Source organism: Balaenoptera ricei, chromosome 1 (assembly GCF_028023285.1).
Source record: "Balaenoptera ricei isolate mBalRic1 chromosome 1, mBalRic1.hap2, whole genome shotgun sequence".
Taxonomy (NCBI): Eukaryota; Metazoa; Chordata; class Mammalia; order Artiodactyla; family Balaenopteridae; genus Balaenoptera; species Balaenoptera ricei.
In genome coordinates, this window is record NC_082639.1 from 27,983,475 (window position 1) to 28,054,450 (window position 70,976).

The 70,976-nt window shown below is 48.8% G+C and overlaps 2 protein-coding genes across 4 annotated transcripts; both read right to left on the reverse strand.

Moving 5' to 3' along the window:
* Nucleotides 1-5,616: 5,616 nt before the first annotated feature.
* Nucleotides 5,617-9,533, reverse strand: SMIM12 (small integral membrane protein 12). 3 transcript variants are annotated; one of them, XM_059918706.1, is made up of 3 exons: nt 9,414-9,533; nt 6,649-6,743; nt 5,617-6,563 (listed from the first exon to the last, which is right to left on the reverse strand). In XM_059918706.1, the coding sequence occupies exon 3, from the start codon at nt 6,556-6,558 to the stop codon at nt 6,280-6,282; it is 279 nt and encodes a 92-aa protein (XP_059774689.1). In that variant the 5' UTR covers nt 6,559-6,563; nt 6,649-6,743; nt 9,414-9,533; the 3' UTR covers nt 5,617-6,279. The 3 variants fall into 3 exon arrangements, with proteins under 3 accessions (XP_059774689.1, XP_059774679.1, XP_059774698.1); XM_059918696.1 differs by lacking the exon at nt 9,414-9,533 and adding an exon at nt 8,718-8,816; XM_059918715.1 differs by lacking the exon at nt 6,649-6,743.
* A 4,573-nt stretch (nt 9,534-14,106) lies between these two features.
* Nucleotides 14,107-52,905, reverse strand: DLGAP3 (DLG associated protein 3). The gene is made up of 10 exons (XM_059896792.1): nt 51,808-52,905; nt 47,376-47,581; nt 46,977-47,049; nt 34,556-34,769; nt 33,967-34,280; nt 33,498-33,583; nt 17,134-17,618; nt 16,083-16,174; nt 15,702-15,845; nt 14,107-14,968 (listed from the first exon to the last, which is right to left on the reverse strand). The coding sequence occupies exons 1-10, from the start codon at nt 52,903-52,905 to the stop codon at nt 14,750-14,752; spliced, it is 2,931 nt and encodes a 976-aa protein (XP_059752775.1). The 3' UTR covers nt 14,107-14,749.
* Between the last annotated feature and the right edge of the window lie 18,071 nt (nt 52,906-70,976).

The following is a 70,976-nucleotide window of genomic DNA, read 5'->3' on the forward strand; positions in this document are numbered from 1 at the left end:
TAGGCTGTCCTGTGGTGTAATGGAGTTCACCAGGCAGCCAAGGAGGCCCGATGCATAGTGCACCCGGAGGCATCAGGACCTGAACGAGCGTAACACGTTCAGGAAATGGTATCAATACAAAGCATGTTCTGTCCTGGGGATGACGGGAGGGAGGCTAGGGCAAGATGATGAAAGAATCTGCGTGGCACACAAGGGCCTTTGGTGAGAGAAGCCATGGAGGTCTTTAAGGAGCGACCTCATTAAAAATGTGTTTTAGAGAGAAAATGCTGCCAGAAACAGGAAGAATTTTCAGGAAGAGACCAAAAGTTTAGGCAAGAGATTATAAGGGCAGGTAAGTGAGATGGAGAACAGAGGATGAATTCCAGATTAAGAAGTGGGTCACCACAGGTTGGGGGAAGGGGGAGTCAGAACCAAGTTGAGCAACAGGAGAGAGGAGACGGAATCCGTGCCAAACACCAGGCCGGGTGTTTTACAAACACTCTCCATCTTCACAAGAATCATCCCCATTGTACAGATGACGCTTACAGAAGTTAAGTGACTTTTCTGGTCATGCAACTAAATTACAGAGTTAAGCTTCAAACCCAGGTCAACACCTTTAACTGTCATACAAATCTAGACAGAGATGTATAGTGAGCTGTTTCAGAGAATGATCTAGAGCTTGGGGGGAAATTCACGACTACAGATAAGACATCTGGGAGTTCTCAAGGTAGATCAGCAGGTGGTTGAAGCCACAGGTGAGGCTAAAACAGTGCAGCAAGAAAAAAGCCAAGGATGAAACTGGAAGAACACTCACAGTTAGGAGAACAGGAGGAGCCAGTGGCAGAGGAGACAGCTGGAAAAGGAAACAGAGGTGGTGGTGAAGTCAAGACAGAATTCGCTGAAGAGTGCCGGACACTGCAAAGCATTAGTGTGACTGGGAATGGATACCACATGTGCAATCACAAAGGCTTTTAGCCAAACTGGTTTCACCACTTTAGTGGTGGAAGTGGAGAGCAAGCAGCAAGGGCTAAGAGGAGTGCAGGGATGGGGCTGAGGGCTTGACAAGCTTGGTTTAAAAAAGAAATCAGGGACTTCCCTGGTGGTCCAGTGGTTAAGACTCCACGCTCCCAATGCAGGAGGCATGGGTTCGATCCCTAGTCAGGGAACTAGAGCCCACATGCTGCACAGCGCAGCCAAAGAAGACAATAAGAAATCACCTTGAAGGCTACATCTGAACCCATACATGCAGTGTCAGGCCACACGGTAATGCAAAATTCTCTAGCTGCACTGGGCAGTTCAGGCCCAGAAGCAAACGGAAATGGACCGTGGAGCTGGGTTGGAAGTGAAGGAACAGGGGCAGTGGAGAGGGGCATAAGGGTACAAGGGACTTTGGACTCTTTTAGAGAGAAGAGCTGCCCTTTCTGGGACACCAGTAAAGATGTTTAAAAATCTCAAAAATATTTGGAGGACGCATTTGGAATTTTTAAACAAAAAAACAAAGCCAAGGTTCATCTCTGCATTGTGTAAAAGGGATCTGATAAACAGATAACTAATGTTAACAAATTTAATTAAAAAAGAATAAACTGTTTTTAAGTACATCAAGGCACCACTGGAACAGGATGCAAAATGATACACACTAATTACTAATTATTCCTCTTTACTCTTCAAGCTGATTCCCCAAAGACTTCTACTTAGCAAATACTTTGAAGAGACTGTTCAGGAAAAGAATAAAGGAGCATTTATGTCTCTTCCATTATTCAGACTGGCTGCCATCCTGATTCGATAAAAGGGAGATTTTACTGGGATAGAACAGCACTTGCACGTTTTTGAAGCTCTAAGCTGGCTTCTCACTCTTTTTACACTACAGCAGGAAGGACATCAGCACCCCTATTCTTCCAAGGCCAGAAGAGGTGAAGGGGCGTGCCCCAGGCCACCCCAGTCTCTTGCCTCCAAGTCCAAGGCTCTCACCTCCACCCATCCTGACGCATGCTACTCTCAGGCGTTCCCCCACACCTCGCTCCGCCCGTCTTGACTCTGACCTTGAGACAGCACCGATGCGGCTACTACTTAGCAACACAGGTTGAAGCCTGCACCCCCGTGGCCAGCCTGGTTCTTGGACAAGGCAGTCTTTCCTGTAAGATACTCCTAAGAAGCCCTCAACCACCAGGCCTGAGAGGGTCCCTGTGAGGGTGGGTCCCTGTGATCACCCTCCCAACCAAGGCTGCTCTCCCCTCCGGATCCCTAGCTCACTAGGATCACAGGCTACATGGAACTGTTTTTCTTGCAATAAAACTACAGCAGCCAACATTTATTGAGCACCTACTTGTTGCCATGGACTCTGCTGAGAACTTTACATATGTTTACATATGTTAACTTAACTTTGCAACAACCCAGCAAAAATTGGTACTCTTATCCCTGTCTTACAGATGAGGATAACCGATACCTGAGGCTCAGAAAGGCTACGTGACTTGCCCAAGGTCATTCAGCTAGTGGTTGAGGCAGTACTCATAAGTCTGTCAGACTCGAGAATCCACTTTATTTTCACTGTACCACACCACCCTGGCTCACCACTCTACAAGTGCCTAGAGACCCACACCAGAGTGGAAAAGGAAAAGTGAGGCAAGGCACGAGCCTTTTCATTTTCACTGCCTGGCTCCCAAGTGACTCTGGGGAGGCTAATCCCCTGGTGTTTCACTCAGCCGACGGCCTCACCAGCCCGGGGCCCTGGGAAGCTGACAGGAGTCAAAGGGCCCCCTGGCAGGCTTGTCCTGGCAGCTGCCCAGCTGACTTGAGCTAACACAGCAACAGGCACAGGAAAGGCTCGAGAGAGAGTGGAAAAGCACCAGACCCTGGGCCGCTGAGGGCAGCAAAGTGATCCCTGCCATGCTCAGACGGGATAACGCAGCTCTAAAGCCACCACTATCACCAGGCTAGGAAGAGACCCGGGGCGGGGGCCGGGAGGGGTGGGTAAAAGCCCCAAGCACATCTACTTACTACTGTGTTTCAGTGAATCCGTGACTGCTGGTCCAACCCAAAAGAGGGTCACGTGCCTCCAAGGTGAATCAGCAAGAGTGGAAGAAAACCAGTCCATGCCCTGGTTGGTCCCAGCAAGCCTGGCCCACCTTTGCCCCATCCACAGAAACCCCGCTGCCTGATGACACCTGAGCAGAGGCAAGAAGGCACGCAGGATCTCATAGCCCGGCGGTAGCAGCGGAGCTCAGCCAGCCCGTGGGAAAGAGCGAGCCAGCTGAGAATACTAACAGACTTGCTGGAGGCAAAAATTCAGCGAGGGCAAGCCCGAGGAAATAAAATTATTTAAAAGGAGCACAAAGTGAGACTAGAAAAAGGGAGCAACTTGGATTTCCAAAGATAGTGCTTCTTCCATCAGGCACTGGGAGGACGTACATCAGTGGTGGCAGGGTTATTCTAAAATATCTGAATATCCAAAAATGTCTTAGTCTGTGGGAAAGCTTTTTTTGTGTTATTTCTGTAGGTTTTCTGTCCTGTAATGTTTTGCTTAGGCCAATATTAAACTACATATGTGCAGGATGCCCAAAAGTGTTTCGAGAGAACCAATCCTGGGATCTAATGTTTGCCACAGTTGTTAGACTGCTTAAAAACAAAGCACATCTCTAAGATTTCATTAGAAGGCAAGGGGCAGCTTGACAGGTGGCAATATTGGCAGCCACTGGGTCAAATTAACCGTATGGGTATGTTAACATGCTTAGAATTTTTTTAAAAATAAACTGTCAACATTTAAAAATCAGAAGTTTCCATACCACACCTCCCCCCCACCCCCCAAAAAAATCCACAAAAATCTGAAATTCTGGCATCTTTTAGAGAGGGGGAAAAAAACACAACAATCTGGTATCTCTGGGCAAGCAGCACAAATTGGAAGAAGCTGCACAGCCACTGCCCCCTTTAGGCAGGCCTGTGCTTTTCTAGCACCTGGCCTGGCCGCTCATTTAAGCCACCTGACTGACCCCTGTAGGCGAGAGAGTTTGCTACTGGTGGTTTAGCCCAGTGAAGGGATCCCAGGCTTGGTCGTCCTCAGAACTGCCGCAGGGGGGCAGCACTGGTCTGCCCATGAGGCCTGCGTCAGCCTGAGCCTGTAACCAAGCTGAGCTTATTAGCACATCCTTTCAGAACCAGAAACGTCATCCTCACTTCAGCAGCAGACCCTGCTTCCCCACGTCCCCCATCGGATTTATGCCCTGAGAAGCAACAGCAACTCCACGTTCCCACCAGGCCTCGGCGACTGAGGGGGAGCCACGACTCGACCTGCCCCCTCCTTCCCTGCCTACCACGTTCCACATCCCCCCGCTCTTCCCACTCCACAGCCGGCATCTCTATCTGTTCAGGAATTCTACCTTCACCCCCTGTTAACACCACTGGGCCTCAGATCCTGAGGTAAGAGGCAGGGCAAACACCCTCCCCCTTTTAAGGCAGGTTCATTCTTCATCAAATGCTCATTACTTGCCTTTGCTCACTCAGGTTAAAGGTCAGTTGACTTCGTGAGGCAACAGGTCTGCTCTCTGCTCTCACCCCTTCCAACCTCACCGACAACATATTTAGTGGCAGCATTTAGTATAAGCTCCTACTGCCCTTCAGGAAAGACATTTAGTATTATGCATTGAGGCCCTTAAAACCGTTCGTCCCATTTCATCCAAAATGCCATTTACTCTTAGAGGAAAACACAGGCAGAACACTCTATGACATAAATCACAGCAAGATCCTTTTTGACCCACCTCCTAGAGAAATGGAAATTAAAAACAAAAATAAACAAATGGGACCTAATGAAACTTAAAAGCTTTTGCACAGCAAAGGAAACCATAAATAAGACGAAAAGACAACCCTCAGAATGGGAGAAAATATGTGCAAATGAAGCAACTGACAAAGGATTAATCTCCAAAATGCCATTTACTGTTCCTACCATTTAGTCCAAAAATGCAGGAAAATCCTTATATAAGATACTCTTTGCAGTATTTCTCCTAGTGAACGACCAGAAACAACCCAAATGTCCAGCAATAGGGAAACTGTTAAAAACAAACTATGCTATATTCCCACTTGATGGGCAATTATACAGCTAATGAAAACAATTAGGATTATGAAGACCATGTGATAAGATAGGAAAGTGATGACGATATGAAACACTCTGTAAAAAAAGAATATAAAATTAAATGTACAGTAATAAGTATCTAAAAAAACTAGTCCAAGAATGTGAAAAATACCAAAATGTTAACATTTTATCCGTACTAGAGCCCTCAGAGTGTGGGTAACCTTTTTTAAACCCCTACCAAATTTAATGTACACATACTACTTTTATAGGGAAAAGTATGTGTGCATGTGTGTGTGAAGTTGGAAAATTTGATAGCAATTGTTAAGCTCCCTGGTCTACTCTTAATGTAGACTTTGAAAGTATATAAGCCTCATGTCATCATGATAAAAAGGCCCTTGGGAACCTGCGCCTCCAGGACTCACCGCCTCCAGGATCCAATGCAGCCACGCTAGTAAAACAAAGCTTCCGGGGCCCCAAAGTCCTTAGTTAAAGGCCAATTTTATCCTACCCGGAGATGCCTGCTTTGCATAGCTCCCAGGAGACCCCAGCACCACCTGGAAGACAGGATTAGATCAAAATGGTTCTCAGACGCCACTTTAATCAAGTTTTGCACTACACAGTGACGGGGTGGGGGGTGAAAGACGGTGACTGTTTTCAAGCAAATTCACCTGCCCCAAGGTGAACAGCCGGGGCTCCCAAGAACAGAAAACTGCTTTCCTTCCCAGGGGAATCCCCTTCCTGAGCGGACAGGATTTCAGGGAGAATGAGCACAAAGGACAGCGCAAGCTAGTGAAGGGAGCCAGGGAGATTTCTGAACTCTTCCCAGTGCAAACTAGAACTAGGCATGTAGGTATCCCTCCTAAAGGCATCACCCCAATCCCAGCCACTCCCACCTGAGGCCAAACTGCCTCCCCACAGGGACTGACAGCCAATGTTCATTTCATCACTCTCCTCCCAGGGGTGCACCTAGCAGCGCAGAAGCCTGAGCAGCTGTGGCCACCATCCAGCAGAGGCAGCCTTCAGGCCAGAACCCTCACGGGCCTTCCTCTTCACTGGGCCCTCAGCTACTAGTGTGTCTGCCTGCCCATAGCAGAGCAGCCAGTATGTGTGTGGCTGTGTGGGGTGGGAGGGGCCAGAAGAAGCAATAAAGCAAATCAGATGTGGGTTCTGGTTGCTGGGTCGACATGGTGGCGGGACCAGTCCTGGCCCCCAGAAGGACCCATAGGGCCCTGTGTCCTCCATTAATTCTTCTCTGGGCGGTTTCTGTTCAGGACAGCTTTAGGGGCAAATTCCAGCTTGTCCTTAAGGCTCACGACCTGGGTGTGGTCCTTGCCTAGCAGCTCATCCAGCTTGCGGTCCTCCCGGCGCTCCGAGATGCTCTTCTCCTCCTCCGCAGGCTGGGGATCCTTCCCCCGGATGAACCATTCCAGGTGGTAGCCCACAGCCCCAACCACGAAGGCCACGGGAAAGGTGACATAGGGAGCATAGGTACGCACCACGGTCCAAAGCACAGGCCACATGACATCTGCAGAAGAGCACGAGGCCACATTAGGGAGAAGCAGCACCCCTTCCCACCAAGCACGGACCACCCACCAGGGCTCTCCACTCACCAGGCAGCCTGGCACAATTTACTGAGCATCCACCCCATGCAGAGCAATGCAAGAGGGCACCTTGCTTTATGCAACAGTTGGGTCTCTGAAACAATCTAGGAAATTTCAGAAGAGTCAATTGTTAGGGAAGGGGGAAAGAATCTCTTTTACGTACTACACTCTTTGACAATTATGCAACCACGTATGGCAGCGTTCCCCACGAGAGGACCTCTGAGCCTTACCTAATAAAGCTTCAATCCTACTGTTGACCCCAGGGCCTCCCTGCACAACTTGCCAACATTCTAAGAGTGGGTAAGAGCCTTTCTCTGCTCTACGCAATTCCCCCATCAGCAGAGCCAGCCATCCTTTCCCCACCACGCTCACCCCTGGGAGTCTCCTGTCTCCAGGTTAATGAGAAGCAGTTCCTCTGCCCCACATAAAGAATAAGCAACGTATTTAGGCAGCCAAAACCCCAAACCATTACCCAACCACTCTGGATTTTAGATAAAGATACTGGTTTTTTCCTATTCTGAACTTGACTTTTCTAACAAGACAAACCTCTTCTTTACAAATCTGCTGCCAAAATACACTCTCTTCAACCAAAGCCATATCCTCATATTTGCACAATAAGCTCCTAAAAATATCACCAGCCCATTATACATACTCTGGACACACTAGAACTTGAAAATTCTATGTTAAAAAACTACTGTACAAGCCATGGCAGAAAAACAAAGAAGTGGAATGACCCCAGGGCTTCCAGAAATGAAGTAAGGCAACACCAGGATAATGTAAAAACACACAAATTGGGTCACTCTCATAGCCATTTAGTCTCAAATGATTATTATCATTATTAACAATTATCAAAGACTATTCACAATTATCATAATAGTGATAGCTCCATTTATTGAGCACTTATTACATGCCAGACCTTGGGCTAAGCTCTTTACATATACTGTCTCCTTTAATCCGCATGTCCGCTCTCTTGATGTAGCTGGCATGACCAGAGGGTTAAGTAACATGCCCAGAAGTCTCAAGTGAAAGATCATTCCTTTTGTGCCCCTGCAGGTATTTCTCCAATCTAGCTATCTCTGGTCTGAACCTCACCAAAGATAAGATGACTCTCTCCCTCTCCCTTTGGTTTCAATTCTCTCTGGAGGAACCCCAGCATTTTGTGGACCCAAGACTATAATGGACCATCACCAAGGAAAAAACTGCAGCAGCTCCAAGATTGCCCTCTGAGTCCCCGTCTTAGCACCAGGCACTATGCTGGACAATTAACATATTAGTCATCATCTGATCTTCACAACACCTCTATGAGGCAGGAATTATTAGCCCAGATTTTTGTTGAAGGCCACAAAGGCTCAGGGACATAAGCTTAACTTGCCCAAGATCACCAGAAGTGATAGAGACATTGACTTGAACCCAGGCCTCTCCAACTTCAACACCTATGCTCCTTCTACTGGAAAGAACACACTGCAAATAGGTGTACGGTTTCTGTCCAAATCCTGGACTTGAGGAGAACTTACTGCAATTTTTTCCCATCAGCTTGGCATTTCACTACCTAGAAGAGCTTCCCTTTTTGCAAACTCTAAGATTACACTCAGAGATTTGTGAAATTACAAGATTTAGGAGTTGTTAAAAGAGGCACCCTTGAAGAATCTCAAACCTAATACTTCATTTTCTTTCCTACCTGTAAGCAAGTTCTCTATAAGTAAACACTTTTCCTAAACAGCCAACTCTCCACTCAGATTTCCAATCTGTCTTCAAATATATGAAGCATGAGTCCACAACTAATATTATCTCTCACATGCAGCCCGAGGTCTCCCTCTGTGGTGGGGTTCACATTCTAATCATTCCCAAATAACTTAATCCTTTCATTTATTCAACATTTATAACCACTTTCTCTGTGTCACACATTGGGCTGGCCTACCCCATTTGTCTGCATTTCTCAAAGCACTTTACCCTCCAAGAGGGCAAGGCCCATGTTTGTGCGTCCCCACCGTGCCCTATTCATCCCCCACCCCTCCCACCATGCCCGGCATTAAGTGCTCAAAAAGTCTGGTGAATGAATGAGAGCTCAAGCAACTCACTTGTGTAAAACCACCGCAGTCATCTAACCACCCGCCCTCGAAAGGCGGCAGGAACACAGCAGTTGCCTTTGCTGATTACAAGAAGCTAGATACTCTAACAAGTCATCTCCAGGGTGTCAAAACGAAAAGAGGCAAAAGTGGCAAATATTTCCAGCCCTGCACTAAAGGAGCCTGAGCGTCCGGTGAAGGTCAAACGGTAAAGGTTGCCGGGAAACCTGCCCTTGTGCCGGGGGCCTCGGAGGCCCAAGGAGACACGAAGCCGCAGTCCGAGATTTGAGAACTGCTAAGAAGGGCAGAGGAGACCTGACTGGATGGAAGAATTAATTCTGACCGTTACTGAGTCCGGTCCGGGGATGAGAGCGCAAGGAGGTCAGGGTCCAAGGGTCTGTCCTTCTCCCTCCTCTGGGTTCCCGGTCCCCTGCCCCTATCCCACCACGCTCACGGCCTCGTCTGGTCTGTCCTCACCCACGTGCCTAAGGCCGAGAAGCCCGGGCTGCAGAATGTCTGCAGGGTGCTCAGACTCCCACGCCGAGCCCGGGGAAGAGAGGGAGCAGTCCAGCCTGGTCAGGGCCGCAGCGGACGCTCGCCATCTCCCTTCCCCTAACTCAGAGGTCAAGGCTACCAGCCGTAGCCACAGCTACGGGCGGCCCAGCAGCCGCTCGGGGGTAGAAACTGCCTGCCGGGACGAGTGCTCACCTGCGCCGCAGCTCACACTCCGCCCGTCCGGCCCCAGCCCTCCAACCGCGATCCGCCGGCGCTCGAGGAGCACCGAAGCCGCCACTCCCAGCGGCCCGCGGGACCTCGCCCCGGACCCCGCCCACCGACGCCGGCTCCCTCGGAGCGCAGGGATTGGCTGAGCTCCAGAGCCAAAGGCCTGAGGAAGCTAGGGCTCCGCAACGGGCCGCGCTGCGCTGAGAGGGATACAGCGCTCCCTTCCGGACAGGAGGTTTCCCAGTGACATCACCACGGGCTTCCGCGTGGAGAAAGTGGAAGGTCACGCATTCATGTATTCAACTGATGTTTATTAGGCTTATTCTAAGACCTCGGTCTGGGCACAGAAAAATAAAAAACATGATCCTTGACCTCAAGAAGGTCTCAGCAGAGTAAAATCTAGAACTCTTAAGAACTCTTCCGGTCTGGGCTAGCTTTCTAGCCACGTGACCTTGGGAACATTGTCAATCTGCCTGAGCCTCCTTTCCTTCTTATGCATAGAGGTAATAACATCTATTTCACAGGATGTTGTGAGAGTTAATGAGACAATGTATGCAAAGTGCTGTGCTGGCACATAACAAGCAGGGAAATAAATGGTACTATTGTTAGTATACAAATAATTGAAATATAGTAAAACCTGTCTTACTTGACCCCTTAGGTGCAAGTATTCACTGCCTCCTCTGTGTCCCCACTGCGCCCTGTACAGATGTCTATTTTATCACATATAGAAAAAAAAACACCAAAGTTTAAGCTCCATAACACCCCCACCTAGCCCTGTCTTTCCACCTTAATTCCACTAGTCTCAGGCAGGCGTATTTATTTACCTTTAGTAACACATACTAAACCCTTCCTATTCCCCCATGCAGACCAAACTGTTTCACACCTCTGTGCCTTTATTTACGCTTTTTCGTCTACCTGGAGTGCCCTTCCTACCTTTCTATACCAAAGTAGCTCTGTCTTGTTTTTCAAGCTCAAGGGACACCTTGGTAGGAAGCCTCCTAGATTGCATTATCGGGGTAGATACCCTTCCTTTATGATCTCAAAGATCTCAATGCTAGGCTCTGACAATGGAGGTGGAGAAAAAGGAACAGATAAAGCATAAAGAAATGTGTACGAAACCATTATTAGCAGAACGTGTTCACTGAGAGAGGACAAGGGAACAGAATTGCCTAGAATAACTAGCATTCAGTCAGCCAATTAACATGTGCTAGGCATTGGGGATGCCAAAATGACTGGGACCATGTTTTCCCCCAAGAGTTGTCTGACTAATGGGGAAGCAGAGGGGTCTACAAAATGTCGAGAGAGTGTGAGAAATGTGATGACGGGAGCATGCACAAGTAGCACAGAGAAGGAGCCCCAGGAAGAATCAGGGAAGGCTCCCCAGAGGAGTCTGCCCTTGAGCTGAGTCTCAAGTAGCGGCTAGCAGTTCTGTCAGGCAGAACTGAGTGGGGCTGCAGGGCACAGATTTAGGAATCAGAGAGTTGTGGGTTCAAATCCTGACCCTGCTGCCTGCTAATCACAGAAGAGCTGTTTACACTCATTGTTTTAAAAAAAAAAATAATAGTACCCACCCCCCTTCGGTTGTTCTGTACTAAATCTCCTAATGTGTATAAAATGCTTAGCATTTACAGTATATGGCACCTTCTAAGTGCTTGGTAATTGATCACCAGTATGTTTAGTATTCCTCAAATTTACTCCTCCTTCTGTAATGTCCTATGTCCATTTATGGCACTACTTACTCACCAAGCCAAAAACCTGAGTGACATCTTCAAGGCCTCTTCATCTCTGCATTATTCCCCAGATCCAGTTTATAGCACCTATGCCTCCTGAATGTCTCTCAGATTCATCATCATCTCTTACCTGGACCACCTTGGCAACTCCTTCAATGGTCTCTCTGCCTTCCATTGCCTCCTCCAGTCCATTTCTATTCTGTTGGCCAAAGAGTCTTTCAAACACTTAAATAAAGCCATGGACTCTCCAGCTTAAACCCATGGCTGCCTTCCAGCCACATCTCCTTTATTTCCCCTCTACCCGTCCTAGCCTGTCACCTCTCTCCAGTCTCTGCTCTTCCCATTATCCCACACACACATAGCATTCCATGCCTTTGCCTAAGCTGGTCCTTTTGCCTGAAATGAATGTCTTCCCTCCTCATCCCTGACTACAAAACTCTAATTCATCCTGCAAGACCCAGTTCAAAAGGCTCCTCTTGCAGAAAGGTTTCCTAGACTCGCTGGCTGCTAGAGGCTCCCTCCTCTGGTCTCTTCAGCCCCTCTGGGAGAGCAGGCCTCCCTTTGTACCATAACTTTGTGTTTATGTGCCTTGCTATGGCCAGATGGGAGCAACTCAAGCACAGGGACTAGATCTAATCCTTCACATGGCCATGGAGCCCAGCACAACTACCTGGGCCACAATACCCTAAGGAGACTCCCCACACACCCCCTACATCAGCCCCACACGGGGAGATTTTAGACATCACGTCTGTAGCAGGATGCCCACACAGTCTCGGATGCTACCCGTCTCTCCGTGTCCATTCCCATATACCTCATGGTCCTGGCAAGCCTGGCCCAGTTTCTGGGAAAACACAGAGACCCATAAAAAGCTATATAATGTAGAGGTTAAACTTGGACTCAGCTACTTCCTGGCTTCGTGATTTGGGCTAAGTTGTTGAACCTCTCCAAGCCTCGGTTTTCTCATCTGTAAAATGGGGGTGATAACAATACCTGCTTCATAGGATTGCTCTGAGTATTGTCTAGTTCAAACCTCTCCCAGGTCCCCATTTTCGAGGTGAGAAAACTGAACCTCAGGATGATAAAGTCACTCAGCCAATGCCCCACTTGGCAAATCTGGGGGAAACAGACATATGAACATTTCTAGTTGAAATTTTGAGTCATCCAATTTCAGTATTCCCAAACCTGGCTGCCATCAAAATGGTGCAGTGGTTAAGAATCTGCCTACCAATGCAGGGGACACGGGTTCGAGCCCTGGTCCAGGAAGATCCCACATGCCGTGGAGCAACTAAGCCCATGTGCCACAACTACTAAGCCTGCACTCTAGAGCCGGCGAGCCACAACTACTGAGCCCGTGTGCCTAGAGCCCGTGCTCTGCAACAAGAGAAGCCACCGCAATGAGAAGCCTGTGCACCACAAGGAAGAGTAGCTCCTGCTCGCCGCAACTAGAGAAAGCCTGCACGCAGCAACGAAGACCCAACGTAGCCAAAATAAATAGATAAGCCAAAAAAACTCATCTGAGAGCAAAGACTCTATTCACTAAGTCTTGCACAGGGCCCAGGAATCTGTTTGGGATCAGCTCCAAGCTGATTCACTTTTGGGAATTTGGATCGCACGGGAGCCCTCTTCACCTCCCAGTGGTCTCAAACAAGTGTTTGGGTATATGACCTCTTGCTTTTCAGGTGGTCTTCCAGACCAGCCTGTAAAACATCTATTCATGCCACTCTCGTGTTCAAAACCCTTCTGTGGTTCCCCATGGCCCTCAGGACCCAGGCCCACCTTCCTCAAATTGACCCAAAAGCCCAGCATGATCAAGCCTCTGCACTCCCAATACCTCTTTCTCCTCCAAGCCTCTGCCCAGCTGTTCTCTGATCTTGAACATTCTTCCCAGCCCTCCTTCAGTGGCTAATACCTAGTCATCTTTCCAGCACTCACCCTTATAATGTAACTGCTTACTTGTCTGTTTTTCCCATATGGCTGTTAGCACCATAAGAGCAGAAACTAACTTGTTCAGAGCTACCTTCAGGTGCTGGACAGGGCCAACAGTGGTTCTTGACAAATATTTGCTGAATAAATGAATGAGAAGAACTGGCTAGTCCAGTGTGGCCCAGAAGAGCAGCCAACCCCTTTGGAAGGTTCTTCCTCCTGCCTCAGAGTGACACATCAACCCAAAGACTGGAAAGAGGGCTTTGTGAGTAGGAGCTACCATTTAACTCTTTCTGGGCTCAAAAGGCTGTAGAGCTAAATGCTCAGGATTTACATTAGACAGACTTGGGTCCACCACTCTTAGGTCTGCCTGTTACTTTGGCCAGGGCACTTGACCTCTCCTGGGCTTCAGCTTTCTCATCTGTTGTAAGGATGAGCTACATTCATGTAAAGCACTCGCATCTTGCCTGACCCTCAGCAAGCATCCAATAAATATTAGCCACCACTACTAGGTTTGGGATGCCACTGAGCTTCCCAGGAAAGTTCTGTTCTCTCTTTCGTTCCCCATCAATGTACCCATGCACAGGAGGCATCAGAAAACATGACAGCACAGAATTGAACAGTTTTCTGGAGCGGAAAGAACACTGGCCCCTTAGGGAAAAGGAAACCAATATTTGCCCGTTGCGAAGAACAGCAGCCCTCCTGTTTATGGAGCACACGCTGTGTGCCAGAGATTGGGCTCTGGGCTTCCCTTTCTGGGGGAACCCTGGGGAACTGGAAGGCAGAAAAGGAACCGGACTAAACTAGGAGGAATTGGAAGACAGGCCTCTTCACCCCACCCGGGCCCCTGCAGGAGGGCTCAGGTCTTCTGTCGCCACCAGGGGGTCGAATCCCCTCTCCCCCAGCTGGCCCAGACAACCCCGCTCTCCCCAAACCAAAAGCCTGGGCTCCGGCCTCTCCTCCCTCCACCCCGTCCCCCACGCTCGGCAGAGGTGGCTTCTTCTGGAGAGAGCAGCTGGCTCGAGTGCAGTTCTGCCGTTTTATTTTTCCTGGGATACTCAAGGGGATGTGGGAACAGCCACAGGTGTGGTGAGGGGAAGCCCCCATCTCCCCTCCCCAGCAGCTGGGAAAGGGGAGAGGCCCAGGCGCCCTGGTCCTGGGTTGGTCCAGCCACTGTGGTCCCTGGGCCCGGTGGGCTGAGGGCTGAGGGTAGAGCCCCTGGGAAGGTGGGGCGGGCTCCTAGGCGGGGTTCGGGATTCTTCATAAAAAGCCACGAAGCTTGATTCCCCACGAAGCCCAGCCCCGCGGGGTGGGGGGGACGCAGAGCCCAGATGGGGGACCCGGCCCGGCCTGGCCCGTGGGGTAAGTAATGGCAGAGATGGTGCCCGTGGGGAGGAGGTGGGGACGAAGCGTCGGACCTGGAAGGTGGGGGGTCCCGGTGGGAGCGCAGGGCGGAGAGGCACGGCCCCCAGCCCAGCCCGGGCGCCTTCGCGTGGGGTCGGGAAGGTAAAAAACCCACGAGACCGTGACGGGCAGGAAGGGCCGGGGCGTGCGGTGCCGGCGGGGCGGGCGCACGGGGCGGCCCGCGTTCACAGTGACCTCGACGCTGGGTGTACAGTACGGGTAGAAAACCGCGGGCCCGGGCCCGGGCTGGGCGGGCCGGGCCGGTCACAGCCTGGTCTGGGCCTCGGGGATGTAGATCTCGATGCTGTCGGCGCTCTCGGTGGCCGAGCTGTGGCGGAAGGAGGCGGCGCGCTTGGCCGCCAGGAGCCGCTTGCGCGCTTCCTGCCGCTGCCGGTCCACCGAGTCCAGGGAGCGCTCCTTCACCGGCACGCCCCGGCCCCGCGAGGGCTTCTTTGGTATCGGCGGAGGGACCTTCTTCTCCTCCTGCCGGCAGAGGGGGCGGCACTTAGTTTGGGGGCGGGTCCCACCCGACTTCCCAACCGGCGCCCCCGCGGCCCGGAACGGTTAACAGCGCGCGCCTCTGACTCGTGAGAGCGGTTCTTGAGAGCGTGTGACGGCCCCCGAAGCCCCAGGGGTGCTTGTTCTGCCAAGGTCAAACCCACATTTTTCATTTTTTAAAGAGATGGACTCGAGCGCCCCCTGGTGGAGCCGTTTTCCACAACTCGCATCAGAGCGTTCGCTCCCGCCCGGGGAGTGGAGCCTTTCCCTCCTGGTCCAGAGGAGTGCAGTTCTCCCGACCCAGGCAAGGCAATGAGGGCTCACGTTCCAGGCTGCTGGGACCCATCACTGACAAGGTCTGGTGAGATGAGGGCTGAGGGGACCTTGAAGGTCCCCTCTGTGCCGAGGTCCAAGCTGAGGGCAGTCTGCCCTTCTGGAAGCTCTAGTTTGGCTCCCTCAAACGACAGCTGGTCCGAGGTGGCTGCAGCCACCAAAGGGTTCTTGCAGCTCAGGCAGTGATGAGCAGTGGGACCAAGCAGAGGGCAGTGACCAAGAGCAGGGTCGAAGAGGGTCACCATCACCTGTCCAGGACTACCTTTGCTGCCCAGGGTCTCTTCTCCTGCCTTCCTCTCCCCCCCGCCCCCACCCCCGCCCACACTCTCTGGGGAAGGGCATTTTCCAGGGTCTGGACTCTTGGTTTGAAGGGACCTCCCCCCACCTTAGGCTCCAGGAGTTTCCAGCTGTTGGCCTTGAGTTGCTGTAGCTCCAGGAACTTGAGGGTCACATCCTCGATAGAGAGCTGCAAGAGGTCCCAGAAACCCGCCAGGTCCTGGAAGGTGGGCACGGGGAACGCAGTGGGGTCCTGCAGTGGAGGGAGACAGAGGGGAGGCAGTCAGTCAGCAGGGTCTGAGCCCCAGCTTGGACCAGAGAAAGCCCAACCCACCCTCATTGTCAGGAAGTTCAACCTGGGAGAGTGGGGCGGGGACTGGGAGGTAGGGAGACAAGACAAACACCTGGTCTCACTTCCAGGCATACGCACACTCCAGTCCCCTACCAGGTACACACACCTGATAGGCTCTGTGCCACCATGGGCACTCACCATGCTTTGCTGACACAGCCGGAAGAACTGCTGAACCTTCTGGGACAGGAGAAGTTGTGTGCTGCCCACGGCACTGCGGATCTTCTCCAGGACTGGAGAGCAAAAGGAGATGGGGGGAGAGGAAAGATGCCTCTCCTTACCCAGCCTCCAGGAAGTCCGCCCTGAATGACTGACCCCTCTGTTATCTGGCACCGTCTATCTGTCTGTCTCCTCCGGCCCCCTCCCCATCCCATCCTCAAGGTCTTAACAAGCAGCTCCTATCCCACTTCACCAAGAAGACTGTCTCCCCAGACACGGATGTTTCTTCTTTCATACGATCTGTACTTCTTGAGTGCTTATCCTCCTGTGTCCTCTTCCCTCCCATGTCAGAGAACAGATGGAAACCAGTGCCAGCCTAGCCCAATAGCCCTAGCCAGGCCCTAGCTCCGTGACCACTCATTGGCAGAACTTTGTCACTCATCAGTATATGACCCCTCGGCTCACTGAGAATTACCAAATAATGTCATGTGCGTGACTCTCGTCTTCTAGTCACTACCCCATCAACTTGGGGATCCTGCGGTTAAGACTGGGTCTCCCCTCAGACTGCACTTGCAGGGAAGGGCATGTCCTCCCTCATGCAGGGCCCTGTCTTCCTGGCTGACTCTCCTTCTCCTAGGCCTCAGACGTGAGCTGACACCGTGCACTGCCTCCCCCTCTGCCTGAAGTCCTGGTCTCACACCTGGATCAGACCTGGATTCCCACACCAGCCCAGATGGGAATAGGGTCCCCTCAGTCCCCATGGACTTGGGCTGGCAGCCATCTCCTAGAAGGCCCAGCCCTTTCACCCGGTCACTTTCCCAGTCCTAGCTCTGACATCTGAAGCTGCTCCCTGCTTCCTTCCAAGAGCTCCCAACATGCCCTGCTACTGCCAATGGGAGCCACCAAGGTCTGGGGCCATACGACCAAACTGTGAGAAAGGCACAGTCACGCCCGGCCAAAGGCCTCTCCTATCACATCGCGGTAGCGGCCACTGCCGCCGTGATGCCTCCGTGCCCGGGGTCCCCTCACTCACTCTCCTCCGGCAGCTCATAATCCTCCGCCTCGCGCTCCATCTGCTGGCACCAGTGCTCCAGCTTCTCCACCTCCGCCCTCAGCATCTTGATGAACCACTCGCCATCCCGTGGGCTGGGGGACGTGCGGCCTGAGTCGGGGAGGCTACGTGAGCCGCGCTCCATCCAGGAGTCACGGCGCCCGGACCCGGGGCCGGGGGTAGGGGCAGGGGCGGGGCCGGGCGACCCATCGGTGGCCGGCGGCTCATACGGCAGTGGGTAGCCCTCGCGGTAGGCCCACTGGCCCTGCGTGTGGACCGTGCGGAAGACTGAGTAGGTGGGGGCCCGGGGCCCGGGCTGGGGCTCAGAGGCGTGCCTCTGGAAGGAGCGTCCGAACTGCAGGGCCTTGTCTTCTGTGGCCACGGTGGCCAGGCCGGCCAGGCCCTCCAGCTCCAGGTCGGCCTGCACGCCGGCTGTCACGCTGTTGGAGCGCTTGAACCTCGCCCGCCTGGTGAGAGAGCTGGTGGTTATCTCTGCCCCTGCCCCGTCTCATCCCAGCCCTCACCCGCGCCCCAGGCCAAAAGGAAACCTACAAAGTGATGGACATTTATTCATGACCTTTAAATGTATCAGTCCTTGCCACGGGTCGGTACATAATATACCTACCTGTTGCACTGGTTCTGGACAGGGGTGATATTCAAAATATTTAACCACCTGTACTCCATGGGCAGAACAGATGCTGGCAGACACTAATCAGACGGACAAAGCCAAAGTGCTAGGGCATCACCCTGCAGAAGCTGGATTGTGGGCCAAAAGGGCCTGGGGAGGGTCCAGGGTGGTCGCTCTTTACCAATGAACACAGAATTATTTCAGCATTTTAACAAACAACGTGTCTTCGCTAGTTCATACCAGCTGTACGGGTATACCCTCAGTCCTATGGAGAGATGAATAAACTATAGCACAGAGAGGCCCACAGTCACCCAGCTGCAAAACAGTGGAGCCAAGATCTGGACCCAGGGCTGCCATGCTTCACAGCCCAAGAACTTCCCACCACACCAGCTGCTAGAACATCAGGAAGAACTGCCTTAGAGCAGCTGGGGGAGAAGGGGTGGGCTGCAGCTGGGAGGACTTCTCCTCTAGGGACCCCATGGCTCAGCACGGAGCCTGGCCAGACCACAGTCAGCCGGTGCCAGTGGAGCTGAATTAAGTTGTTGGCAGGAATGACACAGGGCCTGGAAATTTCTTGTCTTTGAGTTAATAATATGCAAATCTTATGCAAAACAGAACGTCAATTGACCTTGTTCTCCCCCTCCCCACTGAGTTCAGTCAGAGTGAGGGCTCTTATCCATGAAGAAGTGCGTGCTCCCTGAGGGGCATGAGGCTGGGGTCAGATAATACTTAAAGAAGAGAGAGTCAGGATATGTGAGGGTGGCAGGGAGAGGTGAACAGATGTTTGAGGTCTGGAAATTCAAGGACCATGAAACAAAAGCCCATGTGTCCTAAGCTACCTCCACCCTCATATGGTCAGAAGAGAGAGGGATTTGGGAGGCCAGGTTTAGGGGCTCCTCCTGCTTCCCAGGAGACTCCCCCACCCCCAACTTTAGCCTTCCTCATGCTGCCTGGTCCTTCTCTCCCTGCCTGCCTTGCCTGCCTGCTTCCCTCCAGCTGGCGGGCTGCCTGCTGGGAGCCTGTTGCCATAGAAACCAGGCCCAGAAGGATGCTGCAGGACCCAGGAAAGAGAGATGCACTCATGTGCAGTCCCCAGCCAGCCCTCTGTCCCAACCCCCACCCAGAGAAAGAGAAAGCAGGAACATATCCGCATTGCCTCCCACGTGGTCTTCACCTTGGCACCTGCCCTGTCCTGCCCTGGTCAGGGCTTGCATCTCTCTTTCCTTGACTATTGGATCAACCTCCTTTCGGACACTGCTGCCTCCACTCAGAATAGCACAGAAGAAGAGCAGTGGACTGAGAGGCAGACCAGAGTTCTAACGCTGGCCTTGTTGCTATGTGCCTTTGGGAGGTCAATCACCCTCCACCTGGGCCTCCACCTGGGCCATCTAGTACGTATATATGTATGTGTGTATATAAAATACATTATGTGATATATATGAATATATATTATATATAAGCACACACACATATATGCTATAAAATGACAGGAATGGACCAGTACCAATGCCAAGGCACCTCCTCTCTCTAAAATGATACTTCGCAGGTGGGGGATGAGTGAAATAGGTGAGGCAGATTAGAGAGGGACAAACTTCCAGCTACAAAATAAATAAGTCACAGGGATGAAATGTACAGCATGAGTAATACAGTCAGTAATATCGTAGTAACTTTATACGGTGACAGATGGTAACTAGACTTATCATGGTGGTCATGCCTAATGTATAGAAATATTGAATTTGTGCACCTGACATTACATAGTGTTGTAGGTCAATTACATTTCAATAAGAAATAATAATAAAATAATTTTTGGAATAAAATGAAATTGTACCTTTTAAAAATTATACCTTGTAAAATTATACCTATGCATATTTTAAGATCTGGGGCCCAACATTCCCTCACCAATCCACCCAGCACTGGAGTAGTCTTTCTAAAGCTGACCTCTGCCCAACCCATTCCCCTGCTCAAAACCCTTCCATTGCTCCCCATTGCCAACAAGATAAAGCCCAGGCTTCCTGTGCTAGCATTTACTCTGGATGCAGTCCTCTCTGACCTCATCTCCCTTGAACCCTCCTTGCTCCCCAAGTAGAATATACTGGCCCTGACTTCAGCCTCTGCATGTGCTATTCCCCTGCCTGAAATGGCCTTCCTCCCCTTCACTGCCTGTCGGTTCCCTGCTCAAGCCCCCTCCTCTTCTGTGAGCCCCCTGACTGCCCAGAGGCCATCCTCGTACCATCCCTCCCTCAGCCGTCTTCTTGCATTTGGAGGCGGTCCCACGGTTTGGTTACATTGCTGTTTCTGGTGAGAGTTTTGTATGTCTAACTGAACTGTCAGGGTGCCCTTTGGCTCCCTTTAAATATTTTTGTGCTTTGAGCTCCAGTTAGCCTCTGGCTCCTTCGGCGCTCCAGCAATTGCAAACCACACAGGTAAAGGTGGGGCTTGCCCCAATAAATACATTAGTGAAGATCTGCCTTCCCTATTTGCTTTTCTGTTACCCCCATGAAACGTGGAGCTGTCCTTTGTCATCACTGGGTCTGTGCCTTTCACTGTCCTCTGAGGGGTCCTGAGAAGATCACACTGTATCTTTTTTTTTTTTCTGGCTGCGTTGGGTCTTCGCTGCTGTGCGTGGGCTTTCTCTAGTTGCAGCGAGCAGGGGCTACTCTTTGTTGCGGTGCGCGGGCTTCTCATTGCAGTGGCTTCTCTTGTTGCGGAGCACGGGCTCTAGGCGCGCAGGCTTCAGTAGTTGTGGCATGTGGGCTCAGTAGTTGTGGCTCGCGGGCTCTAGAGCACAGGCTCAGTAGTTGTGGTGCACGGGCTTAGTTGCTCCGTGGCATGTGGGATCTTCCCGGACCAGGGCTCGAACCTGTGTTCCCTGCATTGGCAGGCGGATTCTTAACCACTGCACCACGAGAGAAGCCCCACACTGTGTCTTGATGGAAATAGGCCACACAGTCTGGAACAGAAGCATGAATGCCCCAGTCTTCATGGTTCTCGAGTCAGTACCTCAAGTAGCTCTCTCGCTGTGTCTACTTGAAGGAAGACCAAAGAAATTGAGGAGCTTATGGGATTACTGGAAACATAATCTTCACCAACACTTCCAGCCAGGAGCCAGAGATCTGCACAGCACAAGCAGGAATTGGTCATCTTTGTGCAAGTGGCATTTAAAACCAGCAGTGCGGGACAAGATCACCCAAGAAAAGAGAAATGGAACAAAGATGCAAAGCCCTTGGGAACAGAGACATTTCAGGGGCCAGTGGAGACAGCGTAGCCCCAGGCGTGTCTAAGCCAGAGAGGAAGAGGAGGAAAATCAAGAGCAAGTCACCTAAAGGCAGACAGGGGACAACAAAAGGATGAAATCCTCAAAAAAGGGTCTCAAGCAGGAATGAGCAGCCAACTGGAAAATGCAGCCGGTTGAGAATGAAAGGTGTCCATTGACTTGGCAATATGGAAGCCACTGGTGATCAGGGCAAGAGTCAGTTTGGTGGAGTATGGGGGCAGATGCAGATGGGAGGGAGTTGTCAGGAGGTGGAGAAAACTAGGCAAGACAACTCTTCCAAAGAGCTTGGTTGAGAAGGAAGGAAGAAAGAAGACAATGTACCTTTAAGGAAGGGATAATCCGGTTATTTGTCAATTGTATCTCAATAGAGCTGGAGGGGGAGAAAAAGGAGGGACATATGGATGGTTCTCACATGCCATATCCCCAAGGGGTAGGTAGAATAATGGCCACCCAAAAAAGTCTATGTCCTAATTCCCAGAACCTATGAATATGTTACCTTCCACAGCAAAAAGGACTTTGTGAAAATGATTACATCAAGGATCTTGAGACGAGATCCTGCACTATCCAGTTGTGTCCATTTTAATCAAAAGGGTCCTTATAAGTGAAAGAGGGAGGCAGGAAAGTCAGAATCAGAGAAGCAGATGGGACAATAGGATCAAGGTTGGAGGGATTGCCTGTGAGGACTCAACCCGCCACTGCTGGCTTTGAAGACAGAAATGGGCTACAAGCCAAGGAATGCGGACAGCCTCTATAAACTGGGAAAGGTGAAAAAATGGATGCTTTCCAGAGACTCCAAAAGGGGTCAGTCCTGCCAACATCTTGATTTTTAGCCTAGTGAAACGCAGTTCAGACTTCCAACCTCTAGAAATGTAAGATAATAAATATGGATTATTGGATGCCACTAAATTAGTGGCTATAATACTGTGCTGTAATAATACAGCAGCCATAGGTAACGAATACAACCTGTAAAGAGAAGTCAATTCAAGCTAGAGAAGAGACAGGCAGTAATCCAAGGACCAGATAGGAGGGGAACGAATAATAACCACTTTACATGAATCAATATGCTCAATCCTCACATTAGTGTCACCCCTACTCACAGATGAGAAAACTAAGGCTTAGAGAACCTAAGTGACTTCCTAAGACCAGACACTTATTAATATAGGGCAGTCTGTCTGCAGAGGCCAGCTCTTAAACCATTACACTCCACTGCCTTCCTAGGACTGCGGGAGAGGAGCAGCTTTAACCAGAAAGCCAGATGCCTCAGCTCCTGAGGCAGGACTGCTGGAGGAGGCAAGGAAAGAGATGCCAGTTGGAGGATGGTCCGGAAGCGAAGAGAGGTCCGACCAATGACCTCAATCGTTACGACGAAGTAAGCAGGGAGGTTGTCTGCTGGAGATTTGGGGGTGAGGAGGCTGGGGGAGGGAATGAGAATGAACAGTTTTAGGGGAGGTAGGCTAGCAGAGTGGTTAAGCATGTATGCTCTGGAGCCAGAATGTCCGGGTCCAAAACCCAGCTCTATGGCTCGTGCCTCAGTTTCTTCATCTATAAATGAGAATGATAATAGTACCTATTCACAGGATTGTTATGAGATAATGTATCTAAGAAACTTAGAACAGCACGTGGCCTGCCCATTGCAAGTGTTAGCTATTACGTGGTGAGGCAGGAAGGTTTGCAGCTCACACTGAAAAAAAAGGGAGGTGGACAAATAACATAATGGGAGTGTAGCACTGAGAACCCAGCCAGACCATTGTAGTTATTGATTATTATGATTGCTGTTGATCATTTCCATCTGTTCTCCCACAGCACTCTGAATAAAACCTTTTTTATACCCCATATCACATTGTATTGTAGTTAGTTACATATTTACATATCTGTCTCCCTTACTAAATTGGGCAGTTCCTCAAATAAACGTTGGTTGAGTGTTTGGTTGGTTGGTTGGAAGGAAGGATGGTAGAGACTACGAATCATCCCCCAACATCCATTCTCCTTTCCTCCGTAGTAACAGAATCCCACAATTTTAAACTAGACACATGGCCCCTTCAAATAAAGATTCTTTTACCCATCTCCCTTGCAGCTAGGTGTAGCTATGTGGCTAAGTTCTAGCTCACAGGTTATAAGCAGAAGTAGTAAGTGCAACTTTCAGAAAATGTCCTTAAAAGGAGAGGGCATGCCCTCCTTTGTTCCCTTCTCCTCCTTCCTGCTGACCATAATGTAGACATGATGGCTGGACCTCAAGCAGCCATTTTGGAACATGAGATGGAAGCCATGTGCTGAGGATGGAGAAGCAATAAGATAGAAGGAGCCTGGGTCTGACACTGCAGAGCACCTACCAGCCCTCAACTGACTCTCTGGACTTCTAAGCAAGAGAGAAATAAACTTCTATCATGTTTGAGTCACTGTCATTTGGGGGTTTTCTGTAACTCACAGCCAAACCTAATCCTAACTCTAACTGATCCATTTTCAGGGTAGTGAAGTCCAAGGCTTATGTCCCTATTTAGTTTTGGATTTGGCAGTATTTGCTGCAGTCTTCACCAATCGCTGCAAACACAGGATAGAAAGTGGCTTCAGTTATGAATCATCACTAACTCGTAACAATGCCTTTCACAATATTTTCTCCCCAAGCCTTTTAACAAGGTTGAGGAGGCCTCCTCCCCTCAAGTCCTTTAGGGTGACAATGCTCACATTCCTGGTGATTCTGGAAGTTATCATGGTTACTTCTGGGAGACGTTTCTCCGGTGATTCTCTAAGGGATAACACAACAGGCTCTGGGAAGAAACTGGCTTATCCCAAGAGACATACTGTCCAGGGAATGCTCAACATCCAGGAGTTGTCAAGAAGTTTTGCCAGGAGTATTTGGCAGCAGGCTGGCGGGGGTGGGAGGGAGAATGGGCATGGACACTTCAGCAAGGCTCAGCCATTGTAGCAGCTCCCTCTCTGAGAAAGCATCTAAGAGCTTAAACATATAATCAATCAGGAATCCCCAAGTCCACCACCCCAGGCTGGGGGCTGTGACAGTGATGCCGAGGTGGGGCTAGGGTGGGAGATTGAGGAAGAGTCGTGACCGTCCTGGAGTTGATGCTGAGGAATAGAGGCCGTGTCCACACCCCAGGCTTGTGGTCAGTCAGCGACTCATTGCTTTTGCAGGACTGCTCTTGGAATATAACTTCATGAGGATGGAAGCTTCCTGTTCTTTCTGCACATTCCCTTCCCAAGGTCCCAAAGCCAGAAATGATCATGAAGCTGAGGAAGGGGTGGACTTCCAACACAGAGTTCTCCAGGTAGCCCTGGTTGGGCACAAAGGGATCTAAGTAGGGTTGTCAGATAAAATACAGGACTCCCAGTTAAATTTTAATTTCAAATAAATAACAGATAATTTTTTTAGTATAAGTATGTCTCAAGTACTGTTTGGGAAGTACTTATACTAAAAATAATTCATTGTTTATCTGATAGTCAAATTTAATTGGGTGGTATGGTGTTTTTACTTGTTTACTTTGTTTTGTTTTTGCTAAATCTGGAATTTAAGATAAGATCTTAGTGGCAGGGATCTAGAAGTGGAAGCTACAAGGGGATCCCATGATTAGAGAGAGAGGCAAAAATCACATGGTTTTGATGTTCTCAAAAGGCCTTAGGAACAGACTTCTAATATCCAGCAATGACATTTGATGCATTCTTTTATCATGGCCCAGAGTGTGCTGGGTCTGGGAAGACAGGTGCTGTAGGATGCCCTGAGATGGGGGTGGTAACTGTTTCTTAATTATGCTCCCTCCCACCACAGGGTCTTGGCACCTGCTGGGCCTTCTGCCTGGAACACTCAGCTCCCACTTTCGCTTTGTTAATTTTTGTTCATCCTTCAGATCTCCACTCAAATGTCACATTCTCTGGAAATCCAGGCCTGACCCCTCTGACTGCGTCAAAGGCCCCTATTACACACTCTCATAGTGTACATACCTCTCCTTTGTGGCTCCTGCTCAGCTGTACTTCTGCATCACTTGGGAGGTTCTTAGATTAACATGGCAGCAAGCTTCACAGGCCAGGGGCTGTGTCTGGCTCTGCTCACCTTTGTATCTTTGGTGCCCAGCACAGTACTTTACAGATAACAGGGTTATAATAAATGTCTGTGGACAGATGAATCTTAGGTGGAGGTGGGGTGGAGATGGAACGGAAGGGGCACCAACCCCAACCCCTGTCTATTTCTAAGCCAAGTCACCACTGATGATGAGCAACAGAAAGGACCCACAGACAACTCCCAGGTATAAAGGGCTATAAATCTGCACTCCTCACCCAAGAGGTTAGCAGGGAACACCTGAAAGGCAGAAAAGGAGAAACTTTTCCTCCCCAGCAATTTTTTAAACCAAAGTATAGAAAGAGAGAGAGAAATACTGGGAACAGTGAGACAGAAGCAAGGACAAGAGAGTCCAAGAAAATGGGGTGGCAGTGGGTGGGGGGTTAGGCCTGGATGTGTGCCTAGAAGGGCTGCTGGTATTCGTGGCTCACTTTTATGCACCAGCTGGGGCATGGTGTGCAGTAAGTCAGACTTAAAGTGCCAGGGACATAAGGGAGAGAAAGGACGGTGCAGGTGTAAAACTAAGGATGCCTTCAGCAGACAAGCAAGGGAGCCTGGCCAGAAAGATGCGCCAGATTTCTTCTCTCCCCACCTGTCACCCCCTCTGGATTCCCAGTGTGATCAACTGTCCCAAGCAATTCAGTTCTTTAGACATTTATCCATAAACTTTCTCCCCTCCCCTGCCCACCCCTCCAAACCTTCCCAAGCACCTACACAAGAGCAAGGAAGACCTCATTCTCTGCCTGTCCCCACCCTTCCTTGACTTCACTCCAAATGCTTCCAAAATTGGTCCCACTTCTCTCTGTAACTGCTGCTGACGACTGATCAATGTAGTGGACTGAACTAACTTAGGAAGTTCCCCCCCCCACCCCACCCCCATACATATAGAAATGCTGGATCAAATAAAGCCCAAAAGATGGTTTTGCTACAATGCCAAGCTTGAAAGCAGGAAAGAGACATCTTCAGGTATCAGAAACAAAAAGGAAATTCAAAACCTTAGTGGTGAAAGGGAACCTAAGCCAAGTGAGCCACAGGAATATGGGCCAGACATATGCTAGAGGCTAGATGGTAATGCCCAGGGAGGATTAAAGGAAATACCCCAAGCCTGTGCATCCTGGGGACCTGGAAGGAGACCCCATGCATAAAGCCAGCAGCCAAAAATAAAGGTTGTTTCATTTACAAACGTGGACTAGAAAACTCATGTCATGATTCAGGTATGTGGCCTGGAAGTAGGATGCTGAGAAATCAGAATATTAAGGCTGCTCTGGTTGTGGGTATGGGGTTTGAATGAGTAGTACCAGTGAAATACAGAAACCTCAAGCTGAGATATTAACTCTAAAACTGGTCCCAAGCTCAAGCAATACTTGAGCATAAAGGAAATTGAACCCAGGAGGAAGCAGTGGGCAGTAACAAGCAATAGTGAACACATAAATTGTTAAAACATGTTTGTAAATCCAAACTATTAAACCATAAAAGATATAACAACAACAGATTTTTTTAAAGGGTTTTAAAGGCAGGGTTTTTTAAAGAGGTATAATCAAAATACTAGATAAATATAACATGGAATGGGAGAGGATATTTGCAAAAGAAGCAACTGACAAAGGATTAATCTCCAAAATTTACAAGCAGCCCATGCAGCTCAATAGCAAAAAAACAAACAACCCAATCCAAAAATGGGCAGAAGACCTAAACAGACATTTCTCCAAAGAAAATATACAGATTGCCAACAAATACATGAAAGGATGCTCAACATCACTAATCATTAGAGAAATGCAAATCAAAACTACAATGAGGTATCACCTCACACCGGTCAGAATGGCCATCATCAAAAAATCTACAAACAATAAATGCTGGAGAGGGTGTGGAGAAAAGGGAACCCTCTGGCACTGTTGGTGGGAATGTAAATTGATACAGCCACTATGGAGAACAGTATGGAGGTTCCTTAAAAAACTAAAAATAGAACTACCATACAACCCAGCAATTCCACTACTGGGCATATACCCTGAGAAAACCATAATTCAAAAAGAGTGATGTACCACAAGGTTCATTGCAGCTCTATTTACAATAGCCAGGACATGGAAGCAACCTGTGTCCATCGACAGATGAATGGATAAAGAAGATGTGGCACATATATACAATGGAATATTACTCAGCCATAAAAAGAAACAAAATTGAGTTATTTGTAGTGAGATGGATGGACCTAGAGTCTGTCATACAGAGTGAAGTAAGTCAGAAAGAGAAAAACAAATACCGTACGCTAACACATATATATGGAATCTAAAAAAAAAACCAATGGTTCTGAAGAACCTAGGGGCAAGATAGGAAAAAAGACTCAGACGTAGAGAATGGACTTGAGGACAGGGGGAGTGGGAAGGGTAAGCTGGGATGAAGTGAGAGAGTGGCATGGACATATATACACTACCAAATGTAAAATAGATAGCTAGGGGGAAGCAGCCACATAGCACAGGGAGATCAGCTCGGTGCTTTGTGACCACCTAGAGGGGTGGGATAGGGAGGGTGGGAGGGAGACGCAAGAGGGAGGGGATATGGGGATGTATGTATACATATAGCTGATTCACTTTGTTATACAGCAGAAACTAACACAACATTGTAAAGCAATTATACTCCAATAAAGATGTTAAAAAAAAAAAAAAAGGGCTGACTCAGGGCTGGAAGGCATGGGAACCACTGGCTCTGCCCTGAAGGAGGAGGAAGCTGCCTGTTGCCAGACAAACCTGATGGCTTTCACACTTTGATGACCCTTGAGATTGCTTTGTAGAATCACTCTTTTTTTTACCAATAAAGGAAGAATTTAAAAAATACATATATATAAAACATGGAAGGGCTTCCCTGGTGGCGCAGTGGTTGAGAATCTGCCTGCCAGTGCAGGGGACACGGGTTCGAGCCCTGGTCTGGGAAGATCCCACATGCCGCAGCACAGCTGGGCCCGTGAGCCAGAACTGCTGAGCCTGCGCGTCTGGAGCCTGTGCTCCGCAACAGGAGAGGCCGCGACGGTGAGAGGCCCGCGCACCGCGATAAGGAGTGGCCCCCACTCGCCGCAACTAGAGAAAGCCCTCACACAGAAACGAAGACCCAACACAGCCAAAAATAAGTAAATAATTTAAAAAAAAAAAAAAACATGGAAAATGGAAGGAGGGAGTTAAGAAGGAAATTAAAGTGTTCCAAGGTTCTTGTTTTGTGCCTATTTCAGGATAGAAATACTAATTTTAGACTTTATCAGAGACATATGAAATTAAGTATATTTGTTTAAAATTTGAGGGAAATCACTACTAAAACGTAAACTTCCAAACCAGTGGAGGGATGGAGGGAACAAGAGAAATAAAGTCACCTTGATTGGTTCAATAGAGGGCAGAAAAGTAGGGGAGGAGGAAAGCAAAGAAAAAGCATGTCCAGTTGAAAATTTTTAAAGAGATGATAGAAATAAGGCCAAATAAATCGGTAATCAAAAAATATATGAATGGATTAAATAGGTCTACTTAACTCTAGCTCCATACTGCTTACAAGCAACATATCTAAAACATAAGGCTATGGAAGGCTGAGAGACAAAGGATGGAAGAAGATATAATGGAAAATTAATCAAAAGAAAGCAGACGTAGCAATAAAATCAGGCAAAATCAACTTCAAGGCAAAAACCAATAGTAAGGATGAAAAGCATCCTATTTATTGATAAAAGGGCCAACCCACCAAGAAGATACAATAATCATAAGCCTGAATACTAAATAGCATTCTCTCAAATCAAGAAAAAATGAATAAAATTCCCAGGGAAAATGACACATTCACAATCATGGTGAGACATTTTTAAAACACCTCACTCAGAACTGTTAGATCAGACATCCAAAAAAAAATCAAAGATAAACATTTGAAAAATGCAATTTATAAGTGTGACCATATATATGCTATATGTGTATATGATGAAGGAAGCCTTGACAAATTCTAAGGAATAAATATCATACAGAATGCATTCTATGACCACAATGTAGCAAATCTAGAAATCAAAAGTGAAAAGGAGCCCCTCAAACAAAAAAAATACATTTGGAAACTAAAAAAACTAAAAAAATTAAAAATTCTTCTAAATAATTTACAAGTTAAAAAGGAAGTTATGATGAACTTCCTAAAGGAAGTTAGTTACAAACTATTTAGAACTGAACGATGAAAACACTGCATCCCAAAACTTATGAGATGCAGATACAGCAGTATAGTTAGAAGGGAATTTATAGCCTTAAAAACACATTAGAAAATAAGAAATAGTGTTCAAGAGGCTGAAAAAAATCAAACATGGCAGAAGAAAGAAAATAACAGAGAAGTAGTAGAAGAAAGGAAATATTAAAGATAAAACAGAAACAATAGAGACGTTCACCCAAACCAAAAGCTAGTTTTTTAAGACTAATAAAATATAATTTAAAAAATATATTAAAATGATAAAATATACAAATCTTGAGCAAAATGAATCAAAAAAGAAAGGTAGGGTATAAGCATGTGGTATTAGGAATAAAAAGGGGGGCATAACCTATAAATATAATAAAAATGTGTAAAATTATAATACCATGAGAAAGAATATTTGTACCAAAAATTTTGAAAACTGTCTATTTTTGTTAAATGGTCCATTTTTTAGAAAAATATAAATCATCAAAATTGACTGAAGAAGAAAAATAAAACCATAATAGATCAATAACCATGAAAGAAACTGAAGCTGTAGTTCAAAAAGTTTCTCTTATCCCAAAAAGGCCCAGATAGTTTTATAGGCAACCTTTACCAAACCTTTAAGGAATAGATAATTCCTACTTTACACAAATCGTTTCAAAGAACAGAAACAGAGAGAATGCTACCAAACTCATTTTAGGAGTTTAGCATAACCTTAATGCCTGAACTGAATAACAACAATACAAACAAAATTGTAGGCAGATATCACTTATGAACATAAATATAAAAATCTTAAATAAAATAATAGCTATTCAAAAATCCAGCAACCTCTATGAAAATAATACAGCAAGACTGTGACAAAAACTGTTAGAGTTCCATTTCCCATTCTTCTCTTTGTGTTTAGCATAAGAACCCTGATTTTCAGCTCTGCTCATTGCTTCCCAATAAGAGACTATTCCACAGCACCTCCCTTGCAGCTAGATGCCACCATGGGATGAGTTTTTAGCCAGTAGGATGTGGGAAAGTGTTGTGTGTAACTTTCAGGAAATCTTTTTTTCTTTTTTTTTTTTTTTTTTTTTGGCCTCACCATGCAGCTTGCGGGATCTTAGTTCCCCGACCAGGGATTGAACCCGGGGCCACGGCAGTGAAAGTGCCGAGTCCTAGACCACTGGACTGCCAGGGAATTCCCGCAGGAAGTCCTTTTAAAAGGAAGGACTGCATCCTTCTCTCTTTCTCCTTGGTACTGCTCAGAATGCAGACAGGATGGCTGGGCTTGAGCACCAGCTCCTTGGTTATGAGTGATATACAAAGGGTAGAAGATCAGCAAGACAGGAGGAGCCTGGGGTCCTGACACTGAACTTCTACATCCAGCCTTTTTCTTTTTTTTTTTGGTGAGAGAGAAATATACTGAAGACGCTATTGAGACCCTGTTACAGCCAAACTTAATCCAAACTGATAATGGGATCAAGTGGGGTTTATCCCAGGAATGAAAGAATGGGTCAACATGGAAAATCTATTAATATAATTGACCACATTACAGACGAAAGTATTAAATCTATGATCATCTAGGTAGATTCTGGAAAAGCACTCAATAAAATTCCACTCTCATTTTTTATTAAAAAATAAAAATTAAAAGCTCTTAGCCAACTAGGACTAGAAGGGAATTTCCTTAACCTGATCAATAGTATCCATCAAATCTGTAGCAAACATCATCACACTTATAAGTGGGCCTTAGAAGATATTCACTAATGTCAGGAAGGACATAAGAGTGCTACACTCGACAGTAAACTAGAAGTCCTCTTCAATGCACTATTACAAGGGAAAGAAATTTTCAAAAATACAGATTTAAAAGAAATATCCTCATTTGCAGAAAATATAACTGACTATATAGAAAACCCATCGTGATTTTTCAGACAAACTTTGGGTCCTAATAAGAGAGAGCAGCAAGGTTGCTGAATACAAAATCAACATATAAAACTTAATAGTGTTCCCAGACACTGGTACTGCCCAACAGGAAAAAAAAAAAAAAAAATCCCCAGCATAAGATTGTCCATAATGCCTTTCTTCTGGATCATGAAAAAATCCTGCTTCCTAGCCTCCCCATACCCACCATTACTTCCCTGAAATTCCTTCTCCACTCAGCAGCTAGTGATCTTTTGTAAACATAAATTAGATCATACCACACTCCTTCTTTAACCTTTTAAGGGCTACTCATTAGTTAGAATTAAATTCCAGTTCTTTATCATGCCCATACTGTACATGACCTGGCCCCCACCTATTCTCCAGTCTACTCCCTCACCACTGTCCTGTCCTGTTCCACACCAGCCACGTGAATCTTCTTTCAGTTCCCAATGCATGTCAAACTCTTTCCTGCCCCAGTGTCTTCACATATGCTATTCCCTCTTCCTGGAATGCTTCCTCCCCCGACCATCATCTGAGTGTTCCTAGTCAACCCTCAAGTCTCAGCTTAAATGTCACCTGCTTAACCTAAATAAAGTCCCTTCTCTCTTAGCGCCTGCTTTTTTCTTTCATATTCCCACCATAATTGTAATAATATCACATTACCTATTATACCACAGTGTGTAATCATATTTTTACTCATGGGTTGTTTATTCATTGCCTTGATTCCCTTCCAGGCCATAACTTCTACGAGGGTAAGAGTCATGTCTTCCACATTTCCCTGAGCATTTAACAGGCGCTGTCATATAACAGATGCTTAATAAGTATTTTCTGAATGAATCAATCCACAAATGAATGACAGAGGTTGCTGATATAATCTGAGTCTCAGTATAATGCCTGCTGCACTCTTCCCAGAATTCAGGCTTCTTAGGAGGAATGGGGGGACCCTCAGGGGTCTATATGGATGAGGGACCAAGAAGCCTCAGGAGGGAGCAAATGGGGGCACATGGGCTTGGTTTCTGGTCCACGGGGCAGCATTAGAGTTGGGGGCAGTGTTCTGAACACAGAGCTGCACCCAGCCATGACTCCTACCCCACCTCTCAAGAACTCAAGTCATAGACTTGCAGAATTGGCTTTACCGTAAAGTGCTACTTTTCTGTGATCTTTGTGGAATATTAAGAATTTGGAAGATGGTAGCTTTCAGTAATAATGGGGGCAACAAGGGCGCCTTTTTGCCGCCCTCGATGGAGGCATTTACAGCTTCAGGAGCATATGGAGCTGCAGGGAGCTAGTGTGAGAGTAGAGAAAAGTGATGAATCCCCACAGGAACCCCAAGAAGTCTTGATCAGGCACACACACACACACACACACACACAAGATGCTCCCAGGGGTTCCCAGAAATAGTTGGGGGAATTTAGGGAAGGTCTAAAACCCAACAATGGCAACCGGGAACAGAGCTGTGAGGGACTGCTACTGGCACTCTAGTTTTATTCCTTCAAGGGGTGTGGCCTGGGCAACACAGATTACCACGAAACTCTTACCGCCAGCCCCAGGCAGGTTCCCAGACACCACACTTAGGGCCACTGGGCTGGGAGCACTGCAGCCCAGAGGGCAGATGGGCCACTATGACACTGCCACATGGCCATCAGAGAAAGCATCTTCCCATAGGAAGCCAACAACAGAGGGATTCCTCCCAGTATCCCCTCCAGAGCTCTCAGTGCTAATTTTTCAGTTCGAAATTAAGGAAACAATGTTTCTGAGGCCACCTAATGCCAGAATAGTGGCTGTTGATTTCTCTGGTACACCACAGACTCAGGCATATAATAGGTACCCCCAACTGGTTAAATGCTTGTGTGAGCCGAGTGGGGAGGAGTATTATATCTGCCAGGGGCCCCTGAGAGGCAGTCTTCATGTTTATTTGTTACTTTTTGAGTTCACATACTTGTACACCACGGGAAGTAACGAGGGACTGGAAAAATCCTGTTATCCCCTATAAAGGACAATTGCTAGAGGCCTGCTTTGCACCTACCTGCTACTTCTCCCTACTACCCCGTTCCCGGGACCACTGTATTCTCCTGTCCACCTCACAGCACCTGGGACAGGTACGGGTACAAGGAGAATTCACTTTAGACTGCCCTGGTGACATCTCCGTGGAGAGCCTCTGTGGCTGCTCTGACACCTCCCCATTCAAAGGGCTTGTCCTCAGGACCAGGAAGAGAGGGTGTGCACGGAGCCCAGGCCAGTGAGGTCGTTATGCATCCCTCTCTTCTCTTCTCCACCCCACCCCCAGCAAAGTCTGAGATATCCCCACTCGGACCCACCTCTTGTCTTCTTCCACCTGCACACCGATGGAGTGGAACTCTCTTCGACTCCTGTTCTCCGTGTCCGAGTCTGAGATAGTCTCCACCTGGTGGCAGGATTGGGAAGTCAGCGGCCAGGGCTAGACCGAGGGACGCAAGCCCTTCCCAGGGAGACGGGCAAGCGATGCCTGAGCCCCAAGCCAGCTGGCAGATCCTGAAAAGACAATCTGCCTGAACAAGACGAGAGACCCAGGAGGTTAGATGCATCAAGGTGCCAACCTCTGGGCACCGCTCTCCGCTCGCCAGGGGTGATGGTGCCAGGATGAGGGACAAGGATGTGGGCTGGGGCTGTTTGGATCAGCCGCGTCCATGACCATGCTAAGAGCAAGCGAGGAAAAGGTCTGTGTATCCGGAAGGCCCCACTGACTCCCTCAATCCATCCTCAACCGGACAGGGCCTGAACTTTCCTCGGCGCCTCCTCCTTCCATACCTGCACCCCGATGGACGGCCGCCACTTCCGCTGCCGCGCCAGGCTCCGCAGCTCCTCCCTGCCTGGAATGGTCTTGATGATGAGTGTAGGGGGCTTGGGGCTGGCCCGGGGTGGCACCGGCGCCAACTCCAGGGTGCGCGCGCCCATTGCCGGGCCATCCAGCCCGTCTGCGGAGCTGCAGCGCCGGGCGGGGCCCTCTGCCGCGGTGAAGCTCTCATGGGCGGAGTCGGTGCTGCTCTGGGCGGTGATGGAGATGCGGGGCGGGGCCTGGCTTCCCGGTGGGATGGGGGGCGGGGCCTTTCTGAAGTTGAAGGCTGTGGCCAGGGAACGCAAAGACACATAGGGTGAGAAACACGTCCTGGCAGGTGTCTGTCACTCCCCACACCCACGCGGTACCACAGGACCCAGCAGCCACGCGTACTCCACGTGCTGCTACGTACAGAACCACGGATCCTCCTCCCCATCATCCGACCCAGAGAGGCAAGCGATCTGCCCAAGGTCACACAGCAGAGCCGTGACCAGGGCCAGAACCGGACCCAGATCGCTCTCCAACCTAGGGCCGGGCCAGGGACAGGGGGAGCGTACTCACAGGAGCCGGGCCTCCCTGAGACAGAGGCAGGGGTAGCAAGGAGGGGCAGGCAGTCATCGTCTTGAGAGCAGCCGGCCTGGATGGCCCGGAGGTAGCTGTGGCTCCGCATGCGGAAACAGCCGGGCAGGTCCAGGGCGTCCACGGCCTGGGACTCCAGCTCCCCAAACACGGACCCGCACACGGCCTCCAACTGCTGGTTCAGCTCCTCGCTGAGCTGGGTACAGGGGCCAGAAGGACAGTTACCGTGGTGCTGAGATGGGATGGGGGCGTCTCTGAGGCACTTCGCCTTAGGAATATATCTAGTTCTGCAGAAGCTGTGTCTCTGTGTGACTCTTAACGCCTTTGGACTAAAAGAAACCCTCACCCCCTGCAAAGAAAGATGGAGGCACCTCTGCCCTGTGCTGCTCGCCAGGCCTCCTTCGGGACCAGCCTTGGGGTCTAATCGTTCCTCTGAATACTCCTCCCTCGACCCCACCTATGCTTCTCCCAGACATCTAGCTCGGGTGCCTCCAGACCACCCCATCTTCCTCTCCACCTGTCCCAGCCCTTCACGTTTCTCTCACCTGACCCTGGGGGGAGAGGACCAGAGAGCTGACAGTCACCCTCCTGCCAAGTATGGGGTGGGGTACTGTAGGGAAGGACAACTTTTATTTTATTATTTATGACCAACTGCATTACAAAAATGATGGAAAGCAACCTATAGAGGTAAAATCATGTGGCAGGAAGGAAATTAATGGGTACATAACGGAGCAAAAATTATCATCCTTCAAGTGTTCCAAGCCCTCCCCCACCTTCTGCCCACTAACTAGAGTTCTGGTTCAGCCTGCCGGTTCCTTCCCTGCCCTCATCCTCTGAGGAAAGTTCAGCCACTGCTGATTGAGGTTCCTGGTTTCGGTTTTGATATTTTGTGATGCAGAATCCATGGTGTTAAAAAAAAATTGAAGCAACTAAGAAAAAGCAAAACAAAAATTTTGTTCATGGAACCATGTCACATAACACTGCACTAAGACTAAATATACCAGCGGCGGCAGCTTCATTTGCTTTATATGAGAAAACTGACACAAAGAAAATATAAAGGTAGGGAAGAGGGTGGTTCAGTGGTAAGCTCAACACCCAGAGCACAGGATGCTTGCACATTTGACCCTGAGCTTCAGAGCACCCATAGCTTCAAGGAGTATAGCTTCTGGGTTGCCCACATGGCCTATGTTGTGAGACCCAGCTGGACTCAAGTGCTGGCTCTGCTACTTCCTAGCAGTGTGGCCTGGGAACGTTATTCAAAGTTTTGGGCCTCGGTTTAATCACCTGTCAAATGGGAATGATGATGGTACCATCTTCATAGGGCTATTTAGGAGACTCAAAGAAAAACATGGGAGGCACTTGGTGCAGGTAAGCCCTCAATCAGTGCCACGGGATGGTCTCAGGGCCTACCGGGTAGACACAGGCCACCACTCATGACAATCACACTATTCTTGTCACTGAGAAATTCCCCCATGGGTGACTATGTAGAGGCCACTGGATGACGTCACGGACAAGGTCCTCAGGAGCATCCGCATGGTGAATGCGACAGCAAGTATCCCATGGCTGCATCTTGTGACCTCCCAGGAAAGATTCATGGCATCATATTTATGTACAGTCAACAGAGAAAGGAGTAGCTGGACCCATGTGTAAATTGCAGCTCAGTGTTTCCAAACTCGGCCCCCAAAACGTATATGACATTATATCACTAGAGTCTACCTCAAGTTGAGCAGGAATTTCCATCCTATTCTACAGATAGGCAAACTAAGGCTCAGAGAGGGCAGATGAATTATCCAAAGATGCCCAGCATGTAAGTGAGAAAACTAAAGTGCCCAGTTTCCTGTCTCTCCTGCCAGGCTGACTGAGCATCAGAATGTCCTGGAGAGCTTGTTAAACCTATATTAACTCAGGCCCCACCCTAAGGATCTGAACCCAGGGTTCTCTAACTATAAGCCTCTCTTCACCTTGGCTGCTTTGAAGGTCAGAGCCAAATTTGCTGGAGATTCAGTGATTCCACCATGGGTTCATTAATTAAAAAGAAAGACTGTCTGCAGGTTTTTCTAAAGGAACTTCATTACAAGTGTACAGAAATCACAGGCCGTGGACAAATCAATCCAAGATCCTGTAGAAGTGAAGTTCTCCCATGTTTGTCTGGCACAAGCCACACTCCTGTGGCACCTGTGACTTTCACGACTCCTTGTGAGTCTACCTCTCATTTTCCTATCTCTTGACCTCTGGGGTACCAAGCACCGGTGGTACCTGAAGCTCATGATCTGATCTAACTCTTGCTATTTCTAGGCCAGGCTCAAGATACTCCCCAACTAGAACCAATCCAGCCCAGAGGGTCCCTCTGAAGCACAAGAAAGCTTATCTAACCCTAGCAGAGAGCATGTCGGTCTCAAGTCTGGACACCAAGGATGGAAGGAATCTCACTCTGTGGCTTATATGTGTATCTCCAGCTCTCTTCTCTGTGTAAAGCACTAGGCATAACATCTGGCATATAGCAGGTGCTCAGTAAACATTAACTACTATTATTAGTAGCAAGAGGTTCTTAAATCACAGTGACAATACCTCTCAAAGGCCCGTCTTTCCCAAGGGTTCTCAAGCTCTTGAAATCTCCACCATATGCTAGTCCCATGACCAATTCTATCCAAGGCAGACAGAAGGAGGGTGAGAAACCCTCTGGGGCTACACATATTCCATCTCTACTAGCCAAGAGGAGCTTCTGGCATTCCAATAAGGGACCAGGACCTAAGGGAAACGCAGACTTTTATAGAGTCTCAGAGGAATACTGCATCTGAGCTGATCTTTACTGTATTACAAGTATGAAATTGTGATATTGTGCTGTGAATTCTCCTATTTTCCCTACACTGCCTTCCACCCTGCTCCCCCCAACTCTCACTTTCAGGAGAGTCAAAGCCAAAGAATCCTCTTGGGAAATGAGAACCTTAGCCTTTCTGCAAACCAGACTCAGAATCAGTAAATATTTCCAAGAATGTGGGATATTTAAAAGAAAATACTTTGTTTGGGTCTAACTGAAAATTGTCTGTACTAGAGTTAGTGGGTCCAACTGGGGACAAGGCAACATCCTGTATACTTTACATATGTCATTTGGTTTAGATAACCTTGGAAAACCCTCCCATTTTAAAACATTCTGAAACACTTAATAAAATATAACAAACGTTTTATGTGCATAACTGAGCTCACAAGAAAGCGAGATAAGTCCCCAGGGGACAAAAGCAAAGAGGAGACTGGAAAATCAGAATATTAACTGTGTGAGCCAATGCTGCAAACAGCCCAGTGGAGGGTGGGAGGCGGGGGCAGGGGTTGCTGGTCTCAGTAACCAAAGGGCTTAGATTTTAACACCCACTTGGGCCCACACGAAGCATGGAATTGGAAATGGGAACCTGCATAAAAGTAGGAAACGGGAAAGCTTTGATGAAAAGACAAACTAGAAAAATCAATTATCAACACAGACTGATGACAAGGGAGCTAGTCTGTAGTCTAGGCACTGGGGAGAGGGGAAAGACGATAAATCTCCTAAGAATTTATACCCACAAGCTAATCTTCACACAGACCCAGCCTTCAGTGTCTGCATGGGCCAGACGCCCCCAAAATTTAAAATTAACATAAAAAGGTCCCAGACCGAGAATAGTTGAACAGAAGCAATTTAAAAATATTTTCTGAATGGTTCTGAAGAACCTAGGGGCAGGACAGGAATAAAGACGCAGACGTAGAGAATGGACTTCAAGACACGGGGAGGGGGAAGGGTAAGCTGGGACGAAGTGAGAGAATGTCATGGACTTATATATACTACCAAATGTAAAATAGATAGCTAGTGGGAAGCAGCCACATAGCACAGGGAGATCAGCTCAGTGCTTTGTGACCACCTAAAGGGGTGGGATTGGGAGGGTGGGAGGGAGACGCAAGAGGGAGGAGATACGGGGATATATGTATATGTATAGCTGATTCACTGTTATAAAGCAGAAATTAACACATCATTGTAAAGCAGTTATACTCCAATAAAGATGTTAAAATAAATACATTAATTAATTAATTAATTTAAAATATTTTCTGGGGGACCCACTCCTAACCCAGGCTGATGAGGGTTCTCAAAGATAAAGCTCCATTGAAGATGAGCTCATATTAAACTGTGTGGTAGACAACCTCTGACACAGCTCCTAATCATCTTCACCTCCTGGCATTCACATCCTTGCATAGTGTCCTCCTCTTGAGTGCAGATTAGACCTATTGGTCCACTTCTAATGAACAGAATATGGCAGATACAATGGCATGTCACTTCTGAGATTAGATTACAAAAACACTGTGGCTTCCATCTTGGACACTTTCTCTCACCATCTCTCTCTAGGAGTCTTTGCTCTGGGGGAAGCAAGTTGTTATGTTGTGAATTGTGTTATGTTGTAAGCCATATGGTGAGTCCCACACATCAAGGATCTGAAGCCTGCTGACAGCCATGTGAGTGTGGAAGGGGATCTTCCTCTAGGCAAGCCTTGAGATGACTGCAGACTTGGCCAACACCTTGACGAAGCCTGTGAGACATCTGATCCATGTGGCACCCAGCTAAGCTGTGCTTGGATTCCTGACCCACAGAAATTGTGAGATAATAAATATTTTTTGTTTTAAGACACTATGTTTTGGGGTAATTTATTATGCAGCAATAGATCACTAATGCAAACAGTGACATAAACAAGAACTAAACTTCTACTGAGTGAAGCCGTTGAGAATTCAAGGATTATCGGTTACAGCAGCTAGTGTTACCTTAGCTAAAACAGATTAGCTTTTAAACAATGTTTAAGTTTTCTAAAACTTAAAAGATAAATAAAACTGAAAACATAAGGATAGAATAAAAGCTTTGAGGGACTTCCCTAGCGGTCCAGTGGTTAAGACTCCACGCTTCCACAGCAGGGGGCACAGATTTGATCCCTGGTCGGGGAACTAGGATCCCACGTGCCACGTGGTGCAGCCAAAAACAAAAAAGCTTTGAAAAAAACAGAAAGATTTGAAAAGGGACTAAATCAGATTTCTAGGGGGCAAAGGGGGAAATTTAAAACACTAATTTAAACTAATGAGTAAATGAAACACAATTGAAGAGAAAAATAGTGAACCAGTGAATAGTGAATAATATATGAGGAACTTACCTAGAAGGCAACATACAGAGGTAAAGAGATGGAAAATATGAAGGAGCGAATAAAAAGGCCCCAAATACAACAAATAAGAGTTCTAGAGGGGGGACTCGATAAAATGTAGAAGAGGCAATATTCAAAGGGATAATAATAGCCACTGAGAATTTTCCAGACTTCTGACTTCAGACACAACAGAGTGAGGATACCAAATCCTATCCCCCAAGACAACTATAAAGCTGCACAAAACTGTCAAAAACAACCATTTTATCACTCTGAAAATCAATCAAAGGTATACAGCAAAGAAACACATTCATGAAAATTACTGAACTCTGGGTAAGAACAGCATGAGTCTGTGGTGTCCTTGCCTGGGGCTGCTCCCATTACCCAAGCTCCCAGCTCTATCTGTTGCAATAGTTCAAAAAGGGTGGGCCAGGCTATGAAAAACCAGCTGCTTCACTGCAACTAACAAAGGGAGCTCACTTAATTTTGAGCATTGTCTGTTACAGTGTCAAGAATAGGAATAACCAGCAGCACTGCCAGGCTGAGGTTTCAGCACTGTTTGGGGGCAAGCAATGGGACTGTCAGACTAGACAGGGATTTGATGGGGAGTTCCAGGGGGTAAGATAGCCATAGAGAGTTTGATAAGCTCTTCACATAGTCTGGGTTAACTAGAGCCTGGGTGCATGTACAACACAGATCAGAAAGGCCTTGAGCCCACCCACATATCCTTTGCCAATGGAGCCTGTGCATACGTGCAGAAGAAATGCAAGAGAGCCTGGTGAAAAGTAAAAGCCAGAGATGGCTTGAAAACAGCACAATGTTTGTACTCCCCAGATCACACATAGAACCATAAAAGGAGAGAGAAGAAGTCTTACGGGCTTGAAGTTTTTGAGCACAACCTCTGATCAATCTCTGGCTGGACATTAAGCTACGCAGAGACAGGGTCAACCCCTAGGAAACCAGGCTTTAAAATAAAAACAAGAAAGAAAAAAAATTAGTGGAGAAATCAGAGGCTGCATCTGGAATCGTAGATAGATTTCACAGATTTAGCCCAGGGATTAACAAACAAACAAACAAAGCAATAACAATCTTCAAGAGGTAAAATAAGAATCCAGAGTTGCTACAATACATTATCTAAAATGTTCAGTATTTAACCAAAAAATTTGTGACACATGTAAATAAACAAGAAAATGTGAATGTCCCCAAACATTTGATTTATCAGACAAAGACTACAAAGCAGCTATTACAAGAATGTTCAAAGAACTAAAGGAAAGCATGTTTAAATATTTAAAGGAAAGTATGACAACAGTGACAGCATTAATAGAAAATCACAACAAAGAGAATTTTTTTTTAAAAGGAACAAGAAAAGGACTTCCCTGGTGGCTCAGTGGTCAAGAATCCACCTGACAATGCAGGGGACATGGGTTCAAGCCCTGGGCCGGGAAGATCCCACATGCCTCAGAGCAACTAAGCCCATGTGCCACAACTACTAAGCCTGCACTCTAGAGCCCACGAACCACAACTACTGAGCCCGCGTGCCACAACTACTGAAGCCCATGAGCCTAGAGCCCCTGCTCCACAACAAAGAAAAGCCACCACAGTGAGAAGCCTGCACACCTCAGTGAAGAGTAGCCCCCACTCACCGCAACTAGAGAAAGCCCTCACGCAGCAACGGAGACCCAGCCAGGCAAAAATGGCAGCCAAAAATTAATTAATTAATTTTTTTTTAACTGTCTGGGAGAACAATTTCTCTTGGCCCTTGCTCTTACTTTTTTTTGTAATTCTTTATTTTATTTATTTATTTTTGGCTGTGTTGGGTCTTCGTTTCCGTGCGAGGGCTTTCTCTAGTTGTGGCAAGCGGGGGGGTGGGGGCACTCTTCATCGCGGTGCGCGGGCCTCTCACTGTCGCGGCCTCTCTTGTTGCGGAGCACAGGCTCCAGACGCGCAGGCTCAGTAGTTGTGGCTCACGGGCCCAGTTGCTCCACGGCATGTGGGATCCTCCCAGACCAGGGCTCAAACCCGTGTCCCCCGCATTGGCAGGCAGACTCTCAACCACTGCGCCACCAGGGAAGCCCCTAATTAATTATTTTTAAAAAAGAACAAGAAAAGAATCAAATGGAAATTCTAGAGCTGAAAAGTACAATAACTGAAATTAAAAATTCACCAGAAGGGCTCAGCATAAAAAGTGATCAGTAAACTTGAAGATAGATGAGTATAGATTATCCAGTATAAAGAACTGAATGGGGAAAATGACTGAATAGAAATGAACAGTGCCTCAGAGACCTATGGAACAACATCAGGTATACCAGTATGCATGTAATGGGAGTCCCAGAAGAAGACAGAGAGAAAGAGGAAGAAAAAATATTTGAAAATATAATGGCCCCAAACTTTCCAAATTTGATGAAAAACATTAACCTACAGATCAAAGAAACTCAATGAATCCAAAGTAGGTTAAACACAAAGAGATCCACACCCAGACACCTTACAGTCAAAATGTTGAAAGACAAAGAGAAAATCTTAACAGCAACAAGAGGAAAACAATTCATCGCATACAAGAAAAAAAAACCCAATATGATTAAAAACTGGCTTTTCATCAGAAACAATGAACACCAAAGGCAGTGGAATGGTATAGTGAAAGTGCTAAAAGAAAAAAACTGTCAACCAGGAATTCTATATCCAGCAAAACTATCCTTCAAAAAATGAAGTAAAAATAAAGACATTTCCAAATAAATACAGACTGAAGAAATTATTGCCAGCAGAACTATCTTACAAGAAATACTAATGGAAGTTCTTCAGGTTAAAAGGAAGTGACAACCAGTAGTAACTCAAATCCACAGGAAGAAATGAGGAGCACCAGAAATGGTAAATATGTGAGTAAATATAAATAGCTCTATAAATATATTTTTCACATTTTTTTCTCTCAACTTCTTTAAAAGACATAAGCAAAGCAATTATTATAACCCTATTATTGGTTTATAATAATTTTTAGGTTTATAACACAGGTATAGGTAATACATATGACAATAATAGCACAGAAAAGGGAGAGAGAAAGGAGATATATTAGAGCAGTGCTTCTGTATTTTACCAGAATCAATTAGATTTTAATAAGTTAAGATACACATTGTAATTTCTAGTGCAACCACTAATAACTTGAATAAGATAGTAAAAAGGAATTAACGAAAAGAAATTAAAATGGTACACAAAGTATTTAATACAAAAGAAGGTAGTAAAAGAAGAACAAAGGAACAAAAATGACATGAGACAATCCAACCATATCAATAATCACATTAAATGTGAGTAGACAAAACACTGCCATTCAAAAGGCAGAGATTTTCAGACTGGATAAAAAAGCAAGTAGATAGAAAGTAAAAAGAAGGAAAAAGATGTACCAGCAAACAGTAACCATGAGAGAATTTTCCAGATTTGATGAAAGACATGAATCCTCAGATTCAGGGAACACACACCCCCCCACACACACACACACACCATAGTGAAACTGTAGGACACCAAAATCAAGGGCAAAATCTTGACAACAATCAGAGAGAAATGAAAATAACCAACAAAGACCATTAGATTGATAGTAGACTTCTCCACAGCAAGAACAGAACAGATGACAGAGGCATATCATCAAAACACTGAGAGAAAATAAATGTTGACCTAAAATTCTGTAATAAGCTAAATTATGTAAAATAGTGAGAGTAAATGACATTTTTGGTTAAAGGCAGAATTTGCCACTAACAGACACTCACTGAAAAAAGTTACTAAAGAATTTACTTTAAAAGGAAGAAATGAAATGTAAGAAGGAATAGTGAGGGGGGAAAGGTAAAAATGTGAAGTTGGGGCTTCCCTGGTGGCGCAGTGGTTGAGAATCTGCCTGCCAACGCAGTGGGACACGGGTTCGAGTCCTGGTCTGGGAAGATCCCACATGCCGTGGAGCGACTTGGCCCGTGAGCCACAATTACTGAGCCTGCACATATGGAGCCTGTGCTCTGCAACAAGAGAGGCCATGATGGTGAGAGGCCCGCGCACCGTGATGAAGAGTGGTCCCCACTTGCCACAAGTAGAGAAAGCCCTCGCACAGAAACAAAGACCAAACACAGCCATAAATAAATAAATAAATAAATAAATAAATAAAAATTTAAAAAAAAAAATGAAGTATTAGTAATACTTAGTATTAGTAATACTACTAATCAAGTATTAGTAGTATAAAAGTTAATAACAATAATAAAGACTAACTGAGAGAGGTTAAAAAAAAGGTGGGACTAAAATACTGGGCAACTGGTACATGTAAGAAGGGAAGAGGTGATCAAAAGTAAAGTGTCCTAAGGTCTTTACATTGTTCAGAAGAAGGGTAGAAGTAATTGTCAATCTGAGACTTTGTTAAGTCAAATATGCACATGAAATTATAAGAATAACCACAAAAATAATGAAATTAGTATATATAACTGCCAAATCAGTGTGGGATTTGGTGAAGAGAAAAATGAAGAAAATCCAATTCATCCAAAAGAAGGCAGCAAAGGAGTAGAAAAGCATCACCCAAAAGGCAGGATAAATAGATGGCACAAAATAAGATGACAGAAATGAATGCAAGCATATCAGAAATCACAATAAATATAAATGTACTAAACTCTCAAACTGTCAGAATGGATATAAAATAAAATATAGCTATAAACTACTTACAAAAGACATACCTAAAACATAAAGAGACAAAAAGCTTTAAAGTAAAACATAGGAAAAGATGTTCTAGGAAAATACTAGAAGGGCAAAAAGTGATAAAGATAATAGAGTGACGTCACTAGTTCATTAAACCTGTTTCCTCTTCTGTAAATCAGGGGTTATAAACCATGCCCCCCTGGAAAAATATGTAAAGTATACATGATGTTAGATAGTGTAAAGTGATGAAAAGAAGAAGTGGGGGTGGGGAGGAAGAGGAAAAGGAGAAGAACAGAGAAGGGAAACAGGAAATGTTGAGGGGGGTTAAAATTAAAATTTAGAACGTTTGGGCAAAGACCTGAAAGAAGCGAGGGAGCAATCCACGGGAGTATCTGGGAAGGAGAGATCCAGGCAGAGGTAGCAGCAAAGGACCTAAGGCTGAAGCACACGTGTGGTGTAGGAGGTGCAGCAAGGAGACCAGTGTGGCTGGAGTGGGTGTGGGATGGGAACAGTGTTAGGATAGGAACTCAGAGGTAGCAAGGGCCAGATCATGCAGGGCCTTATACATCATAGTACAGTGTTTGACTATTCCCCTGAGCAAGGTGTTGATTGAATGCAATTTTATTCTTAAATGATCACTCTGGCCGTATTATGAGAGAATGAAGTGGCGCAAGGACAAGTGCAAGAGATCAACTAGAAAGCAGTGCAACAGTCTAGACAAAAGAACATGGTGACTTGCACTGACATGCTGGCAGTGGAGATGGCGAGGAGTGACTGGATCCTGGAAATACTTTGAAGGTGGGACCAACAGGATTTGCTGAAGGGTTGGACATGGGATGTGTGAGAGAGAAAGGAGTCCAGACTGACTTCAGTGTTTTAGATCAGAGCTCCTGGAAGAATAAAATTGCCATTATCTGAAATGGAGAAGACATTGGATGGAGTAGGAAATTTGAGGAGGGAGAAAAGGGTACCAGCAGTTTGGTTTTGAACATCTTAAGTTTGAGATGTCTACTCAACATCCAAGTGAGATTTCAACACACAGATATATATGCATTTATGGGAGAATGTGGGCTGGTGATAGACATTTGGGAGTCATCAGGCTCTCAATAATATTCAAAGCTATGAGCCTGGATGAGCTCACCCAAAGAGTGAGTGTAGGAAGAAGTCCAGGAACTAAGCCCTGGAAAACTCCAGTGTTCCAATCCTGAAGAGTCTGTGGGCACCAGTGACACCGACTAAGAATAGGCAACCAGAGAGAGAAGCTAGAAGAACCTAAAAGGTGTGGTGTCCTCAAAGCCAACTGAGAAAAGTGTTTCAGGAAGGAGAGAGTCATCAGCTGCGTTAGATGTTGCTGATGGATCAAGTAAAACAAGGGCTGAGCATTAACTAGTGGGTTTAGCAACATAGACTGGTCTTCTGTGAAAAGATGGCTGTGCCAATCAGATTCCCTGATTCAGGAAATGTAACAAAGAAACGCTGAGAGACTGCAGCAGCAAAACCATGGAAGCCAACCAGGACGGTCTTTGCATTGCTTTTTTTCCCCAGCAAACAGTAAAAATAGCTAACCTTTATTGAGTGTTGGCTGTGTGCCAAGAACACTATTATGATGCCTATTTTTAAATAGGGAGAGTGGGGCTCAAAAAAGTCAAGTAACTTGCCCCAGGTCACTCAGCCGGTAAGTGGCTGAGCTGGAATTCAAACCCACCTCATGCATTTAATTACTAAACTGCACTGCCTCCTTTAGTTAAGGGTAAAGTCTACACTTAGGTATAGAACTCACACTTGTAAAATACCAGCGTGGGGCCAGGTACCTTGTGTTTGCATATATTTTCTCACTGAACTCACAAAACCCCTGTGAGATAAGCATCATTACAATTGTCATTTCAAAGATGAGCCAACAGGGGCTTCCCTGGTGGCGCAGTGGTTAAGAATCCACCTGCCAATGCAGGGGACACGGGGTCGAGCCCTGGTCCGGGATGATCTCACATGCCGCGGAGCAACTAAGCCCATGCGCCACAACTACTGAGCCTGCGTGCCGCAACTACTGAAGCCCGCGCACCTAGAGCCCGTGCTCCGCAACAAGAGAAGCCACCGCGATGAGAAGCCCGCGCACTGCAACGAAGACCCAGCACAGCCAAAAATAAATAAATAAAATTAAATTAAAAAAAAAAAAAGATGAGCCAACAGAGGCATTGAGAGGGAGATATCTTGCCAGTGTTCCACAGGGTGGAGTGGAGGGGAAAGAACTCAAGCCCTGATCATCTCTGAGACTGCAGTTCTATCTATCCCCGGTCTGTACACTCAATCTTGCCTTTTACATGGGGTGGGTTGGGAGCAATCAGGCCACGAAAGGGCTGGGGAACCTCAGAGAACTGACGCTGCCCTTACAAGTTCATCACTTTTGAGGATGCTTGGTGGTTTTTAAGGATGTGACTCTGAGATCCTCAGTCTGAGTCAGCTCCAGGAGTCCCAAGGCAGGCTTCCCAGCTCCCCAGAACCAGACTTGTGCTCTCTCCATGGGCAGATTCCTGATTTTAAGGCCTAGGCTGGGCATGGGATTGAATCCCCCTTCCCACCCTTTCCTTCCAGCATGCTGGGCCTCTCCCTACCTGTCCGGTGGTGAGGGAACGGCTATAGCCAGGGATGGAGCTCCGGGGGTGGATCCGGGGTGGGACACAGCAGCTGGGAAAGGTCAAAATTCCAGATTCAGAATGGGGGTCTGCGAGGAGGTGGGGGAGGGGAATGAGAGTACTGAGGCCCCTGAGCGGGTTCTAACCCTCAGAAATCCCAGAGATCCCCAGGAGACTCCTGGGTAAAGGGATTCTTCCAAAGAGACATTCAGATAGGGGCTATCACAGGCACCCCCTCTTTATATGGGGCAGAGCAAGACTGCCCAGTTGACCCCTAAGCAGGGAACCTGACTGGTACCCACTCTATGCACATCTCCTACAGGCACCCAGGATCAGCACCCTACACCCCACCCCCACCCCAGCTCTCCCTGTCCTTACTTGATCCGGGCCTGGTCCACGCTGGAGGAGCGGCGGGTGGTGAAGCGCCGGGCGACCGCTTTGGGAGATGTCTTGGGGCTGCCATCTGAGTCTCCACTCTCCTCATCCCCCATGGCTTTGATGTAGCTGCCGCTCCGCATCCTGCGGCAGGGGATCTCCCCGTCCTTGCCCCCAGTGGGGTAACCCCCCCAGTCATCTTGCGGCACCTGCAGGGACAAGGGGCCTCTATCTTTCAGACAAGTCCCTACTAAATCTGGAAGCCGGGACCCACATTCTCCACTGCCAGTGGGAGACACTCAGCCCTGGCTCAAGCAGGCCACGTTCAGGAATGTGCAGAGGCAGAGCAGGTGAGGTCCCCGCTACAGGAGATGCCTCATCGTCCTCCATGTGACTTTTGCTACTTAATTGAGGACCACCTAGAGAGTCTAGGAGCTGACATGCCAGGTGCCAAGAGATTGAAGCTCAGAGGTCAAAGTGACCTACGTCAATCTCACCCCTAGCAGTAAAGCGTCACCTGACCTCAGTGACCTTTCACCCCTCCTTCTCCTTCATCCTCTTAACTGCTTATATCCCAAATCCTCTAACTTTCCGCCTCCCTTCTGTGAAGAGACACAGAGGGAGTGACATCAATTTGTGTTTCAGAAAGAGCACTTCAACAGTCCAAACAGAGGATGGATTGTGGAGAGCCAGGAGCAGGGCAGGGGCTCAAGTGGCGAGACGGAGACCAATTAAGAGGCTGATGCTGTTATCCAGGCAAGAGATGATGAGGCTTAAATTAAGACAATGACAATGAGGGGGAAGAGGAGATGGAAATGAGAGGTGTTAAGGAGCATCAGTGAGCCTGATTAGACGTGGGGGGTGAGGGGGTGGGGAGGAGTCGATGATGACTGAGATGCTGCCGGCTGAGGACCTGGGGGGATGGTGCTGTCGATCACTGAGCCACAGAATCCCAGAGAAACAGGTTTGGGGGAAAGGTGATAGGTTCAGCGTTGAGCATCTTGAGTTGGCAGAGAGCTGTGGAGCAGGTGGTTGGGCGTTTGGTTCTGGAGTTCAGTGGAGAGACCTGGGCTGGAGGCAGACATGGGGGAGTCATGGGTGGCAGCTGAATCCACAGGAGTGAATGAAACAGCCCAGGGGAAAGAAGAAAGAGAGGTGGGAAGGGATCCACTGACATTTAAAAGGGGACTGCGAAGAAAGGGAGAGGAGCCTATGAAGTCACCTGAGAAAGAGTGGGCAGAAGGGTGGGAGGGAAGTCAGGAGAATGCCGTGTCATGGAAACAGGAGACATTTCCAGAATAGAAGGAGTTGATAATGTCAAATGCCACAGTGCATGCAGAGGTTAGTGATTCGGGCTAGGGAGTTAGAACCGTGTTCAAATTCTGGCCCCATCACTTGCTAGCTGGGTAAACTTGAGCAGAACTGATTCATCTCTAAGCCTCAGTTTCCTCGTCTGTGAACTGGTGATGATAATTATGCCCACTTCACAGCATTGGTGGGAAAGATAAGTGAGCCAATATAGAGTGCCCAGCACAGAGTAAGTGCCCAATGTTGACCACTGTTATTATAAGCATTGAAAGGTACCTTTCAAGGAGAGCTCTCAAGAGACCATTGGTGACCACTCCCAGGACATTTTAGAGGACAGGGGTGTGGAAGTCAGACTGTAGTAAAGGGGAGAGTGAAAGGAAGTAAAGGAGTGGAGTCTGCACTCTAAGAACTTGGAAATGAAGGGAAGACAGGAAGGAGATGGAAAGGGGTATGGGGTTGAAGAAAGATTTTCTTTTTTAGGATGAGAGAGATTTGGGCATGTTTGCAGGATGAGGGAAAGGGTCAGTAAAGAGACAGTCTTTAAATGTGGGGAGGAAGGGGGGACAGCTCATGGACAGAGGGGATCCCAGAGAGATGGGCTCAAGCCCTGTGGAGGCGTCATCCTGGGATGGGCGGTCCTGGCTTCTCCTCTGAGCCAAGAAGGAAGGGTATGAGGGTGGCGGGGGATCTTGACGAGTCCACTGACAGGAAGGTGAGGGAGTCTGGGATGGTCTGCCTACACTGTGAAGAATGAGGTGTAATGAAGGCATGCGGGAGGGGCCCAGGGCAGGTAGCGAAGATTTAAAACACCTGTTGAAAAGAACAGGTTAAATGGGGTGGGGGTTAGGGTTCAGGGAGAGCATAGGGTTCAGGAGAGGAATAGAGATTCTGGGGTGGGACTAAATGAGGGGTCAGAGATCAGTGTGAGAACAGGGATGGGATGGGGCCCCACGAAGGAGCCCTCAGGGGGTGAGGCGGACGGGGCTCGGTGGGGGGCTGGGCTCAATCAGAAGATGGGAACGCAGGGAAGAGACGAGGCTCCATAAAGGAACAAGGGCTCCGAGTGAAAAGAGGGATTCTGGAAGAAGTCTGAGAGAGAGAGCTGGCATCCTGTAGGGGAACAAGGTCTCAACAAAAGGACTGGGGACCCAACAAAGACACCTGGTCTGATGTGGCCAGCTTCCCCTGCTTTTGTGCCGGGGGGGCAGCAGTCTGTCTAGAGAGTCCCTGCAGCCCCTTGTTCTCCCCCAAACAGGCTCAGACTTTCCAGTCCTAAGATTCCCTGGAGCCCCGGCCCCTGACAGATCCTTCCCCTTCCCCGTACTCTGCAGAGAGGAACCACAGAGGCAGAGGGAGGCGGATGGGACAGCCGGGCACGCTCTGCACACTGCAGGGCTCCCACTCCATAGCCACTGCGGAGCTGCTGGCTTCTCTGCAGGACACTGTGAGTTGCATGTTAAAAAGGAAGCCCCCAGGGAGGTGAGGGCAGCCCTGGAGAAGCAGCAGGGAGCAGCGGAGTGGTGGCAAGGTGGCAGGGATGGGAGAAGAAGGGTTGGTGATCTCTCCTCGGCCCTTTCTGCTGGACCCTTCAATCCCCGGCTTAGAGAACCTCTCTCCCAGGGAGGGGGCAATCCAAGGCCAACCCAGAAGTCCTGAATCCTAGAAGTCTCCAACCTCCCCTTCCGTCTCCCACCCCTTCCTGCTTCCACTGTGGCCCTATCTGTTCCCTTGAGCTTTTGTGAGTTCCCCACCCAGGAGAGCCCTAACATGCGAACAACTTACCAAAAAGGCCAGTGACACCCAAAGACACATGCAAGCTCAACTCTCCACACCTTTGAACGTGCTGTAGTCTCTTCCTGGAACACCCTTAAATCCCGGAACTTCTGCACTCAACTAACTCCAAATTCTCCACGGAGATTCTGCTCAGGGGACATTCTTCCTAGAAGTTGTTCTGGCCACCATCACCCAGGTGGGTGAGGTGCCTCCTCTGGGCTCCCAAGGCTCCCAGGGGTCTCTCCTCTCACAGCCTCATCACAGTGTATTCTACCTGATGCCTTGTCTATCCCACCTTTAAATGGTGAGCTCCTCCCAAGCAGCGTCTGTGTCTTCATCTTTGTCTCCACAGCACCCAGGAAACGCTCACTGAATGAATGGATGCAGATTAACTATGCAGAACGTGGGTTTGGGGGATAACCCTAAGTCTACTGGACTTCTAGAACTTGTCTAGACTTTTCCTCCTAAAACTACAGCAGGGCTCAGGAAAGCGTGTCAGGGGATATGAGAGGGGAGCGTAAGGCAGAGAAGAGGAAGGTTGATGGCAAGAAGAGCCCCTGACCCCATCTCAGTAGGAAGACGGAGAGGGGACGGAGATGGATGAAGGCTCCATAAGAAGAAGGGGTCAGAGCTCTTAGCCTCACCTGCAGACACCACAGAGTTGGTAAAAGATGACAGGGACAGTGTGCTAGTTATCACCTGCACCATCCACTCTCAGGAAGCCCTGGCCTGCTGCTGTGTGTGGAGCTCCGACTTCACTGTGAAGCCCAGCCTGGGGAAACCCGTAAGACAGGCTCCCAGGCTCTTCCACAGCCTCACGGGTGCCCTACTGCAGGTTCCCCAGAACGACAAACACCAGCAGAGGCACATTCTGGAAATAACTGACCTTCACATTCAAACAATATCTGGACCACCCAGATTTGGGCAGAAAAGAGGTCTGGAGAAGGCCTAGGGGCAAGAGGACTGCTTTCCAACTGCTGACCTCCAATCTTGGGGAAGCCACAGGCAGGGAGCACCGCATTGTCCTGTTCACTGTCTACTCTCAACCTCATCCCGCCTCCAGCCTCACAAGGCAGAGGCCAGCACGGCTCGTCCAAAACATCAGATAAAGGAAAAGTCTTCCTGGCACTGACACACAATATCAAAATAGAAGGGCCCCTTCACTGCACAAACAGGGAAACTGAGGTCCCAAAAGGGGCTCAAGGCAATACAGTGAGGCAGGGAAGAGCCCCCCTGACTCCAGACCCTCCATCCTGGGAATAGCTGGCTCCCACCCAACCCTTTCCACAGCTCCCTGGGTGACAACACTGATGAGGGCTGAGGACCCTGTTTCCCACCCCCACCAAAGCCTCACCTGCAGATAGTGATAAGTCCTGGTTTTGGCCTTGGCCTCCGGACCCAGGAGCCCCTTGCCTGGCCCGGCCCCTGGGTATCCATCCCGGCCCTGGCTGACCATCATGGTATGCCAGGCACTTCGCTTGACCGATTGTCCATCCAGTGACATGGACATGCCAGTGCAGGCAAGACAGCGGCCTTCCGACCCGCCCGAGCGCCCCTTGAAGCTCAAGTCCCGGTAGGACCCATCTGGAGCCTCCAGGCAGAAGGGACCACCAGGCTCCCCAGGGGGCCGCCCACCGGCCAGGAAGCCGCTGTCACTGTCCAAGTTGTCATCGGAGCTCCACCAGCCCGCGGCCTTGGCCTGGTGCCGTCCATCCCCCTTGCGGTCCTTGCTCTTGCTCCTCTTGCCATGCCGGGACTGGTGGTGGTGGTGGTGGTGGTGATGGTGGTGGTGGGAGGTGTGGAGGCCTCCAGAGCCCGGGCCAGGGTAGCTGTCTCCGCCGGAGCCACCTCTGCCCTCAGCCTTGGGCCCATTATAGTCCCGCTTCCCTGGCGCCTCCAGAGAGTGGGACTTGGCAAACAGCTTCTGCACAGAGTGAACCAGGTGCCGGATGCGGCTGGGGCTCTCGCTGCGGGCCTCCGGGGTAGTGCCAGACCCTGGCCCGGGCCCGGCCCCCGCTGGACCTCGCTGGTATGGCAGCGTGTGGAAGCCATCTTGTTGAACGGGCAACTGCTTTTCAAACTGGTCCAGAAGTGTGGGAGGCAGGCGGGGGGCACCCTTGCCCTGTGGGTGGCCCACACAGTCTTCACAGGTGTCGAAGGGGCCCTGGCCAGGGTACATCCTGGGGAAGGTGCTGCTACCCCCCCCAACCCCGGCCCCTCCTGGCCCTCCCTCGGGGCCTGTTGATGGCCCCTCACTCAGGCTCAGGGGCCCTTCAGGAGAAAGGTGTCCCAGGCCAGCTCTTGGGGCACAAAAGCGGGGCTCGGTGGAGAAGGCCTCCCCGGAGCCCAGCAGGTATGGAGCCCTGGCAGCGGGGCCCACGTCCATATGCTGCTGGTCGGCAAAGCGGGCTGGGCGGGGATGGCTGCCTCGGTCGCCATGATAAGCCCTCATGGCCTCGGCAAGGGCTCTTCATAGTGTTGGGGGCCAGGCCCCAGGAACCTCCTGGGAAAATAGGGGGCAGTGGGATTAAGATTGAACAACAGGCCACTTCACCTGAAACTATCTTTTATTAGGTACTCTTATATCCCTTCAGGTAGTGCATACCAATTTAGTGTGATTAATTCTACCATCTTTCCACAAATGGGCTTAAAAGCCTTAAAACAGTCATACTAGACAAAGATGCTCACAAGGGCACAAAATAACATCATCATTCATCAAATGCTGCAAATTTGATAAATACTTATTCACAAGAGGAAACGCCCTCAACCAAATGGGTTTTTAAAAATCCTTGGGTAACCGAAAATAAAAAGGTACCAATACAGACATAAAAACAAGTCAAACATACTAGCCATTAGGTGAACTAGCTTTTAACAAGCTGACATGAGGCAAATTGATCCAGCACCACACCTGTGTCCCATCCCTACCCAATTCCACTGCTATGAAGAGTCAGGCCTCTGCGTCACAGCTCCCAGAAGCAATAACCAAAGAGAACACTGGACCCAAATCTACATCTCTATCACGATTCTGCAGGAAAACCCCTCCGCTTCCTTCCACACCCAGCTCCTTCTATCTGGCTGTAGGCTTATTCTCCTTCCCCCCCACCCAGGGCTGAGATAGGAAGGGATAACCTGAGATGACTCCGCCTTCCTCTTCCGGGTTCCAAATATCCCCTGATGAAATTTCCCCTTTTGCCTTTTACCACCACCCCCATTCCAATGGAGGGGAGTCATGAAGGGAGGAGAAACATAAAGAGGAGGAATGCTGGCTATTCGAGCAGCATCTGAATCCTAAACTGGGGTTAGAACCCAGGAGTTCCTCCTCCCAGGAACAGTGGGCTGGCAGGGCAGGGGGGTGATGGAGAGAAAGCATTGGAACCAGTGCTCCTGGCCCCCATCCCAGGCTTGCCAAGACTACAGGACAGAGAGGTCAGCTCTCAGCAAGTACTGCCTCCAATCAGGACTCCAGAGCTGCCAGGACAGGAGCTACGGCAGGAGGGGGTGCCAGCAGGAGGGACAGGGACTGAGGAGCTGGCAGACGGCGCCCTCTCTCATCCCAGACCAGGCTCCTGGGCCATCTGCTGACTATGAGGTGATGACAGCCTCAAAGACTCCAGACAGCAGCACCTCCAAGGCTCTTCCTCCCTTCCTCCCCACCACTGCCTCCCCATACCCACCATGGGTATGGCTTCTTCCAAATCCTGCTCACAGCTCATCTCTGAGCACTTGCTATGTACCAGGTACTGTGCATACCTAATAGTCTCTGATCCCACTGAAATCCTATGTGTAGACATTATCCACACTTACCCATGAGAAAATTGAGCTCAAAACGGTAAGGTCACAAAGCCGGTAAATGGGTGAGTCACTTTGAATCAAGATTCAAACCCAGGTTATTCTGATTTAAGAACCCCATCTCCCAGAGTCTCCTACTACTCACCATCCAGGTTGTCCCATCCTTGGTGTCAGGATTCCCACTGCCAGGCAGAATCCTAACTTCAGAAGGCTCAGGACCACTGGCTCCTGACCAAAAAGAAAAGGGTGGTAAGCAAAGAGGAAAAGAGATTCTCCCGGAGTCCTCAGAGGACCAGTCTCTGGCCTTGACAGTTTCCCTGCCCAACCCCCCAAACCAGGACTGATTGGATCCCCCATGATGCAGAGCCTTTGGACCCCCAGGGAAATGAAGTTGGCTTCATTATGCAAATGAATGCAAATGAGCTTACAGGTTGGACTACCTCCAACTGCAGGTGTCTGTGTGATCTGTCCATGGTGCTGAGCCACTGCATTTTTTTTCATTGCTCTCAAATATGATTCCATTCCACAAATATTTGTTGAGCAGCTACCATAATAAGACTCGGAATGAGAAGTGTATAGAGGTGATTTAAGTGTGGTCCCTGTCATCGAGAGGCTTGTAGTCTAACAGGGGAACAATCTCTCACGTGATAGGGTTATTTTAGGTCCCTGCATTTTTGCACAAGCTGCTCCTTCCTCCTAGAATCTCCTTTCATCCACCTTCCAACCCAAGCCCCTGGCTAACACTTATTCATATTAAGCCCACCTTCCCTCGAAGACTTTTTGTGCTCTTATTCTGGGTTATGCCTCTCTATTGGGTTTTTATAACACCCTGGGCTCCTCTCATGAAAGCAGCTATCACACTGCACCGAAATTGTCTGTTTCAGTTTCTGTCTCCCCAACTAGAATCTGGTCTTCTGCAGGGTAGGAACCAAACTCTATTTATCACTGGATCTCCAGCACCTAACTCGGGGCTTTGCCCAGAGCTGGTACTTAATAAGTGTTCGCTAAGTAGATGAATAAATGACTGTGCTGGAAAGAGGTACCAAAATGTCAGGCCAGTTAAGATGAGGGCAAGAGCAGATCCAATAGAGGGAAATTGAGGAAGACTTCCCAGAGAAAAGTGTGTTTAAGATGGAGAACAAGATGGCTGTGTGTAAGGGAGAGAGAATTCCCACTGGAGGGAACAGCAGGAACAAAGGCAGAAGAGGTGGGCAAATAAGGAATTCTGAGGCACGGGTTGAGAGAGTTCCAGCAGACACTGGGGTTTGGAAAACACTGGGAAGAGATGGGAGAGAGTCAGAAAGGAAGACGACTCTGAAGTTTGCAGCAGCCGTGACTGGAAGACTAATGATGCCATTATTAGACACAGGGATGTCAGGAAGAAGAGCTAGCTTTGCAGGCATGATTAATAGTAGTGGAAGAGACACAGTCAGACAACAAGAAGAACTTCCTGACCCTGAGGGATGTGAGACAATGAGGAAGATTGTGAAGTCTCCTGGGAATCTTCCATAGAGGGGAAGGTAGGACATGCCCAGCCCCTGGCCCACCCTATAACCTGGGCTGGAGAAGATGTTCATTATCTTGCCTGGAGGGGAACTGGGGGGGGGGGGCACCTCACATATATCAACTGCCTGGCTCTAGATGACAATTCTCTTCCTTTGCCCCTCTCTGGGGAAGCAGACCAAAATGGCCTCTCAAGCAGCTATTGGGAAAGCACCTAGAAGCATCTCCCCACCTTGGAAAGAAGCTTTGATAGCTTGGTCTTTCATCCATGGCATGGTCCTCCTCTTCCTGCCCCAGGCAGGACCCATGTCTGAGACTCACAGCACAAAAGGCCACTTTGACAGAAACCCAGACCATCCCATTTGCTTTGTTTGTGGCCACATCAAACCTGGGAATGTCCACACCAATGGTGGGCATTCCCAGGTTTCCCCCCTTCCTCCACCACCACACAGGTGCTGCTGCCAGCCCTAAACCTTCATCAAGATCTTATCAGTCTCTTTAGCATCAATCCATGTCCTCCCAGCTCTGGTCCCAAAGGAGATGGGCCCCTGTGTTTGTTCCTCTCCAGACAGACCAGCCCCAACTCCCTTACCCATGTCCTACAGGGCAGTACTCGCTAGTGGAAAAAGCTCAAGCCCTGAGACCAGAAAGTGTGTGACACTAGACAAGTGACCTGCCCTCTCTAAGCCTAATGATACCTGCTCACCTATCTCCAAGGATTTTAGTATCAAGTGATACAAAACCACTCTGTAAACTCTAAAAGATTACGCAATATAATCCCACATGTGAAGCCTTCATTTTGGATTTGCAAAATCCCCAGTGTCCAAATATTAAACAATCCAATCAAATCCAAATTACTGGGAGAAGAAGATATCCAATTTATGGATTTCCTAAAGAGAAGATTTAATTGATATAGATTTAATTATATAAACTTCCTCCTATATATCACAGTTATGATCACATACCTTCTGCTGCCACCCCATTACTAAACATAATCCACAGGCAGGAAAAACAAGCGAGGAGGGGACTAATAATTCAATCCATCTCCAAGTCCTATGGATTTTGCTTCCTAAAAATAGATCTGCCCACTTATTTCCATATCCACCAAATCACTGTCGGCTGACTAGCCAAAACTCATTCTCAACCTCCTTTCCCCTTTCCCAGCCTCCCTTGTACCTAGAAGCCACATGATTCACTTGTAGCTAATGATATATACATAAAAATTTGATGAGGGATTCTGGGAAAGATTTTTGCCTTTATAATAAAAGGGATGGGGCTTGCAAGTACCATCCTTCCTCCCTTTCTTTTCAACTTGAATACAATCATGATGCCTGGAGCTAGGGCAGCTGTCTTGCCACCATGAAAGAAAGGCCTAGAGAATCACAGAAATGCTGACCCTGGAGCCACTGAGCCATGGCACCAAAATAAAGCAGTTGCCTTCCTCCAGGCCTAAATGCAGGAAGGAATAAACTCCTCTTTATTTAAACCACTGTCGGCCAGATTTTCTGTATTTGCAGCAGAAAACACTGCTAACTAATCCAACTACCTCAGAACATCATCTCCTGCCTGGACGTCTGCGAAAGCCTCCTAAATGGTCTCCCTGCTTCCGCTCTTACCCGGCTCCAATCCAAATGGTCGTTTGGAAACACAAATCTGATCATGTAACTTCTGTGGTTAAAACTCTTCACTGGCTTATTGATGTTCTTAGGATAAAATGCCTTAACCCATCCAACAAGGCCTGCAGGCTCCGGCCCTTCCTGGGCTTCCAAACTCTGCTCACAACACGCTCCCCCTTGCTTCCTCTGCTCCAGCCAGGCCAGTCTTTCTGCAGTCCCATGATCTCTCCCATCACGGGGCCTATTCCCCCCACCCCCATCCAGAAAGCTTTTCCTGTCCACCTCTGCCTTGCTAACTCCTACACACCCTTCAGATCTCAGCCCGGTTGTTGCTTCCTCAGGGAAGCTTTCTCTGGCCTCCCTGACTAGGTCAGATCCCCCTGCTGTTTGCTCTCAAGGCACTGTGTACCTCTACAGCTCTTCTATCATTACCATTTTCAACTTGTGTGATCCAGAAATTGTCTGTCTCTCCCATTAGCATGTAAGCTCCATGTAAGTGCAGGAATTTCATCCATCTTTTTCACTGCATTATCCCCCCCACTCCTATAGAACAATGTTTGGTAGATGGCAGGTGTTTGTTGAGTGAATGTGAGCCTAAAAAGAACAAGATCCTTTCACTTATGACATTTTAATTCCCACAACTATGCCAAGGGATAGATATTATCCCCACCTCCCAATTTACAGAAGAAGAAACTGACGCTTGGAGGGGCTGACAGTCCCAAGGTCATACAGTTGGTGACAAATCCAGAAGTCAAACCCAGTGTAGTCTCACGCCAACGCCTTAGCTTTCCTCCTACCTGTGCTGCTGCTCAGGGAAGCCAAACGGATTAAACACCCTTCCGAAGGAACACAGTAATGAATTTGTTTTTTGTTTTCTGTTTTTTAAAAAGGAAACAAACAACTAAGAACCGCACCCATACCACACACTCCAGAGGTAACCAAAGTGTGGTTTAGCCTTTTCCCCTGAGTGGTGAGTACTGAATTTGTTCCAAGTCCAAGGTCAGATAAGTACAGAATAAAGGAAGCTCCCTGAAACCCTCTGACAACTCTGGGCGCTGGTGCTACTTTCCCCCGTTTTATTGCACCAAGTCATCTATCTACTATCCCAGGCCACCAGCACACAGAGAGCTGCCCAGATGGTGAACCTCTGAGCCCAGGGAAGCAGCTGCTTTTGCAGTTGCCTGTAGCTGGCTAGGAAGTGGGGAGTGAAGGAGGCTAGGAGGGTGCTGTGTGTGGCACATTCTCTGATGCAGCTCGCATCTATCTGGGATTGGAAGAAGTGGCACACATGCCGTCACCGAGAAATTACCCAATTTAGCACCAACTACACAATCCAGCAATTAGTTTCTTAAACCGGAACTTGCTGGGGGCTGCCAGGCTGGCGGAGTTGTTGTTACAAATCTCACTGGGAAACCAGCTGTGTAATTCGCCAGGAGGTTGTCACTGCCCCAAGCAATTACCTTCCAGAAAAACAATGGAAAATGGAGGAAGGAAAAGGGCTGCAGAGGAGAGAGTCACAGGGGTTTTCTTGTCCTCTCTCCCAGGACCCTGCGCAGCCAAACCAGCTGATTTTCCTTTCTTGAGACCTAGCTGACTCCCAAACTCCCTGGATCAAAGCAGTTATTGGTATAGCCTCTGTTGTCAGACTCTCAGGGTTCAAGTCCCTTTCCATTCACTTACTAGCTGTGTGTACTTGGGCAGGTGACTCACCTCTCTCTGGCTATTTTCTCTTCTGTACAATGGGGATAATATTAGCACCATCAGAAAGGTATGAAGGATGTGATGGTTAACCAGGTAAAGCATATAATACTGCACCTGGCACACGGTGAATCCTCAATAAAGGTAGCTATCAGTATTTGCATTTTCATTTTTATGACTTCCTCCATTGGTTTACAGTGTGACCTTGAGTAGGTCACTTAGTATCTCTGGGACAACTGTATAAGACCAAAGGTATTCTACTGGAAAAAAAGCAGTTCTTACTCAAGATTGTCCACACCTGGGCAGCCAAGGATCAAGGTGCCTTCGACAAAAGCCAGGGTCTCAGAGGCTGACACAAAGTGATGCTTTGGGCAAAGATAAAGATTTCAAAAATCAAATATTAACTGTTTCATGCCTTCCCCCAAGAAGCTGTCTGGAAGAGCTACAAGCAGGACATGATGGTCCAGATGGCAGCAAAAGGGTACCGTTGCTCTCTTGCTGTGGATCAGCTTTCTCTAGTCCCCTCACACTGGAGCCTCTGAGGTCATCCCCTCACCAGTTCCAACATAGCAGAACCTACAGCAAGTGAGGACTGGAATTCATTTTGCTGCTGTAGGCCCAGGCTCCTCCACACCTGTGGGTCAGCTACGTGTGCCCTTGGGACTTCAAAGTTTCAGGCATTGCCTTCCCATCCCCTTTCCCTGTGTCAACCTAACCAGAGTGGCCAAGATTCTGCCTCAGTTTCCCTTTCCAGTCCTCCTCCACCCCCTATCCTGACAGCAGCTCCGAGGCTGGGGCTCTGTCCACGGTGAAGGGGCCAGCTAGTGGGGGGCCCTAACACAGAGCCTCTGACCTGTAGCCCACACTCCCATGCCCACCGATAGGAATTCCTCCTCAGCCCCAGCCTTTTCCTGCATCCAGGGCTGTCCGAGCCCCCTTGACCATTTCAGCACTGGCTTTTCTCAGCTGCCTTCGGCAGGATCTCTGCAGCTGGGCTGGTTTCCTCACCCCTGGCCTCTTGCAACCTCGCTACCCAGCTCTGTCACTGAAGACGCAGCAGGCCTCGTGCCCAGCCCCCACCCTTAGGACCCTAGAAAAGCCTTCTCTTCCTCTCACTGCCCCAGAAAGCGGAAAGAAGGAAGGGGGAACAGAACAGGAGGGAGGTTTGGGACCTTTTTCATTCACCTTTATTACTTTATTTAATCAACTCTTCCTAGGGGTTTAGGGTAGGAATTTTACAGTAAATGGGCTTACTGCTCCAAAACACTTGAGACACAGGAAGATCCAAGTCTATATCCATCTCCTGACCCATTGGACAGTGCTCAGCCCGTGAATAACCCACACTACCTATAATCTCTTTGAAAATCCCACCTCAGGGGGCTTTGTACTTGATGTTCTCTCTGCTGGAACACTCTGCCCCAGATATTCCCATGGCTTCCTCTGTCTCATCTCTCAGGTCTCAGCTCAGAGAGGCCTTCCCTGACCACTCTCTAACTAAAGTCGAACTCCATCCCCCAGGAACGCTCTACATCACCCGGTTTCATTGCCTTCATAGCACTATTGCTCTTTGAAATTATTTTCTTTATCTATTACGTGTTTATAGTATGTTTCCCCGTAGCAGAATATAAGCCCCAGGAGGGCAGGGATTAAGTCTGTCTTATGTGCTGAGTGTATCCTCAGTATCCTGAGTGTCTAGAAGATGCCTAGCACGAACAGGTGCTCAAAAAGCATCTATCGCATGAATGAATGTCGTCACTTTCCACTCTACTCCTGTGCCCAGCAGCCCACAGAAAGGACCTCCGCTCCTTTCCCTCTAAGGGCTCTAGAGAGCCCCTGGAGGATTTGGTATTCGAAATCCCGCCACCAAACCCAGCCCTTTTCGTCACTGTTTATCTAGCCCCTCTCAACTGGCAGGTAAAGATGGTTCTTTTCCAGCCACATCTGGGGCTCTCTAGGTGTGCCCCTTTGCAGAGTTCAAGGAAGGCAGCGAGGGGAAAGAGGAATGAAGGGGGGAAGTTTACACCCCCCACACTGCAGAGCAGGAGGAGGAGACCGTGAGGAGGGAATCTCCCAGCCCCAAGTAGGTCTCTTCCTCCAGACTCTCTGGGTCCCAGCTTCTCTCCCAGCTGGGGCCATATAGCCAAGAGGCACCAGAAGCAAAGTTCAGGCTTCTCCAGGGCTACCAAATGCCCTACGGGATACAGTTCCGCCTGGTCAGCCTCACCCCTCGTACCCCCTAGCTGCAGCCACAGCCAACGGTTTTTGGCCCGTTCTTCCCTTTCTGTCAACTGATCAATCCTCAGGTTGCTCAGCCTGTTCATGCTCCGCCTCCTGAGGGTCTCCAGGAGTCTTCTTTGGGGAAGTCATCCCAGCCAGCCGCTGAGAGGCAGGATCCCAGGACTAGACTCCTATAGGACCCTGGTCAGGGACGGCTAACGAGAGAGACTGTGGGTTATGGGCCCCGAGTTACAACTGTTTGGGTTCATGTCCCGGGTCCACCAGTTACTAGACATGTGGCCTTAAGGAAGTCCCTGCATCTCTCTCTAGTTCAGTTTCCTCACCTTTCAAATGGGGGCAAGCCTAGTTCTTTTCTCACCATGATGTCATGAGGATTAAGGTACTGCAGGTAGAATAGCACAGTGCTGAGGGTTAGCGCCTGACAACCAGGGAGAAACCACTAAAACACGTGTGATCTGGGAGCAGCGCCTTTGAGAGGGTTTCTCAGACAGCCTCAGTCAGAGGCTGTAGCCATACCTGACTCAGGTGTGGATCAGAGATCCAAAACTCTGAATACTCATTTGTTTCATGTTTCACCCAGGACTTTCAGTCTGCCTAGGTTCCTTTTGAAGACCTCCCACCCCTCGAGCATGCTGAAGACAGCAGAGCAGCTCTGGTGGCCAAAGATGACGGCATCTGAGAGAACTAGACGCGCTTGATTTGTAGACCCCACTGATCCCCGCAGCCAGGGCTGGTGGTCTCTCTTCCAACTCCAAGGATCTGGGAGGGAAAGCCCAGTGAGCTTATTGCTCGGTATTGAAAAGACAATCATCTGCTTCCAACCATTCCATCTCAGCCTACCTGCATGACCATGAGTCTCAATTTTGTCATCTGTAAAATAGGGATAACAATACCTACCTTCTAAGGTTGTGGCAATGAGTAAATAGGCTGATCTGTTCAAGGCAACTGGCACATATGTTTCCACACGTTGGCTTCTCCTGACTTGAGCACCCTAGTGCCTTCTTTTATTTGTATGTGTTTGATGAGATTTGGGCTGATGCTGCCCCGGCCTCCAGGATGCTGCCAGACCTGTGTCTTCTAGGGCCATTAGAAAACAACAGGTAGAATCCCAAGTCCATGGCAAGGGTCCCCTGGGCAGCAGCTTCTCAGCCAGGCCAGGCCTGTGGCCTGGGCTACTCTCTGGCCCAGGTGTCTTGCTGCCCCGTGAAGCCTGCCTCCTGGGTTGGCACACTGTCCTGAAGCTCTCTGTGAGAGGTGGGACCAGGATTGCCTGCACCAGGGCCTGTCTTCTCTGGGCCTCTCCTACAGGGAAGTCAAGCACAGAGTCGGCCCCCAGGGGACCCAATGAGGGCTAGTTGGTTGGCTAACTGCCAGGTTGACGTGGTGGCACCTCCCTCCCCTCTGCTCTGCCTGATCCTCCCCCAGAATCCAGAGTATCTTAATCCCTGCTCTCCTCGCTGGACTTCTGGGCTTAGCAGGAGCTAGGACCACAACGGGAGAGAGTATGGGGAGAGGAGTCAGCACAGACTGTGAGATTCTTCCGTGTGGAAAGCCTGTCCTCCCAACTTTGCCTCTGACGCAGTTCAAGTAGCCTCTCTTCCAAGAAACCTCACCTAAGCGTGCCCTCCTCATCAGTCCCAGAGCAAAGCAGTTGCTACCTTCTCTAAGGTCCCATACTTCAACACAGTAGGATAAATATTTGTTTGCAGGCTGTGAGCTCCTTGAAAACCAGGATCCATCTGATCTATCTCTGTATAAACAAAACCTGGCTTATAGTAGATGCTCAATAAGTTCAAGATCAGTAATTGAGCCATCAAGAAGTAGCACCCCTCTGCTGGTTGTGGGAGAGAAATAGGGAGAGAAACGGGAGGAGGCATGAGCAAAATGACTCCTTGCAGCTGGACCAGAACTCTCCAGCAGGCAGAGCTGGACCAGTGTGACGTGGGTTTCCTGAAGAGCTGGGAGTGTCCTGTCCAGGGAGGCATATAAGCTGAGGTTGGAGGACCACTTTGGAGGATGGTATAGGATGCATTCAAGCACAGAACACATTTCAGATCATACACCCTCTGGTACCTTTCAACTCTGAAGTGTAAGGCTCAGCTCTTTGAACGCCTACAACTGAACAGGCACTGTGTTAAGTGCTTTAGATGTACTTCTTTGTGTAGGCCTCGCAACCATCCTTTGCAGTAGGTGCCGTTATTATTCCTATTTTACAGATGAGGAAATTGAGGCTAAGAAATGCAAAGAAAATTGCCCAAAGTCACACAGGTGGTGGAGGATTTGAATCTGGATCTAGTCCTGGCCTGACACTCTCAACCACTAGGAGACCAAGCCCTGGCAGGTCTAAAGGAGCATCTCTCTCTGACCAAACTGGTCTGATGAGGTCACCAGGTGGACCCTCAGTGTGCCCTGATTCATCACTCAGCCTCAGGAAACCTCCACCCTTGCCATCCCTCCCTTGCACATGGGCATCCGGTCCCAAGACTGCTTATTCACAATTTAACACACGTGTTCTCCAGAAGCAGATTACACAGCGATGCAGGCTCATCCAACGCAACTCACATGGCATTTGTCCTCAAATAGCTAGTCATCGTCACATAATGTGCACAGATATATACAAACTTGTTCCCACAAGGGTTCACACGCACGTGCATTTTCATCCAATGGACATTGGTGCTTGTGCACACAGAAGCTGCACAGATACAAAACCTCACATACACATTCACATATTTATCCCCACACAACAGACATAAATGTTCATTTCACATCACTTAGGCACCCACATCTGCTCAATGTCATACACCAAATCCTCCCCCAACAAGAACTTTATCCATTGTTCCCAGATCCAGTACTAGGCCCAGGTGAGCAATGATGCTGCCTCCCTCTGGGGTTGGCCAGGCAACCCAAAGATCGGGAGATGGTTCAGCCTGCCTGTGATGGATGGAATTAATCTACTGAGCTGGAGAAACTAAATAATTAAATTCCTAATCACCCCCCCAAGCCAGCCCAAGCCAATATAGCTGAGGGAGGGAGGGGCCTCTGAGGCCCAGACCAATATCCTAGAGAGGAGGAGGGGCTTGGGAAGACAGGCATAGACAGAACCCTCTAGGAGGGTTCTCTGGAAGGCAGACAGACAGACATGGTTCTCCAGTGCTACCGGCTCTCCCTTTCCACATGGAAATGGAGCAGCTTGGGAAGACAGCCCACCACCACCCACTAATACAGAGTGAGAGGCGGGGTACAGTCCTCCTCCCACCCTCCCCAGAGTCCTTCCTGCCCCTCCACGGTGTGCGTCCTAGGAGTGTAAGGGGATGGCGGACAGGACACTCAAAGTGCCCAGGACCATGGCCGTCAATGGGGACTGTCAGCCCAAAGGGGAGCTGACGTAAAATCAGGCCCTGGCCACCCCTGGAATAGGCCCCTCCCCTGCCTGGCGCAGATGGCAGGGAAGGACCCTCCACACAGGTGCACCTGCTTCCCTCAGGAAGTGGGTCCAGCACGTGACTAACAGGCTGCGGATGGAGCAGAGGCCTGGGCAGGGGGGCTCAGGGAATGAGCCTGGGAACAGGCCCCAGTCCGATTGGCTGAAAAGTGGGTCATTTTCCTTTTGAAAAATAGTGAGAAAATGGAGAAGTAGGTCGGCCTCTCATCCCCTCAGCCCCAGGCACCATCCCGGACTTGTGGGGTGGGGCGACAAGGAGAGGTCTGCACATGCCAAAGCCCCTTCTCCCCCAGGACTCCACTGGGGGGGCCCCCAGCACAGGAGGCCAAGGTCGTCATCACTCAGGACGCCCAAGGACACGCACTCTCTGAGGCCAGGCCGGGAGCACGAGCCCCACCCTGCCCTGGGGGCCCTGGGCCAAGCTGGAGGGATGGGGGCTCCCGCGTGCAAGACCCTGAGGAGCCCCCTCCCATCCTCCTGTCTGTTGTGGTGCCTCCTCTCCTCTCTTCTCCTCCCTTTCCTCGTCGTCCACGTGGGCAGAGTCGTTGCCATGACACCGCGGGCAGGTGGGCGGCTCTGGCGGCTCTTTCGGCCCAACCCCCACGCTCAGAGCCCAGGTGGGAGGAGAGCGGCGGCAGCGCCCCCGCCCCTGGTCCAGATGAGGGGAGAGATTGGCAGAAGGTCCCCATCATACACCGCGGATCCTGGAAGGGGCTCTAGCTCTTGGAAATGAGGCAACCTAGCTCTTGGAGGGGTTGCGGAGGATCTCTCAACGCGGATTCTAGGCCTCAGGGCCCGCCCCCTACGCGGGTCAGGCAGCGGCACCAGCGGGGCTGACCCACAGGTCCCACCTCTTCCTCCTTTTCTCACCAGCCCGCCTCCAAGCGTTCCCCAGGTACTAAGTTTCAGTCACTTCACCCTAGAAGCTGAATGGTCCCGCCTGAGGTCCTGCCTCAGTTCCTCATTCTGCAACACAAGCTCAAGCCTCTATGCTCTTTCCTTAGAGAGGAAATCAGACAAAGTTGAGCCTCTCAGAGAGATTCCTCCCCTACCGCCAAAGCCCCAGCCTGTCCGCTAGAAATCGGGTCCCAGTTCCCTGGGTGTCCCCACATCCCGGAACTCACACACCCTAGGGGGGAACCACTCACTCCTAAGCCCAGACTTGGTCAAGGCACCCACCCGGCTAGGAAACGGGACCAGAGTGGAACAGGGAGAGGAAGGGGGGGCAGGGAAAGGTGAGGGCTAGGAAGTGGACGCTGCCTGAGGATGCTGTCCTGCCTCCCACCACATCTGGCCTCAGGAAGTCTGGGCCGGGCCTGAGCTCCTCACCGGCTCTGAGCACCCCTCTCACTGGTCCACGTGCCTCTCCCCGTGTGTCTCTAAGGCTCTGTGACTCTGACTTCCAGAGACCCTTTCCACCGTTCAGCGCCCTGTGCCCTATCCTTATTCCCTCAGGCAGGAGCCCTGCATCACTGACCAAATGGAACCTTCCTGGCAGCCCTTCGCAGCCTGGCTGACAGGGGTAGACATACGTGGGGTGGTGGTGAGAAGATCCCAAAGGAAAGGAGAACATCAACCAGGGTTAGCTGGAGGCTGTCCCGCTTGTCACTGGGTGTTCATGACATACATACCAATTTATATACAAAGACACTTTTACTTTCTTCTTTAGCCTTCCGCGACTAAGACAGTAGATGTCACTGGCTAAAATATGACATGTGCACACGTGTGCCTGTGTGTGCATACATGCGCGTGTTGGTACACTGTATCTTCCTTTCTCCACCTCCACTCCCAATGTTCTCCATCAGGCTGCCCTCATCCTAAGTTCTCACTAAAGCTCTTACAACGGGTTCCTAACTGATCTCCCTGCCTGCATCTTGGCCCAGCCCGATCCACTCTCCTCACTGGCTGCCAGTGCGATCTTCCTAAAATCGGTTTATTCAACAGATATGTATTGAGTGCCTCCAAGCCAGGCACTCCTCTGGACACAGTAGGTACAGTAGTGAACAAAACATTCTCTTGCTCCATTCTCATGAAGTTTCTCTCCTAATGGACAAAGAGATGATGAACAAGTATATGAAATAATGGAAGTGGTAAGTGCTGAATTTTTTTTAAAAAGGGGAGGTGAGAGGACAGCATCACAAGGGGCTATTTAAGATAGACTGTGGGGGAGGCCTCTCCGAAAAAGTGACTTCTGAGCAAAGACTTGAATCAAGTGAGGGAGCAAGTCATGTGGGTATCTGGAGGGGAGAGCATTTCAGGCTGAGGGAAAAGCAGAGGCCCCCAAGGTGAGGCTGTGCTCAGCATCTTTGTGGAACCGAAGGGAGGCACTTGTAGGGGTGGCATCTGCGATCAGGGAGGTCACTGGAGGCTATTTTACACACAGCACTTATGTCACTCAGACCCCACTAAGCACTTAGGATTTCACTCTGAGTGAGATGGAAAGCCATGGGAAAGGCATGATCTCATCTTATGCTGGCTGCTTCTGTGGGGAGACTCTCCGGAGGAGGGGATGGCAAGGGTGGAGGTAGGGAGACCAGTTGGGACATTTCCTGTCACTAAACCACCTTTTCCTACCTCTGCCCACCTGGTGAACACCTGTTCAAGCCTTGGCTCAAAGGCCTCCTCTTCTATGGATCCTTCACCAAACCCCTCCCTTCCCTGCTCCAGAACTGACCAAGCCCTCCATAGGCCTCCACTTTCCCCCCATGAACACGTATGTCCTCCTACTTTCCTGAACACTCTCCTTACTTGGATCCAGGTCTTTTACCTTCTCTAGATTGTAAGTTACCTGAGGTCAAGGACCATCACCAGTGTCCAGCACAGTACGTGGCACATCACAGACATAAAAAAACACTGGCTGAATGAATGGATGAATTGGGGGAGGCACATGTGACGGAACAGGGACAATTTGTAGGCTGTTATTAACCTGGGTGAATGAGGTGCACGTGTATGTCGTCACGGGTGGCAATCAGGCCAGTATTAACACAGGTCCACGTATTTCTTCTACTCTGTCTATATGCATATATGTGTTAGCATGTATGTACATGTCGACAAATCCCTCCATTGGTATGTACATTCCTGTAGATTTTTCACGTGTATATATACATCTTAGAAAGTGCATTTATGTTCAGATATGCGTATTAAGGCATAGACAAGTAATGCACACATATACATGCACACACGCACATGTGTGAAGCTGATGCACACACTTGGGCCTCCCTAAAAATCCCTACCCCTTTCATCCACTAAGCCCAGCTTGTTCTGCTTGATGCTTGAAATTTCAGTGGTAATGTTCAAGCTCCCAAACTCTTTCCCCTACATACACCCCTGAGCACCATAGCATCTGATCAGCCTTGAGCTCAGCTCCCTGTCTCAGCTGTCCCCAAGGCCTGTACAGTTTTCTCCTCTGCAAGCTCCTTCCATACGGATGGTGGCAGGGAAGAGTTGGGTCCCCGTGAGAAGATAACTTGAGACACCTCGAGGAGCCTGGTTTTTGGAAAAGAGCCACAGGCATGAGAGTGGATCAAGTTCAAGCTTGTGTGAAAACAACTTTTGGACAGCCCCAATTTTTAGTCAGAATCTCTCCGTCTCATTCTTTCTGTCGCATTTATTCACATGAATGACTCAACTTATGTACACATATTCACATGCTGTTAATTCATGTGCCCCCACATACGTGCTCACATGCATACTTACACTCACATATATGTATGGTTGGGTGAGCACCCTCCCACACACGGGTTTAAGTAATTGCCTTTATAGTCACATATATACATAGACGTATACATAGTCATACATACATATACACATGTATACATATGTCCACAAATACACAAACTCATAAATGTGTTTGTACCCATTCATACAGCATACTCACACATACGTATGGACATATACACGGTCACATACACACTCACAGGCAGGAATACACATGCACATGCACTGGAATAGCAGAGATGTGCACAAAGCCAGGAGTCCATATTCTCCCAAGTGACATCACAAGTTTGCGTTTGCTCTCTCCTCTTGCCAGTCTCCCACTTCATTTTGGAAAGTTATTCCTATTATCAATAGGATATGCCCCACTCCTGGATATACTCCATTCCTACCCACTCAAAGAAAACAAAAGTCATTCCAAACAAGGTCTCTGTCATCCCCTTGTCTCATGCCTGGAATAACCAGTATTTCCACAGACAACCTGGGAGGCAGGGAAAAATGGAGTAGGTATACCTCAGAATAGGTGCACCTTTTTCCACCCAACAGGCAGCCCCCACCTCCCATATATACACAACTTTTTAATTCTAAAAGGGGAAATGAAGAGAAAATATCAAGGCCAGAGTTCTTCCTCCCAGTACCTCTGGGTATGGTCCACGGCTCCCAGACTCCAAAACAGCTATTGGGGCGGAGGAAGGAACAGTAAGAAAATTATCTCTGGGCCTTAAAACTTCTTGGGGATGCTTCTCTTCTTCCCTAGAGGGCAGCTTCACGATGTTCAGTGAACCCCTCCCACCCCAGCCAAGGACCCCAGCAAAGACAGGGTAGACCTGGAGGCTTAAAAATGTAAAGGGGCAGAGGGTGATCTGGGCTCACAATAAGAAAAGAAGCAAGTATTTAGAAAAGAGGAGCTGGGTAGGGAGCAGAGGAGCAAGCTGAAGACACCTCCCAGCAGGAAGGCAGCTGTTGGGACACTGGATCGTGAATAGCAGGACCCTCCAATGGGCCAGGGAGAAGGGGGTGGACATCCAACGTTCCATGTGGGGGTGGAGGGGTGACTGCTTCAGGCAGTAGCGGCAGCTCCAAAGTAAAGTCTTATCAAAGCTGTTATGTAACCAAGGGAGCTGAGTGGAGCACAAACACCTCCCCTCCCCAAACAGGCACCCACACCCACACCCACCACCTCCCAGCATCCACAGCATAGGAAAACTCAGCTCCTCCCAAGCAGCTAGAGAAGGGAGGAATCATCTTGATGAGTTACATCAAAAACATGATGGGTGAGGGGCTCCTTATTAACTAGAAGTCACATCTGGAAAGGGATGAACTGGTTCAGTTTGGGGTCCCTAAATACCTCCCCTTTTTTTTGACCTCCCTGCCACACCCAGTTTTTGCCCAGCATCCAGAAACTTTCTCCTTCCTCTCCCCTCAAGAAGGATCCCATTTGAATATTTGATTGTTCCTTGGGGATGGGAGGTGAAGCTGCCATCATCCACTCCTGCCTGTTGTTCCCCCACAGTCTCATCTGCATGTCCTGACATTTGGCTCTCATCCCCCTGGGATGACAAGGGAAGGGACCTGGAAAAATAAGTCCTTGCTCTATTCCCTTCAGATTTACAAAGATGGAGCCTAAGAACCCAGAAAATTAAGATGATCCTGACCCTAGGTTAGTGTGGAAAAGATTTACAAGGGAGCTGAGAACTGAAATCCAGACCCCCATCCCCCAATTTGAATCGTTTTTTTCTCCCCCAGCTTTTTCTCTTTTCCCACTGCCCCATCTCTAGTAACCTCCTCCTTCTCTGCTGCATGGCACTGAACAATCCCACCCACTCCTTGAGTCCTGTGCTTGGAAATCTTCCTCCCCAACAAAAGTCTCTCCCAAATGCTGCTCTGAGCTCTGGTTGGGTTGGGCAAAGCATGAGACAGGCTTGCAGAAAATTTCACTGTCTCCTGTCCTGAGTTTGAAAGTTTGGTGGGCAGGGGGATGCTACATGGTCAATCAGATTATCCTAAACTCCTGAGCTCTACACACCCCAGGCCTAACCAGCAAAACCTAAAGTCTCTTAATCCAGATCTGCCTTGAGCCTGAAGTTCTGGGACCCAGTAGGAGAAAGGCTGGTGCCAGTACCCCTAAGCTTAGTGCACTAAAAACTATCCAAGAGAAGAGCGCTCACAACCGCAACATCACCCTCCATCCCTACCCCCACACCAGCAGTCTGGTGGTTTTGGAAAGGGGAGGGGGAACTGAAACAGGAAAAGAGGAGTCCCTTTCCCAAATACCGTTAGGAGCCGTGAGGCCTAAGGTCAGAGGAAGGACCCCAAAATCTATCTTTCCGTCCAGGCACCCTGTCCTTGGAAAGTAGGTCATCAGGGAGAATTTTTCTAGTGAGCCCTCAGCACTGCCCAGCAACCTTTCCATCATTGGGCCCCCAACACAGCCCCATTCAATACCCGGGACAGTTCCAAAGGAGCAAATCCCACCAAGTCCAATTCAGCACTTGGGACAGCTCCCAGCCACTCTGCGGTCCT

Excerpts from the sequence above, each read along its gene's own strand:
- SMIM12 (XM_059918696.1), bottom strand. The coding sequence starts at position 8,740 with ATGACTGCGGTGGTTTTACACAA. Across the intron at positions 6,744-8,717 it reads ACTGCGGTGGTTTTACACAA|ATTGTTTCAGAGACCCAACT; the intron begins GTGAGTTGCTTG and ends GAAATTTCCTAG. Across the intron at positions 6,564-6,648 it reads AAATTGTGCCAGGCTGCCTG|ATGTCATGTGGCCTGTGCTT; the intron begins GTGAGTGGAGAG and ends GCTCTTCTGCAG.
- DLGAP3 (XM_059896792.1), bottom strand. The coding sequence starts at position 52,905 with ATGAGGGCTTATCATGGCGACCGAGGCAGCCATCCCCGCCCAGCCCGC. Across the intron at positions 34,281-34,555 it reads CTCAGGGAGGCCCGGCTCCT|CCTTCAACTTCAGAAAGGCC; the intron begins GTGAGTACGCTC and ends CCCTGGCCACAG. Across the intron at positions 14,969-15,701 it reads GGAAACTCCTGGAGCCTAAG|GAGGAGAAGAAGGTCCCTCC; the intron begins GTGGGGGGAGGT and ends CTCTGCCGGCAG.